Source organism: Antechinus flavipes, chromosome 4 (assembly GCF_016432865.1).
Source record: "Antechinus flavipes isolate AdamAnt ecotype Samford, QLD, Australia chromosome 4, AdamAnt_v2, whole genome shotgun sequence".
NCBI classification, from domain to species: Eukaryota; Metazoa; Chordata; class Mammalia; order Dasyuromorphia; family Dasyuridae; genus Antechinus; species Antechinus flavipes.
Window position 1 is genome coordinate 18,840,510 of NC_067401.1, and position 71,521 is coordinate 18,912,030.

Genomic DNA, 71,521 nt, shown 5'->3' on the forward strand with positions numbered 1-71,521 from the left:
GGTGAGGACATTGATACTCAGGAAGCGATTTCTCAAGGTCGTGTGGATAGAAAGTGGCCAAATCAGAATTTGCACTCAGGGCCTCTGTCTACCTTTAAACCAGGGAGTAAGTAAATCAGTGAGTATCCATCTCCACACTGTCTGTCTCCAACTCCAGGGCTGATGACTTGAAACTACCTACTCCCTGGAAGAAGCTTCCTCTTATAATGAATGCGTGGGTCATTTTATTTCCTGGAAGTGGAAAATTCCCAAGAGCTGATGAGTAGTGAGCCTCAGAACCATGAGCCTTCCAGTCTTCCAATGCCATTGGTAGGTTTGTGGCCCATGTCCTGGTGATTCCAGCATGGACCAAGAGAATGGGTGTAATCCTCTAAGGGATCCAATGAGCTTCATCTTATTTCCCAGCCACAAACCAGAGGACTATGGTAGAGAGAAAAGAACCTGAGCTTAGGAGCAAGAAGACCTCAAAAAAAGTCATTTTTCTGCGCCTCAGTTTTCCTTGTTTTTCTAAAGAAGGGATTAGACTAGACAGTCTATGGAATCCCTTTCACTTCTCAATCTGTGATCCTATGAATCTATGACTTGTTATTTTAAATCCTAAAATTTTGATTTATGTCCTTGATCCAAGCCAAACGTCTTTGCCAAATATATGCTCTTGACCTCAAGAGCATCTGGTGAAACAGGTGGCTAGAAACTGGAAAATGAATGGATGCCCATCCATTGGAGAATGGTTGAGTAAATTGTGGTATATGAATGTTATGGAATATTATTGTTCTGTAAGGAATGACCAGCAGGATGAATACAGAGAGGACTGGCGAGACTTGCATGAACTGATGCTAAGTGAAATGAGCAGAAACAGGAGATCATTATATACCGCAACAATGATACTGTATAAGGATGTATTCTGATGGAAGTGGATCTCTTCGATAAAGAGAGCTAATTCAGTTTCAATGGATCAAGGATGGACAGAAGCAGCTACACCCAAAGAAAGAACACTGGGAGATGAATATAAACTGCTTGCATTTTTGTTTTTCTTCCCGGGTTATTTCTACCTTCTGAATCCAACTCTCCCTGTGCAACAAGAGAACTGTTCGGTTCTGCACACATGTATTGTATCCAGGATATACTGTAACCTATTCAATATGTAAAGGACTGCTTGCCATCTGGGGGAGGGGGTGGAGGGAGGGAGGGGAAAAATCGGAACAGAAGTGAGTGCAAGGGATAATGCTGTAAAAAATTACCCTGGCATGGGTTCTGTCAATAAAAAGTTATTAAAAAAAAAAAGAAAAAGATGGTATTCATAATAACTGAGGCATAATAAAACAGAATAAAAGGAGAAAAAAAAAAGTATCTGGTGAAAGAGTGTGGATGGGTCCATAGAAATCTATTTGTGTTCTAGAAAAATTGTTTAAAGTTCCGGCCCTCCCAACAGTGCAGCGGAGTGAGGGGGAGGGAATTCTACAAGTTGGTTTGTGATCCTGAGTGAAACTAGTCTAAGACGTTTGGATACGTGAACTCTCAAATTTCCTCCTCTTTATGTCAAGCCCTTTGGAACGCTTGACAGAAGGCAGAGGAGACCCGGCCTCTGATCTCATTTTTCCCTCAATCAATCAACATGAATTTATTTTCCCGTACAGAAACAAAGGTTATGAGTGAGCAGTTCTCAAAAGAAGAATTATAGGCTTTTAACAGCCATATGAAAGAAGGCTCCAAATACTAATTATGAGAGAAATACACATCAAAACACCCCTCTCGTCTAGAACGTTGGCCAAGACAACAAAAGATGGGATAGTCAATGCTACTGTTATCGTTCAGTCGTTTTTCAGTCACGTCTGACTGTTCATGATCTCATTTGGGGTTTTCTTGGCAGAGATACGGGAGTGGTTTGCCATTTCCTTCTCCGGTGCCCTGAGGCAAACAGAGTGAAGTGACTTGCCCAGAGTGACCCAGCCAGGAAAGGTCTGTGGCTGGATTTGAACTCGGGTCCTTTTGAACCCCAGCCTGGTGCTCTATCTATTATACTATTTAGCTGCCCAGCGATTGGGTGGGGTAATTAGTAAGACAGGCATACTAATGCATTGTTGGTGGAGCTGTAAATTGATATAAACATTTTGGAAAACAATTTATGTAAAGGGATGTAAATGGAAAAAAAAACACCCACAAAACAGCTGCAACTGACTGTTGTGAAATTATAAAGGTCTGTCTTGGAATCGAGAAGACCTGAGTCCGAACCCTACGTTAGACACTTTTTTGGGCTCGGCGTCACTCCTGCCACTCTGGTGATTCAGGCTTGGGTTTGGAAGGCAATGAAAAAAAATCATGGCACATAAGATGCAATGAGCATGACTTATGATGCGGAGTTGAAAAGGTTAGAATGAGTAAAAAGAAAGGCTGTTCTCTCCCAGCTTTGCATTCACCAGGGCAGCAGTGCTGGGTCAAAAAGATATTCTGAAGTATAGAGGGGATCTGACCAGACCTCAGGAATACTAACTCCCCAACTGATCCCTAGTCCTCTTGACCAACGGAATAATGTCCTTAAATGGAGACCATGCCAGCCTACACAAAATAAAAGCTGTTTCTCCCAGAAGCACTTACTAGCTGTGTGACTTTGGTCAAGTCCCTGCACCCTCTTTTCCTCAGTTTCCCCATTTGTAAAATGAGTTAGAGTAGGAAATGGATCTCTCAGCTCCTGTTTCCATCATCATCATCATCATCATCATCATTATCACCAGTATCATCATCTTCATCATCACCATTCTCACCACCATCATCAGTAGCTAATATTTATATAGAACTGACTATGGGCCAAGTATTGTGCTAAGAACTTTGCAAATATTATCTCATTTGATCCTTACAACAACCCTGAGAGTTAGGGGCTATTATTAATCTCTCCATTTTACAGATGAGGAAACTGAGGCAGAATTTCAGTGACTTGCTCAGGTTCACACAAGTGTCTGAGACAGGATTTGAACTGGTCTTCCTCTCTCTAGGTCTAACACCAAGTACACCCCAGAGTGGGGGAGGAACAAATGAGATAATCTTGTAAAAGGTTTTACAAACTTTAATGTATATAGAAATGCTCCTTTGTTAGTATAATTAGCTGGCAGCCTTGCCTCAATTCTAAGGTCCTCTTGGTACAACATTTTTAAGTATAAAGGGCAATATCACCTACTTTCCCTTTGGGATGGAGATGATGGAGGCAGGGCACGTAGTAGGATAGGAGAGAGAAAGAGAGAGACAGAGAAAGACAGAGAGACACAGAGAAACAGAGAGACAGAGAGAGACACATACACAGAGGCAGAGAGAGAGTGAGGGGGAAGAGTATAGATAAGTGTCCTGCCTGATAGAGTAAAAGAGCACTAGATTTGGGGTCAAAAGGTCTGCTCTGGGTCCTTGAAGATAGATATTTTTTCACTTCTGAAATACTAGGTATTCCTTGTGCCATAGCAAGGACTTCATAAAAACTTTTTCATCCATTTGCTAACTGATGGGAAACTTTCTGGGGCTCAATTCCCTCCTCTGCAAAATGGGCTTGGTTTTATTAGCACTTTTTTTTTTTTTTTTTTTTGCCTAGGCAATTGAAGTTAGGTGACTTGCCAGACTTGAACCCAGGTCCTCTTGACTTCAGGGCTGGTGCTTTACCCACTGTGCCACCTAGCTGTTGCTTATTAGCACATTTTTAAGGCTCACAGAGATAACATGCAGAAGTGCTTCATAATGATAAGAGTTTTTTTTTGGGGGGGGGGATTAACCAACCAATTGAGAAACATTTATTAAGTGTGTCCTCTGGGCCAGACGTTTTGTCAAGTGTTGGGTCACAAAGGCAGAAATGAAACAGTCCTTCTTCTTATTAGCAGGAATGGTATCACTCATCCTAATATTTTTACTGCTCTGTCATTTCTCAGACATGTCTGACTCTTTCTAATTCCATTTTGGGTTTTCTTGGCAGAGATCCTGGAGTGGTTTTCCATTTCCTTCTCCAGCTCATTTGACAGAGGAGCAAACTGAGGCAAACAGGTTGAAGTGACATAGCTAGGAAGTGTATGAGGCTCTATTTAAACTTAGATCTTCCTGACTTCAGGTCTGGTGCTCTATCCACTGTGCTACCCAGCTATTCTAATTGTAATGTAGAAATAGCATTAATACTATTATTATTATTAGTTATTGTTATGGGCCAGAACTCTGAACTTGAAACAAGGATGCTTATGAGGTACTAAGTGGGATTGATATAATGTTTATCTAGTTTAGCACGATTCAGTATGATTGATTTAATCTTACAACAAATAATGACTTACACTTTAACATATTTAACATGTATTGGTCAACTTGCCATCTGGGGGAGGTGGTGGGGGGAAGGAGGGAAAAAGTTGGAACAGAAGGTTTTGCAATTGTCAACACTGAAAAATTACCTTATGCATATATCTTGTAAATAAAAAGCTATAAAACAAACAAACAAACAAACAAAAACAAAACAAAACAATACAAATAATGGTTTCCTAGTGATATAATGATTGGTTTATATTCAGGGTAGAAAATATACGTTAGGAGCCTCAGCCAGATAGATTGAGAGATTCGGAGGCAGAGAAGACAAGAGAACTGGAGGCAGGAGCTTAAGCTCTCAGAACCAAAGAGCTAGAGGAGAAAAGTGCACTAGAAGCTCTCGGAGCCAAGGAGACAGAAATTCATTTCACCTTCAATCAGGCTCCTGGTGGCTGGTCTGGCCTCCTCCACTTCCCCGACTGAGACCAACGCCGGTCTGAAAGGCTCTCCAGAAAGCTGCCCAGCTCCAGAAAGGAGATAATAAAGGATTTGGACTTCAACACTGGCTGTTCTTGTGATGATTACTGAACTGAAATGAAAGCGAGACCCCGAGAAAACTGAACCAAAGAACATTACAAGTTATAAAACCAACTTTCTGTCCCCATGCAATTTTAGACTCATTCTCCTCTCCTAAACATTTCCCCTTTCCATCCCCAGTCCAGCAAAGTGAGACCTGAGTTGTAGAGTGATTTTTTCAAGGGATTCAAAGTTTTCTCAGAGAGCTGAGAAATTCAGAGAGGGTCACTGAAGTAGAGATTTACCAACGTGAATTCGAACCACCGACCTCCTCATTGCTGAATCCAGTCCCCCTTCCCCAGTCTTCATCCACTTTGGTCTTTTTGCAGCACTGGACGCTGTTGACCATGCTCTCTCGCTTGGGTTCCAATATACATTTTCCCCTCCTGGCCCTCCCTCTTCCTACTTTCCTAACCATTTCTTGTCTGTCTCCTTTGTTGCCCTCTCCCCCAGCTACCTTCCAAGCTCTAAGTAAATCTGTGTCTTACAGCTTTGTCTTGAGTCTTTTTCTCTTCCTTCTCTTTTGGAAGTCTCATTTATCCCCGTGGCTTTAGGTCACTGTTGCCGAGCAGAGGATTCCCACCTCTCCATAGCTAGCTGTAATCTTTCTCTCATCTCTTCATTTGCATTTGCAGCTGGTTTTTTAGTATTGCCATCTGGATGTCCTACTAGCAGGTCAAGCTCAACATGCTCCAGACTGAGATCATCACCAGTCTCCTAAAACCTGCTCTTTTTTCAACTTTCCTAGTATCGTTGAAGACATCAGAATCCTTGTCTTGAGACAGAAGGATAGTACAGAGGATAGAATGATGGGCATAGAATCAAGAGGATCTGAGTTCAAATTTGACCTTAAATTCTTTTTTTTTTTTTGCTGAGGCAATTGGGAGTAAGTAAATGACTTGCCCAGGGTCACACAGCTAGGAAGTGTTACGTGTCTGAGGCCAGATTTGAACTCAGGTCCTCCTGACTTCAGGGCTGGTCTTCTATCCACTGTATTACTTAGCTTCCCTCTTGGCCTTAAATTCTTACTACCAGAGTAAACCTGGGTAAATCAGTCAATTAATCTCTGTCTGCCTCAGTTTCCTCAACTCCAATGGGTTCCTCAACTCCAAAATTCCTCAATTCCAATGAGAATAATAATAATAATAATAGCATTTCCTTGGGTGGTTGCATGGATCAAATGAGATATTATTTATAAAGTGCTTAGCACAGAATCTGATGCTTGGTAGGTGCTTAAGAAAAATTTGTTCCCTTCTTCCTCCTCCTTGTTTCTGAGAGTCGACTTTTACTCCTCTCTCTCTCTCTCTCTCTCTCTCTCTCTCTCTCTGTCTCTCTGTCTCTCTCTCTGTCTCTCTGTCTCTCTCTCTCTCTCTGTCTCTCTATCTCTCTGTCTCTCTCTCTGTCTCTCTGTCTCTCTCTCTCTGTCTCTCTGTCTCTCTCACTGTCTCTCTCCCCTTCTCTCTCTCAATCTCTCTCTCTCTCTGTCTCTCTATCTCTCTCTCTGTCTCTCTGTCTCTCTCTCTCTCTGTCTCTCTCTCTGTCTCTCTCTCTCTCTCTCTCTGTCTCTCTCTCTGTCTCTCTCTCTGTTTCTCTCTGTCTCTGTCTGTCTGTCTGTCTCTCTCTGTCTCTGTCTCTGTCTGTCTGTCTCTCTCTGTCTCTTTGTTTCTCTCTGTCTCTCTCTCTCTGTCTGTCTGTCTCTCTCTGTCTCTGTCTCTCTCTCTGTCTCTGTCTCTCTCTCTCTCTGTCTGTCTCACTCTTTCTCTCTCTCTCTGTCTCAGTTTCTTTTTGTCTCTCTGTCTCTGTCTGTGTGTCTGTCTCTTTCCCTCCTCTCTTCCCCACTCTCCTTCTGTTCCCTCCCATCCCTCACTTCCTCAGCTCTCTCTTCTGCCGTCTCCAGATCTTTCATCGTCCTTTGTGTTGCCAGAGTTCACTTACACTTTCTTCAGTCCTCAGGAACCTGGCAGGCCGAAGTATTCCGCGTGCGTCCCGGCCTCCCACCAGCATCTCCGACCGGCAGTGTGAGTGACCCCCCGGCCTTGTTTGTGCTGACCTGGGCCTTCTAGGGTTTCTGGTCCCTCCTGGAGGGAGATGAGGTTGCAAAACCTTTGAGCCAGCACATTCCATCCAGCTGGACGCTCGTGTGGGGGAACAGCGGGATTGCTAGGGAAAGAACCTGTCCCAGGCCATCCTCAAAGGCCTGGGCGAACTCCCGTGGGCTTTCTTTCTGGGAGGGGAAGCTGCTCTCCAGCCTCTGGCCTCCTTTCTAAATAGTAAGCTATTCATCTGCACGCTGGACATCCTGAAGGCTGTAATTTGGTAAATATTTGCTCCATGAATAATGAAAGCTTTGTTTCCTAGTTCCTGAGGTTCTCGGAGTGAATTATTAAAGGGGGAGACAGGGTTGGCTTTCCCAACAGAGAGGTGAGAATGGATTATCCCCAAACCAAAGAGCCCCATCTTCTGCCCCAACCTCCTGCCTCGATCCCCTATGATGAGTTTTGGGCTTCAGCCCTTTTAGTTCCCAACAGTCCTGACCACTTGAGTTCTAGGAGGGTGGGGAGTGTATACATGGGAAAGGGACAGGGGAGGATGTGTATGGGTATGTGCGTGTCCTCCCTCCGTGCTCCCAATTATTTCCCATGTTCCCATTAGTCCACATTATCCATTCTATCACGAATATTACACTGGTTGTAAGTAACTGAGCTGGGAACGGAACATTGACATCACAGGACTCAGATCCTTTCTCATTTATAGATAAGGAAAAAGAAGATCATTGAGGTTCTCTGGACCTTGACCATGATTCCATGGGTTGTACACATCAGAGTCAGAACCTGCATTCGGGTCCTCTGAGGCTAAAGATCCCAAAAGCAATAGTCTTGCTGTTCTGCTATTTGATGGGTAGATGCGATCTTGGCAGCTGGAGGGTGCAGTAGGTAGAGTATGACGGCTGGAGTTAGAAACACAGGGAATTTAAATCTGGCTTCAGAGATTTACTAGCCATGTGATCCCTTACCCTTAGTTTCTTCATCTGTAAATTGGGAATGATGATAATATCAACATCCATCTTCCAGGATTTTAATGAGGATCAAACGAGGTAAGTATTTAGCAGGATGCCTGGCACATAGTAGGCTCCATACTAATATTAATTATTATTATTATTATTATTGTTTTTTGCTAAGGCAATTGGGGTTAAGTGACTTGCCCAGGGTCACACAGTTAGGAAGTGTTATGTCTGAGACCAGATTTGAACTCAGGTCCTCCTGATTTCAGGGCTGGTGCTCTATCCACTGCACTACCTAGCTGCCCTTAATATTAATTATTTTTACTCTATCCACTGCTACAGCAGCTACCAATCAGCCCAACAAACATTTATGAAAATCTGCTTGATTGAGCCCAGTCCTCATGGAAATTGACATCCATTAGGGAGATATAGTATGAAAAGAAAAAATATGAGGTGTGAATCAAGTTTGATCTCCTGGTTTTCTGGACTTGATCCGGATGTGGATCCATCTCCTTGGAGAAGCTTCTTCTCTCTAAGCTGAAAGCAGCTCCCTCGCAGAACTCATATGATTTCTGAGGTCCCCTCCCGATTGAAGTCTCCTCGCTAGGGTTATCAGGAAGTCTACAGACTACCCAACATTCCCTGGAAAGGTGAATCTCCCAAAATCGCTACCAGATGGCGATCTTTCTATTCATCATTCCGTGTACTGATTTTAAAAAAATTGAAACCAGATCCAAGACTTCCTTGCTAGGAAGAATTCCGAATGGATGTTCCCTTACCAATGTGGATCCGCATCTGCTCAGCAGCTTTTTGATTCAGCGGCAAAGGTAAGCGATTTGTACAGCTGGGATATACCCAAGGCAGGATTCGAACTTTGAGTCTTCTTGGGTCAAATCTGAGTTCAATAAGAGAGACCCTGGAAGAGTAGTTGCTGACAGCAGCATCCTTTGGAGGTTGATCGAATATATAATTAATTCCCTGAAAACAGGAGGCTTTCGAACTGTACGAGGAGCCCAGCAGAAATCTGTACCGGATCTGAGGGGCTAGAAAATCTTCCTGAAGAAGATGGGACCTGCCAGGCGAGAGCAGGATTTCTAGCAAGCAGGAGCTCTGAGCTGCTCCTTCTCAATACCCTTTCCAAGCTTGACTCCAATATCCCGAGGATTCTGTGTATTTTTGTGGGAGAATGTTCTCCCAGTTTAGGGCGGGTGAAGTGTTTTGGACCAACTCAAATATGACTTTCTTTTTCTGTTCTATGACTTTCTTCTTTTTTTTTCTTTTCTTTTTTCTTTCTTTCTTTCTTTCTTTTTTTTTTTTTTTTTGCTTTGAGCTTTTTATTTTCAAAATACATGCATAGGGGCAACTAGGGGGCGCAGTGGATAGAGCACCAGTCCTGAAGTCAGGAGAACCTGAGTTCAAATGTGACCTCAGACTCTTAACACTTCCTAGCTGAGTGACCCTCAGCAAAAATAAAATAAAATAAAATAAAAAATACATGCATAAATAGTTTTCAAAGTTTTACCCTTGCAACAACTCAGCTTTTTCTAAAAAAAAAAAATCTGACTGAATTAATCAATTAAAAAAGGCATTTATTGAGGGTTAACGAAGTCGGGGAAGACAAATAAAAACAAGACAGTTCCTACCCTCAAAATACATTCTAGATGTATAGCGTACATAGAGGAGTGGGGACTAGGGAGAAGTATTTTTGTCAGGTAATTTACAGGGATAGTCAATGGGCTTATAGGTCAATTGACTGACGTGTCTTTTTCCATTAATGGTTGTTGTTCAGTCATTTCCGTCCTGACTCTTTCTGGCCTCTCCCAGAGGGACAACAGTTACACAACAACTTCCTCCTAGGGAGGGAGCGAAGGAATAAGAATCTATTAAACTCCTACTATGTGCCAGAAAGTCATTTAGGATTTTCTTGGCGATGGTACTGGAACAGTTTGCCATTTCCTTCTCTAGCTCATTTGACAGATGAGAAAACTGAGGCAAACAGAGGGAAATTACTTGCTAGTCTGAGGCTGGGTTAGCGCTTTCTGACTCCAGGCCTGGCCCTTGTTCCACTTCACCACCTAGTGTTGATTTAAGTTTGTTCCCAGTTGAGAAAGACCGTTAGCTTGTTAGCCATAGAGACCTGTCTCATCGTTTTATTCCTACAATCCATCATTCCTTTTTCCCCGTTTCATTTTCCTCACCAGAAGTGAAGAAAGGGACATTAGCCCCGGCCTATCCTACCTTAGTCCAATAATGTGGATGAATAATCGTGACATTAGAATCCTCATACGATCTAATTCTCCTCACACAAGCTGTGTCAGTCACTTCACCTTTCTGAATCTCAGTTTTCTCATCTATAAAATGGGAGCCCACATCACAGGGCCGCCGTCGGGGCCATTGGAAGTTGTGTATCTGTTACAAGGTGCTTGGTAAATTCAATATGCTCTACAGCCGGAAGGAAAGATTTCATGGAGGGTGGAGCGATCCATCTGTCCCACTTATTCAGCTGTGAAAGATCTAAGGGGCCGCAGCTAAGGGTTTACAGATCAAGGGCAAGGACTCACCCCAGAGACAGAGATGCAGATGTTGACCTTGATTTCTCCCATGGGAAAGTTCTCTGATCTCCATCTGGGCCGTGTCTTTGTAAGGCCGATGACGGAGCTGCTCACAGCTCTCCGGGGTCCTTGGTTCGGAATGAGGAGCGAATTCTATTTTGATCAAAGCAGGGAATTTTCCATGTTACTCCTCCCTAGGAATCAGGGGGTCCTGGATTTAGATCCAGAGGAACCTTAGGGCTCAATGGCTGCCCTTCCATTTTATTAAAGAAGCTAAAGCCTAGAAAGGTTAAATAGCTTTCTCAGGGTGGCACTAAGTGTCTGAGCCAGATTCGAATCCAGATTTTAATGCCCAGTCTAGTACCATTTACTGTGCCATCCTATACTTACTGGAGTCCTGGCCTTGTGAGCTTGAGCAGGTAACTGTTCTTTCTGAATCAATCCACAAACATTGTGCCTACTGTGTGTTAGCTACTGAAGAAGCTTCAGTTTCTCCATCTGTTACATGGGGACAATCTTTCTGCCCTGGTTATTTCCCATGGCTCTGTAAGAGAAAATCTGGGAGAGGGACAACAGTTACAACTTCTTCCTAGGGAGGGAGAGAAGGAATAAAAATCTATTAAACTCCTACTATGTGCCAGGCACTTTACAAATATCTCATTTGAGTCTCACAGCAATCGGGGGAGGCAGCTACTATCATATCTGCATTTTACGATTGAGGAAGCTGAGACAGACAGCAGTTAAGGGATCCTGGGCTAGGAAGCATCTGAGGCTGGATTTGAATTCAGAACTTACTGACCTCAGGTTCAAAACTCAATTTGCCTCCAATTTAGAGTCAGATTTGATCCCAATTCCAAGGGATACAAGCAAGGAGGGGGACCTTCTAAGAAATTAGTTTTGGGGTGTGTGGGAAGAGTTCCATTCCATTTGGTTTTTCTTCTTTTTTTGATGCCATAATCTAGAAATGGGTGTGCCTTCCTTGGCTTTGCCCCTTTTCCCCCTGGAGAGAGCCACATGGTAAAGTACAGACACAGAGTTCGGGATCTGGAACCAAGAAGTCTGAGTCCAGTGACTATAATAAGAGAAATACTGAAGGAAGCATTAGAAGGAATTAGGAGGCTGTTGAAATAGTGCATTTAAGAGGAGATAAGAGCCAGAACTAGGGTGTGTCTATATGGGTGGAGGATGGATGGACCAGAAATTATGGAAGCAGAATTGACAGTACTTTTCCTGTTATATTATTCCTGCTTGAGGAAGGCTGCTCTGTTCATCTCCCCTTACTCCAAGGCTTCGCAATCTGGAATGAGGAGAGGAGAATTGCCTATGGAGCAAAGGCAATTCCCTTTCCCCCCTCCTCTCCCTCCCCTTCCCTTCCCTTTCCTTTCCTCCCCTTCCCTTCTGTAATCCCTATCCCCCAATTCATAGATTGGAGCTGAAACTCACCCCAGAGGTCTTCTAGTCCAGCCTCATTTTACAGATGAGGAAACTGAGTCCCAAAGAAGTGAAACTGTTTTGGTCAAGGTTGCAGCTCAGAAGTAGGAAAACTGGCATTTGAACCCAGGTCTTGACTTGCTATTGTAAGTCACTGGTCAAGTCCTCATCCCTGGGTATAGGCTAAGACTGATTGGGGGCAGCTGCTCACCTTGCCAGGCTCAGAAAGCTCAGAAGCAGAGTGGGGAGGGGCGGTGCTCTGGCTGAACGCCAGACCAGACCTGCAGGCTGATGGACTAGGAAGGGGAAGGGAAGACCCTAGGGGTGAGTAGAATCCTTGGAAGGATGCTTAGTGTAGGATTGTTGGACTTAACCTTTGCCACTAGGTGGCGCAAAGCAGCTGGTAAAGAGATGCTTGTTGAAGGTGGTCAGCTCAGAAAGGAGACATCATGGACTCCTCTCAAAAAGGAGAGACTTCCCAAATCACTTTCTCCACAACCAATCAGACATCAGGCTCTAGGGGTACTATCACTCCCACTTTTCATGTGAGGAAATTGAAAGAGCGAAGGAGGCAGGAGATTTGGCTCTAGAAGGGGAGGGAGGCAGGAGATTTGGCTCTAGAAGGGGAGGGAGGAAGGAGATTTGGCTCTAGAAGGGGAGGGAGGCAAGAGATTTGGCTCTAGAAGGGGAGGGAGGAAGGAGATTTGGCTCTAGAAGGGGAGGAAGGAAGGAGATTTGGATCTAGAAGGGGAGGGAGGCAGGAGATTTGGCTCTAGAAGGGGAGGGAGGAAGAAGATTTGGTTCTACAAGGGGAGGGAGGAAGAAGATTTGGCTCTAGAAGGGGAAGGAGGAAGGAGATTTGGATCTAGAAGGGATCATGGAAGTCACTGAGTTCCACCTCTTTGTTTACAGATAAGAAACCTGAGTTTCACAAAGGTGAAGTGACCTGAGGTGCATGGACCCCCAAGGGATCAGTGGGTAGATTTCAGGAGGTCTGTGAATTTGGATGGAAAAATACATATCTTTATTTTCTCTATCTTTGAATTGAAATTTAGCATTCCCTTTGATTAGGAGCATGAGTCTCTAAGCTTCATCAAATGGCCAAAGACTCCATAGCTGAATGGATGAGGGTAAAGGCAAGGCTGGGGGGTAAACTATAGTCATAGATTTAGGGCTGGACTACCCAAACCTCTCTTTTGGAAAGATGAATGAATGAACATTCAAATCAATGAAAAAGCGCTTAAGTACTTGTTATAGTTGGTAAGAACTATGCTAAGAGTTGAGGATACACACAGAAAATTGAGACAGTTTCTTTTTCTAAGAAGCTGATGATTTAGAAGAAAATTTAACTTTGGGATAGACAAAAAGACCTCCAAATCATTCAAAGATACGTCCTATTCCCAGATGCTTTTCAGCATCTTCTCCTGTTAAATTTTAAGCTCATTGAAGGCAGGGACTTTGTTGTTGTTGTTGTTGTTGTTGTTGTATTTGTATACCTAGTGCATAGCACACTGTCTGGTACATACTAGGTACTTAATAAAAATAAATGTTTATTCACTTGATCGGTCATATGATCTTAAGTCTCTTAACTCTTGTACTTTTTGATCTTATATCTGCCTACCCGTCCTATGCCTTTTGTGGGAGTGTATAAAAAGCTTGAGTTTGGGCACTTAAATGCTATCCCCCAAATCCAATCTAGTAAATATGTGCCGGTTAATTCTGCCATTTTTATTGAAAGAGGGAAGTTGTATCCTTTCATTTTTTAGTCAATAGAAAATTGATATTTCTTTTTTTTGTTTCAAATGTACCTTTTTTTCAGAATCCCAGGGAATCTGGCTAAGGTTTTGAAAGCATTTTGCACATTTCAACTCACACTTGACCTTGGGCTGGGGGAGGGATTCAGTGAAATAGTTTGGAAATGGTTAATTCGTGGCTTTGAAGTCATTGATATCCCAAGAAGCTTTGTGGAAGGGATATATAGTTTGTGTCCTTGACTGATGGAGGCTCCGTCATGGTTTAAGTCAATGAAGAATCACTTCTTTGGGGTTCTGACGTTTTTATAGAGAGGTTTGGATTATGTTACTATCAAGAGAGAGGAGAACAGTTGATCATTTGTCTTTCTGGTCAACTTGCTGGGAAGCAGGTTTCTGCCTAACATGAGGAAAGCAGTTTAGTGATTGAAACTGTCCAAAAAGCCTAATGGACTGTCTCAGGGAATAAGGAGTTCCTCTTGATCGGAGCTCTTCCATTAAAGGCTGAATGACTACTTCTCAGAAGGTGTTAGTGTGGAATTTATGTCTTGGGTAAGGATTCTAGAGAATCTTTGAGATCCCTGCCCACTTGGAGTCAGTGAGCAACACCTTGGAATTGTCCTTAAACTTTTAAGTTGTACTTCAACTTGAACTTGACTTTTATTAGTGAGTAATCTACCTCCTTCCTTAAAGGTCTAAATTAGGAGAAGCAATATCAGATGAGGGACAGTAAATGATAAATTTAACTTTGTTCATACCTCGAGAATACTTTTAAAAAAGGCAATGACAAACTGATGCTTTTTTTTCAACATCAGTCAGTTGCCAATGATCCATTCCCATCCCTCTTTTCCCATGGAATCTACCAAGTAACAATAAGTAGCTAGACAAAACAAATGAACATATCCACCATATTTGGAAAATATGCTTCATTTTGCACTGAACAACCTTGGGATTGTTGGGATTTTTGAGATCTGGTCCCCGTATGAGGAAAAATAGATGAAGCATATTTGATATTGCAGATGATTGTGGAGAATATGAATAGTTGATGAGAGAACTTTGTATGTGAAAGACCTAGAATTTATGGTTTATCTTCAAAGATCAGTCCTTGTGTGGAATACTTAGCCAAACTAACGCAAGGTTTCAGGGTTGGCCCAAGGATTAATTAACTTAATTAACCCATTGGTTTCCCTTCATCTCAAGAATTGAATAATCATGAAGCCAATAAACATTTATTAAGCACTTTTTATATGGTAGACACTGTACAAAAAGGAGGGAAAAGATAGCTCCTGCTTCCAGGGAGCTTACAATCTAATGGAAAAGACATCATGCAGACAAATATATACAAAGCAAGCTATATATAGATAAATAGGAAATAATAGAAAGAAGCCACTAGAATTAAGAGTTGTTGGGAAAGGCTTCCTACACTGGAATAAAGAGCTACAAAAGTTTGTAACAATTTGAGAGTTGAAAGAGATCTCGGTCCATCTAGTCCAAGCCATTTGTGAAAGGAAAGCTCACTATATCAAAATATCCAACCCTTGCTGTAAGACCCCCAAGGTAGGCTATACCAACATGTCCCCAGGAAGTTCATCTTACTCGTGGACAGCTCCAATTAGGAAATTTTTCCTGACATGGACCTTATTCGCTTCTTTCTACTTTCTATCTTTTACTCCTGGTTCTTATCTCTGCGGTCAAATGGAACATGATAGGGGGATACCCGAACATAGCTATCCTATCCCTTACTGAGTCTTTTGCTTTTTAGGACAAATATTATGTCCACTTTTTTGAACCAATCTTCATATATGGCATGAACTCCTTTTGATCGTCTCCAGTTTGTCAATATTGTTCTTAAAAAGTGGTACCTAGAAATGAACGTAGGATTCTAGATGAAATTGGAGGAGGGTAGAGCAAGATGGTACCTGGGCATTCATATTGGTTTCTTTAGAAAAGTTCTGTTTTGCCTCATTGAACTTGTGTGTCTTCAGCATTTTATTCTTGAGCTTTTTTCATCTCTTCTAGCAGACAGCCTGAGGCATCTTACTACATGGAGTCCTACCTATTTCTCATTTCTCAGTAATACTCACGTCATTTTAGGGTAGATTCCGTCTCTGAACTTCTCCATCTCAGTACCAGTAGCCTTTCTCTCCTAACTTGACTTCCTAAAACCCCATTTTTCTGACTGATGATCTCCTAGGTCAGAATACTATTTCTTGAGGGGTCCTAACCATTCTGCTCTCTTTCTCTGATTTCTGGTTTTCTATTCTGTTTTGTTGCCCTCATTAAAATGTATGCTCTCAATTTAAAACTCTGCCCAAAGGGCTATCAAACTGTGCATACCCTTTGATCCACCAGCGTCTCTACTGGGCCTATAATCCAAAGGGAAAGGACCCACATGTGCAAAAATGTTTGTGGCAGCTCTTTCTGTAGTGGCAAGGAACTGGAAACTGAATGGCTGCCCATCAGTTGGGGAATAGCTGAATAAGTTATGGTATATGAATGTTATAGAATATTATTGTTCTGTAAGAAATGACCAGCAGGAGGATTTCAGAGACGCCTGGAGAGACTTACAGGAACTGATGCCGAGGGAAGTGAGCAGAACCAAGAGAACATTGTACACAGCAGCAACAAGATTTTGTGATGATCAATTCTGAAGGATATGGCTCTTTTCAACAATGAGGTGATTCAGGCCAGTTCCAATAGTCTTTGGATGGAGAGAGTATCTGCACCCAGAGAGAGGACTGTGGGAACCCAGTGTGGAAGAGAACACAGCACTTTCACTCTTTTTGTTGATGTTTGCTTACATTTTGTTTTCTTTCTCATTTTTACTCTTTTTGATCTGATTTTTCTTGTGCAGCATGAAATTTGTAGAAATATATATAAAAGAATTGCACATGTTTAACCTATATTGGATTACTTGCCATCTAGGGGAGGGGATGAAGGGAAGCAAGGGAGAAAAAATTTTGGAACACAAGGTTTTGTAAGAGTGAATGTTGAAAATTTTCTATGCATATATTTTGAAAATAAAAAGCTTTAATAAAAAATAAAAAATAATGTATACTCTCTGAGGCAGGGACTAGATTGCTTCCCTTTGTGTGCTCAGTGCTTAGTCTAGCAGAAAGAAGCTCTTAATAAAAGCACATGCTCTCTCTCTCACTCCTTCCCTCCCTCTTTCTGTCACTATCTCTGTCTTTCCCTTTATAATTTTCTGTTTTTCTTTTTCCTTCCTTCCTTCCTTCCTTCCTTCCTTCCTTCCTTCCTTCCTTCCTTCCTTCCTTCCTTCCTTCCTTCCTTCCTTCTTCCTTCCTTCCTTCTTTCCTTCCTCCTTCTTTGCTTGCTTGCTTTCTTTCCTTCCTTCCTCCCTTCTTTGCTTTCTTTCTTTCCTCCTTTGTTTCTTTGTTTCTTTCTTTCTTTCTTTCTTTTTTTCTTTCCTTTTGTGCATGTTTACCTATTCTCGATTTCATTTCCATTTCTATAACAAATTATTAAACTGAATTCTTTAATTTCCCCCAAGGTCCTCATAAGTTTTATCCCAGAAACCAGTTCTTCCCCATTAGTGAAAAATCATATTTTGAATACAAGTTCCTTTTGTCTGTTTATCTGCCTTTTGGAAGATTAAATTATCACTAAGGTAGGTTGAGAAGCTATTAACTGTGCACACCCACAAATCCACACAGAGACAAGGAGACTGAGAGCTCTAGCAGATATCTGGATAATTGAAGTCTCCCCATCACTGCCAGATCATACCTCTGTGACAGCATGTGATCCATTACTCAAACTCCTTATCTCTTTCCTCTTTTTATCCAAGTGGTCTGAAGATTTCTGTTTCTCCTTCCTTTGAACTTCACGTAAATTCTCTCAATCATTTTTCCTCTCTGTTTCCTAAATTTCCTCTCCCTCAAACATGCATTTTCAATGTACACTGTTATTTATCACCCTTTTAATCCCTTTTTTAAAAAAATGAGGCACACTCATCTGGAGCTTTGATCTAGTCATGAGTTTTATTCTGCCAAGTTGATATCTGCAGATCAAATTTATTTGGTTTTGTAAAACTTCTAGTTTTTCTTGTTTATTATCTAAATTTTGAACATCTGAGTATAGATAATTATGTATATATATTTATGTATACATATATGTTTATATGTATATTTACTTACATATTTATAAATATATATTCAAGATCATGAATTTTACTATTGAGTCTTGTGTTTTATCTTGCCATTTATTTTTGAAGGGAGAGAAGTCTTAGCTTCTATTCTTCTTCTTCTTCCTTCCTTTTGACCACTCTAATGTATCTAACTTAGGTAATTTTCTTCCTCCCACATCATTTTAGTTCAAAGCTCCTTTGATTAGATGCACAAGGCGCTTGGCAAATGCATTCTTATTACCTTTTGTTAGGTAGGCTCCATCTCTGGCCAGGAATATGTCCACCTTAATTGTAAGCTGTGATTCACAAATCCAAAGCCCATTCTCACATGCTATTTTCTCAGCCAGCTGTTCACTTCCCTAATTAATTTTTCTCACCAGAATCGCCTACCTTTGATAAGTAAATATGAAGAAAGTGCCTCCCTGATCTTCATTTTCTTGCCTCAGGCTTCATAATAGTTCTTATCCCCTCGTTTCAGTGAAATAAGATGAGAATAGTCCAAAGTTTGTATTGGCCTGGCCTTGTCGACAGCTCAGGAGCTGTCCATCAAACAGTGTGAATCTTGAGCTTTCCTCACTTGTAGTTATTGTGATACTTAAAAGGTTCTAGACACACAGTGTCTAGGTAATTAATAATTTTATTATTAGTGTTAATATTTTCTTAATAGATTTTGACAGTCTTGAATGCCAAAGACCTCTCATGGTAGGCTTAAATGCCTTTGGAAGAGTGGGTATTCCTGAGAATGGCAATCAACTCTGATTGGTTGACAATTGTGTGGTTCAGAAAGGGTGAGGGGTGACCATTTAATAAAAAAGCTGGAGAGATCTCTAGAAGCAAAGCAGTTTATTATACATTCTCTCGAGAAGGGGTCCCACCCATGGAGCAGACAATGGAAGGGAGGAAGCACCTTCTGGGGCAGGGTTAACACTTTTTAATCCTTAACCCAAATACTCCCTCCCACCACTGACCCTCATCCTTATTGGCTGAGAAACGTGGGAACTACCCAAGAAATTGAACTTGACCAATAAGTACATAGTTGCCCATATTTGACTGAAATAGGGAGAAAATGATGTCATGGGAGGATAGCAGGAAGGGGACGTAGGTAGGCCCTTGACTCAATCTTCAAAGTCCTTGAGGCCTGCTCCAACTCTGAAGTAGATGAAGCCTTACTCGATTTTCACACCTCTCGAAAGATCTCACCTCATCTTGTTCACAATTAATGAGAGAATGACTATTACAATGCGAAGTGAGCACACTCCAATAAGGGGCTGACTCACTCTTGGACAAAGATTGTCTCTGTACCCAGATCACCCCCAGTCTTGGGCAATCTTTCCAGCCCCACTGGCACGCTGCTCCTGACATTCTTTTTTTTCCTTAATAGTATTTTATTTTTCCAAATACACGTAAGGTAATGGATCGGTATGGATCGTGGCAGGAATATGGGTTGTTCTCCTAGTTCTCCAAAACACCAGGTTACGGCGGGCTCCAAGCTACACAAAAGGCTGTGATAAGAAAAGGCTTTTATTACTAGAAAGACACCAAGATAATGCTCCCTTGGTGGGCAATATCAAGTGATTTGTAAAGAGACATTTTCTAGAGACTTATTTTATACCGAAACAGAACAATCGAAGGGAATACTTCAGATAATCTTTCTTCCTGCTTCTAGAGGGTGTGGGACCATATAAGTTTGTGTATGAAAGGAGTCTTTCTCTAGAGTTTCTTCCAGAGAATGTAAATCTGCTTAAGTTTGTTTGCATCACTTTACCAGGACGCATCCAGTTTTGTCCTCATCAGTTTTCAACATTCATTTTTGTCAGAATTTGTATTTCTAACTTTTCTCCTTCCCTCCCTTCCCTCTCTGCTCCCCAAGGGTGCAAGCCTCCCCAAGGCTGACATAGGTGAATGTGTGCAATCCTTTTAAACGTATTTGTCATCTTGTGCAAGAAAATCAAACCAAAAGGGAAAAAACCACGAGAAAGAAACAAACCAATAAGGTGAAAATTCCTTGCTTCAATCGACATTCAGTCTCCATCCCTGAGCAATCTAAACAAGGGATCTACCTTCCCCCAAATGTGCTTGACTAAAATATAATGCACGGGAATTTCTCTTAGATTTAAGGGAGTCTAAGTGGGAGAGATTTTTGGCAGAGGTCAGCCATGTCCTTTTAAGTCTGGGCTTTGAACAAGGAAAGGAGATAGGGAAAAAGCCTGAATCTCCCTTCACAATTGGTTATCAATAATAATTTCTCCGGCTGCTAGGTGGCGCAGTGGATAGAGCATCAGCCTAGAAATCAGAAGGACCTGAATTCTAATCCCATCTCAGGCACTTTAACACTTCCTAGCTGTGTAACCCTGGGCAAGTCACTTAAGCCCAATTGCCTCAGCAAAAATAATAATAATAATAATAATTTCTCTCATTAGATAGATGTGTTCAGTAAGTAAAAGTACTATTCATCCTTTTATTTTGTAGGAGGTATTTCTAGCAAGGTGAAGTTAGAAGAGAAGAATTCTGTTATGGTATTATATATATTCATTTATATATATATTTAAAATTTTAATTTAAATATATTTTTAAAACATTTTTATTCAAAATATATTTTAATATATTATTTTAATCTATACTTATCTATAAATAATACATATATTTGATATATATTATATTTAAAAATATAGATTTGATAATATATATTCAATTGTATATTTAAATACACAGTTAATATATTTATATTTGTTTATATATACTTAAATAAATATATTATATATTTAAATATATATTTTTAAAAATGAGTACTAGTATGTGAAAATGAACTTGTTTTTCCTTGGCTGGAGAAGGATGTTAGGTGCCAGTCCTGTGCTTTTAATATTAAAAAATATATAATATACATATTTATTTAAATATATATTTATATATAAATTATTCATTTAAATATATTTATATATTTAAATATATTTTTTAAAAATGAGTACAAGTGTATGAAAATGAACCGGTTTTTCCTTGGCTGGAGAGGGATGTTAGGGGCCAGTCCTGTGTTTTTAATATTAAAAATATGTATATATTTAAACATATATTATTTATTTATTTTTATTATATTCATATTATATTATTTTATATATTATTTTTTAAAATATATATTGTTAAAAATGAGTACAAGTGAAAATGAATGGCTTTTCCTTGGTTGGAGAGGGATGTGAGGTGCCACTAATAAAATTGGCACTTTTATTTACACATCAAGTATTTGGCCAACCTTAAAGTGGTATATTGCCACATATAAACACACAACTCACATATACATGCTAGCTATTATTGTTATTTATTCCTTTGGCACCCCTATGAATCTGTTCCAGCCTCCGGGCAGACAGTCCTAACCCTGCTGATAGAACAGACTTTCAGAGGAATCTCTTGGAGAGAGAGTGAAATGGTTAGAGCTTTCCGACCCGGCAAGGATGGAGTTACAGGATCTCTTTTATTCTTCAAGCAGTAGTCTCGAGGGACTGGCGTCCTTCAGAGAGCTCCCATTCCAGAAGCTGGGCAGTTTAGTTGGAGGAGATTTTTGTAAAAATGTCCAGAGAGAGGGTGGTTCTGGGAGAGCTGGGGGAGAGCTTTGCTTCAAGCTAGATTGTCAGGGCTGTCATTTTCAATCAGGGGCAGGTGTTGATGCTAATCTTAACAGTCTGTTGGAGATGAAAGGCAGGGACAGATGGTCTCCTCTGAGATCTTTGAGCACCGTGGTCTGGAGTCATAACGTTTGGGAGGTGACAGAACCTTCTTGCTCCCATCAACAACTTGCATCCCTGCTTGACGACCTGCAGAGCTAAGCGCCTTCTATAGCGATCAGAAAACAGCTGAGAAGATTGTCCTGGTGCTGAGCGGAACATTGATCGGGTCAGCCAAGCCAGCCAAGGTGAGCTTGGGGAAAAACTCAGGCCTTGGACACGAGTTAGTGACAGTGCAGGATGAAGTTAAGCGGCTGTTTTATCAACATAAGGATGATTCCATTACGATAATGGGGAAGGAGCTGTTTTATAAACATGGGGATGATTCCATTACAATAATGGGGAAGGAGCTCTTTTATAAACATGGGGATGATTCCATCATGATAATGAGGGCTGTTTTATAAACATGGGGATGATTCCATTATGATCATGGGGGGTACTCCAGGATCCCTCCAGGGTGGGGCCACTTCTGGGATTCCTAGAGATGTTTAGAAATAACATCGCTGTTTCCAGAACAGAATGAGTCCCAACATGTAGCCCGAAGGAGGAAATGCGGGAGCTACCACTGGGATATGGGTGACCGAAATATGGAATGGTCTCAGGGGTTCATGGGCTAGTTTTCAGAAGTGGGCTCCAAGTCGCAGTCACCAATAGAATCGTGAACTGGATGTAAAAACAGCAAGGGCAGGTGACTCCAAGCTAAGAGAGCAGTGGTTTAGAAGGATTGGCAGAGAGAGAAATTCTAAGCATTAATGTAAGAATGAGTGAGAAGATAAATGGCTTCCATTCCAATATGGGGAGAGGAAAGGTGTTTCTCCCTTGAACTCCATCTTCATCAGGGGTCATAGATATAATTAGACAAGGCCTGGGAATTGTTCTATCTTATATATATAATTTTTATTTTTTTACATGTTAAATATGTTAAAGTATATGTTAAACACAATATATGTATACATATCCATACACTTATTTTGCTGCACAAGAAAAGTAGGACTTAGAAATAAGGTAAAAAGAACCTGAGAAGGAAATCAAAAATGCAGGCGGACAAAAACAGAGGGAGTGGAAATGCTATGTAGTGGTTCACACTCATTTCCCACAGTTCTTTCACTGAGTGTAGATGGTTCTCTTCATTATTGAACAAATTATATATATTTGTATTTTTAGCAAGGTAATTAGGCTTAAGTGACTTGCTCAGAGTCACACAGCTAGTATTTGTTAAGTGTCTGGGCTTGGATTTGAACTCAGATCCTCCTGACTTTAGGGCCAGTGCTCTAACCACTGTGCCATTTAGCTGCCCCCATTGTTATATCTTAATGATCTCCAGAGAAGAGTAGAGGAGAAGAAGAATAAATTAGAGGGAAGAGAAAGAAATCTTAGGGGAAATTATGTCACATAATCAGGATATGTCAATAAACTTCTACAGAGACAAAGAGAAGGGTCAGTGGTGAGCACTTAAACCTCACTCTACTGAACTGGTCAAAGGCAGAAAGAATATATACATAGATACATATATACAGTTGGATGCAGAAATGTAGAAATGCATTTCATTCAGCTGAAGTATAGAAGGGAAAGGGGAGACAGGAAAAAAGGAGAGTTAGGGCTAGGAGGCCATATTAAGGGTAAGATTCATCCTAAGAAAAACAAAGCCTTTATTGTTGTTTAGGTAGTCTTTTGTACCACAGTTCCCTTTGGATGTCCTGACCTAGTTTCCCTAATTGTCCTATTTAGTTACTCTGCCTTAGGTTATAACCTTTCCCTCTTAATGTTTGATGGGATAAAGATCTACTTCAGTTACTCTGCCCCCAGACCCCAGGCTATAATCATTCCCTCTTAAATGGTTGATATCAGAGGCTGGATTTGAACTTGGGAAGATGAGATTTCCTGACTCCTGGCCCAGTACTCTGTCCACTTCTGCAGCTATGGGCCCTTCTAAAGGGCCAAAGCAGAGTGGGCTGTCCCCAGCAGGTGGTCTGATCCTTGTCCCGGAAGGGATTGAAGTGGAAGCCAGATATTGGAGAGGGGATCCCCTTTCAGTCACGAGTCAGGTTTTACATCTTTAGGCTATAATCATTCCTTCTTAATGTTTGACAGGATAGAGGTCTACCCATTTTAGACATCATTAGAATATCAGTAACCTCTCCAGTACCTCCCTCCATTGTGTCATCCTAGGTGCCTCCCCCCATTAGGTTATTCCCATCCAGGTACCTCCCCCATTATGTTATTATTCTTGTTATTCTATAAAAATCTTGCTGTCCCGATGCTCAGTGCAGCTTCTTTGAGCCAATAGTCTCATTCAGCCCTGGGACCAACCATGGATCTATTTGGTCCCCGTATATCTCTCCATTTAATAAACTATTAAATTGGTCTCTAATCTCTGTCTTGCTCAATTTCTCTGGCATTATAGTTTCAGTCATGTCAAATATGCAAAGATACTGGAGTTGTTCACCATTTTCTTCTTTTTTGATGAGGCAATTGAGGTTAAGTGACTTGCCCAGGAAGTGTTAAGTGTTTCAGATCAGATTTGAGCTCAGGTCCTCCTGACTTCAGGGCTAGTGCTCTATCCACTGCCTCACAGATGAGAAAACTGAGACAAACATGGTTAAGTGACTTGCCCAGGTTCATATAACCAATAAGTGTCTGAGAATAGATTTGAATTCAGGTCTTCCTGACTCCAATCCTGGCACTCTATACATGGGGCCCTCTTACTCTGAATAAATTCTAAGACTGTACAAGGACTTTGGTAGTTCTCTTTAAGATAGCAAAGAATGAGACCGAGGGGCTGTCCATCATTTGGGGGATGACTGAACTAAGTCTGGTGTATAAATGAGATCAAATACGATTGTACTGTAAGCAGTGATGAAGGGGCTGATTGAGAGAAACCTGAGAAGACCTTTATGAACTGATGTGAAGTGGAGCCTAGAGCCAGAAGAACGATTTATACAGTGGCAACAATATGGTAAAAGCTGAACTCAGAGCAGTGTAATGAGAATCACAATTCCAGGACACTAATGATGAAATGTGCTCCCTGCCTCCTGATAGAGAAGGGAAGGACTCAGTGGAGAATGAGACCTTTTTGGGGGGGAGCATGAGCAATATGGACATTTGCTTTGCATAAATATACATGTTTATAATAGGGATTTGGTTTTTCTTTCATTATCAACTGGAGGAGTGCTTTGGGGAGAGAGAGAGAGAGAGAGAGAGAGAGAGAGAGAGAGAGAGAGAGAGAGAGAGAGAGAGAGAGAGAGAGTAGATTTTGCTCATTGGAAAAAATAATAATTCAAAGTTGAGAAAAGTGAGTGCGACAGGAACTTAGGGTCACAGCACGTCACTGGAACATGTTATAATCTATGGACTTGTTGGATCCAAAGAAACCAGCGTGTACTGAGTACCGAGCACTCAATGCTACCATGCTGTGGTTTTTTCCCCTAGTCGCAGGGTAAGGCACACTCTGTGAGGCTGGATGGTAATTTTAGTACTAAGAAACCAATAGCTCTTCATGTAGCTGCTGGTAAACAGGGGAACATGATGTTAACATTTGTGCATCGTCTCAGATTCAGAAAGAATTTGGGCTGTCAGAGAAGAGCAACTGGTGATGGACGGATGGTCTGCTCGGGGAGGGCGCTGTAAAAAAGCTTGGTATAAGGAAAGGCTTTCTAACAAGTATTTTTTGGTGCTTTGTGGTTGTTCAGTTCTCTGTGACCCCGTCTGAGGTTATCTTGGCAAAGAAATAGGAGTGGTTTGTCACTTCCTTCTCCAGTTCATTTTTACAGATGAGGAAACTGAGGCAAAAAGGGGTAAATGACTTGCCCACACAGCTTGTGTCAGAGGCTGGGTTTGAACTCGGGAAGATGAGAATTCCTGACTCCTGGCCCAGCACTCTGTCCACTTCTGCAGCTAAGGGCCAAAGCAGAGAGGGCTGTCCCTAGCGGGTGGTCTGAGCCTTGGCAGGGAAGGGATTGAAGTGGAAGCCAGATATCGGAGAGGGGATCCCCTTTCAGTCATGAGTCAGGGGAGCTGGCTTCTGAAATGCCTTCTTTGCACTCTGAGGCCGTCTGAACGTTGGTTTGACCCTGCCTGACACTCGTTAAATTATGCCCATGGTAGTGACCAAGCGGCCGACATCTTGGTTGGGCGCACAAGCCCCGAGGCTGGAGCCCAGCTTTGGCTTCCACTTCCCCCTCTGCGACCAGGGGCAGGGCCCTCAGCGTCTGGGCCTCCCTTTGGTCCTCTGTGAGAAGGCGGCCTGCGTCCCTTCCACCCCGGGCCCTCCTATAGAAGGCTTGCATGCCTCTGTGCCAAGGTTGTGAGTTCCGAGCTCCTTAGATGGTTGGCCAGGCCTGGGTCCCTTCCCCATTTGTCTGCATCCCCCTCAATGAATTTCATTCACCCTCCTGCTGAGGTCACTCTCCTTATAAAGGGAGCCTCAGGCTCCCCTCCTCTCCCCCCTCTCCCTCCCTCCCTTGGCGGGGCTCCCAGGTTCCATCTGTGATTTATTTTTGGCATCTGGGTCCTCAGTGATCAAAGAACAGCTAATTGTTTTCCTTCTGGGTACAAGGTGGGTCTGGGGACACTTCCCCAACGACCCCATTGCTCTTCCCCATCAGTCCCTGTTGCATCCTCTGAGCAATCTGGGCTGGATTGTCTGCAAAGCACTGTGGGCCTGGCAGACAGGAGGTAATGGTGGCTGGGCAGCTCAGTGATTGGTATCAGGATCTGAGTCCTTTAAAGGAAATGGTGGCAGTGGGCATGATAGATGGGCAGCAGTGGGCATGATAGATGGGCAGCAGTGGGCAGAGGGGCTGGGTAGCTGTGGGAGGGGGTGGGTGGGAGTAGGAGAAGCAGTGGGCAGGGGGCACAATAAGCAGGGGCGAAAGGCATTGGGCAGGGGGGATGGGCAGCAGTGGTCAGGGGGGATGGGCAGGAGAGGATGGGCAGCAGTGGGCAGGAGGGGATGGGCAGCAGTGGGCAGGGGGGATGGGCAGGAGAGGATGGGCAGCAGTGGGCAGGAGGGGATGGGCAGCAGTGGGCAGAGGGGCCGGGTAGCTGTGGGAGGGGGTGGGTGGGAGTAGGAGAAGCTGTGGGCAGCGGGGCACAATAAGCAGGGGCGAAAGGCAGTGGGCAGGGGGGATGGGCAGCAGTGGGCAGGGGGGATGGGCAGCAGTGGGCAGGGGGGATGGGCAGCAGTGGGCAGGAAGACCGGGCAGCGGGCAGGAGCTGAGTGAACGCCTGAACTGTTGCTGAGGCAGGACCGGGCCCGGGGAGCCTCTTCACTCCGGCGCCACCGCTTCGGCCGGGAGACCGGGCTCCTTCGCTGAAGACTCTGAACCGGCCGGGCTGTGAGGGCCGCGGGGCCTTCCCGGCGGCCTGGGGCCGTGGGCGCTGCCTCGGGCCCGTGGGAGGGAGGGGGCCGGCCCGGCCCACGGCAAGCCGCCGCAGGCGGGGGCTGCTCCGTCTCCCGCCCCGGGCTCCGTTAGCTGCGCGTCTGATTGACAGCGGGGGGAGGGACTGGGGGAGGGACTGGGGGAGGGGAGGGGCCGGGGATGGGGGAAGAAGGGGGAGACCGAGGGCAGAAGCGGCGGCCGGAGCGGAGGCAGACGGAGCGGAGGCAGACGGAGCCGCGGGGGCAGCGGAGGCCGCAGGAGCGCGTCACTGCTCTCGACTTGGGCAGGAAAGACTCGTGCGGGGGCGTTCCTCCTTTTTCGAGGTCAGAATGGGTTAAGCCGCCTGAGAATGAGGAAGCGGCGGCCCGGGCGGCCGGGACTCCCTCTGGCTCTGCCCCGAGCCACCCGGCCTGGGCTAGAGCGGGAGCCGGGCTGCTGGGGGCGGCGGGGGCCCTCCGACCCGGGGCGGGAACCACCCCCACAGCTCCGGGCTGGGGGCTACTGGGGTGTCAGTAAACTGAGGGTTTTTCCCTTTTCTTTTCCTTCCTTCCTCCCTCCCGCCATTCCTCCCTCTCTCTCCCTCTCTTCCCCCCTTCCCTTCCTTCCCTCTCTCCCTTCTTTACCCCTCCCTCCCTTCCATTCCTCTCTCTCTTCCTCCCTTCTTTCCTTTTTTTCTCCTTTCTCTCCTTTCTTTTCCCATTCTTTCTTTCTTTTTTTTGGGGGGGGGTAGGAGGTTGGTGGGAAGGGCTGACTAAGGACTTCGGCATAAGCGTCTCCCCGGAGAACCTGCGCGTGCTGTGTTTGCCGCGCTCCTCCCGCCCGTCTGTGGGGCTCCCGCCCCGAGGGCGCTCCCGGCCTTAGCCTGGGGACCGGCCTTCGTTACACGGGAAAGGAAACTCGGGCACGGAGAGGCTGGGGGGCTTGTGTCAGGTTTGCCAGTACCCAGCGCTGCTGCTGCGGGAGTCCTGGATGAGGCTGGGGGCGGAGGGGAAAATGGGCCGGGAAGTGAGTGTGTGAGAGGCTGTGTGTGTGTGTGTGTGTGTGTGTGTGTGTGTCTGTGTGTGTGAGTGTGTGTGAGTGTGTGTGTGTGTGGTGTGTGTGTGTGTGTGAGTGTGTGTCTCTGTGTGTGTGTGTGAGTGTGTGTGAGAGTGTGTGTGTGTGTATGTGTGAGTGTGTGTGTGTGTTGTGTGTGTGTGTGTGAGTGTGTGTGTTTGTATGTGTGTGTGTGTGTGTGTGAGAGTGTGTGTGTCTGTGTGTGTGTGTGTGTGTGTGTGTGTGAGTGTGTGTGTGTGTCTGTGTGTGTGTGTCTGTGTGTGTGAGTGTGTGTGTGTGTGAGTGAGTGTGTGTGAGTGTGTGTGTGTGAGTGTGAGTGTGTGTGTGTGTTTGTATGTGTGTGTGAGTGTGTGTGTCTGTGTGTGTGTTTGTATGTGTGAGTGTGTGTGAGTGTGTGTGTGAGAGTGTGTGTGTGTGAGTGTGAGTGTGTGTGTTTGTATGTGAGTGTGTGAGTGTTTGTATGTGTGAGTGTGTGAGTGTGTGTATGTGAGTGTGTGTGTGTGTGTATGTGTGTGTGTGTGTGAGTGTGTTTGTGCGCGCGCCCTTTTGCTCAGGAGCCTCTGTCCCCTCCCTGGGCCTCGGCCTGGCTGACCCCTGGAGTAGGAGCCTGGGCCGACCTCAGGATCCAGAGCCAGAGAACCCCAGGGTGGATGCAGACCATGAGCTTCCCCTGTGGAGGTCAAGGCCAGGCAGGAAGGGGGAAGCCGCTGTTCTGAGCCCGGTCTGGGCACTTTGTCATTCTGGCAGAAAGGCCATCTGCCTGGGACCCAAGCTGCCTCGGGTCAGGGGCCAGAGGTCACCGGCCATCAGCAAACATTTACTGAGAACCTGGGAGCTTTCCCCAAACTGAGAATGCCCTCCCCCCTCCATCCCTGACCATCCCCCTCTCTGCCTATTGACATCCCACTTCAGGGGCCATCTTGGAGATCCCCATGAGCCTTTCCAGATGTCCCCCCACCCCCTCCCTTCATGGGCTCCTGGATGTATCTGGGGGGTCCTTGGGAAGCCATCTAACCACAGGGGTGACGGGAGCCTTGCTTCTCTGTTCACCTCAAGGTTGTGAAACCCAACTCAGCCTCCTCCCCTCCCTTCCTCCTCTCTAGAGTGAACCTCCTTCCTCCGAGTTGCAGAGGACTTTGTGAGCCCCTCTCCTGCCCCTTAGCTCCTGCTGTCCCTTCTCTGTCCACACAGGGGTCCTAGAGTGGGGGGAAGGGGGGAAGCAGGTGCAAATGTCAGAGTTTAAACCCTGGGTGCTGAGTTTGCCGGCAACAAACTTGGGCAAATCTCTTGGCTCCAGTATCTCATTTTGAAAAATGATTCATTTTTATTAGGAAAAAATTATCATATGCATATAATGTATAAATAGGGTCCGAGCTTGGTAGCCCCCCTCCCCATTGGTATTGGTGTGTTGGCTTCCAGAGGGAGGATGCATTTTCTTAAGGGCTATAGTAGTAACCCTAGGGGACTTTGGGGGGATGTTCTCTCTGTCTCTTCCTCCCTTTCCCTCTCTCCCTGTCTCTTTGTCCCTTCTTCCCTCCCTCCATTCTCTCTCTTTCCCTCTTTCTCTCTCTGTCTCTCTCCCCTGCCTTTGTCTCTGTCTTTCTCCCTCTGTCGCTGTCTTTCTTGTATTTTCTCTCATTAGTCCCCTCTGATTCCTAATATTTAATCAATGATTGGGCCTCAATATCAGTTTTTACCAATTAACATCAATTAGCTGTTAAAAAGGGACATCTTCTGAGAAGAAACAGGAAGAACTACAGAGCAAAACCACCTCCCTGAAAAGGAGCATGCTTTCCTCTTGCCCTTGGTCTTTGGGGAAGTTTGTCGTTATTGTTCCTCATTTGGCCTCTTTTGGGGTTTTCTTGGCAGAGGGGTTTGCCATTTCCTTCTCCAGCTCATTTGACAGATAAGGAAACTGAGGCAAGCAGGGTGTAGTCCCTTGCTCAGGGTCACCCAGCTATTATTTGAACTCAGCTCTTCCCAATGACCGCCACCTTATCAGCTGTCTCTGGGGAGGGTGGGCACAAATGCAAAGTGGCAGCGATAAAGCTCCCTTGGTGAGAGCCAAAGGAGAGCTACCCCACAGCCTGAGGGATGCTGGGGAGTCCAGTGCAGGGACTTGTCAGACGGATGCTCCTGGGGCTGCTCGAGGTGGGGAGGAAGGGCCACGCTGGGCTGTGGGGTTAGACAGACTCAGACTCCCATCTCTGGCGGTCCCTTCAAAGCTCCCAAGGGCATTCTGTCTCTGACCCTCATTCACCTAACATTAGGGAAGAATGCATTCATCAAAGACTGGAGAAATAAAAATGGCAGGTCTTCAAGGCTTCATGATAATCAGGTGGTCAGGGGCTCTCTTACCTGAAACCTTTGGCATTTCTTCTTCCTCTGGAGCTGAGAAAGAGAAAGAGAGAGAGATAGGGACAGAGTGAAATGTTAGACTAGATTGCTGATCCCTTCCTTCCCCCCCCCCCCCCCCCCCCCCCCCGATAAACCATTTTGTCCAAGACATTCTGGCCCAGTCCACCCATTTTACTGATAAAGAGACTGAGAACCAGTAAGATTAAGTGATTTACTGAGGAAAGGGCATATTCTCTGTCCAGAGCCAGGGCTCTTTCTACTGCAATACCCTGTTTCCCCCTTGCCCCTATTTCTAGGACTGCCATATCTCCTTTCCCCCAGCCACAAGAAAGGTCTGATGGCCCTGACACAGAGAACCAGGGTTCTGATCACCCAGCTCGGATCTCCTGGTCATCCCCAGTGCCCCAGCCACCTCAGCTTCGGCAGCAGCTGTCCCACCCCATCTGCTATCACTGTCAGAGGCTGGAGTCACTTGAGAGTCACAAGACGCTGAGGGTTAGAGACAGGGCTGTCCTCTGCAGGCATAGGTGAAATAGGTAACTTCTTGGGTGCTAAGAAGATCCCTTTATCTGCCTCCCCCCTTCCCCCCCGCCCAATCTAGGCTGCCCTGCAAGTTTGAGGCTTAAAAGGTATATTTAAAATATTACATGTTACCAAGAGCCTAAATTTCATGCATTTCACTTCAAAGTTTTCTTATCTTTTATTATTCTTAGGGATATTCCATAACCTCAAATGCCAATAACTCTACCACTTTTGGCAGCGTATTCCAAGGGCCAAATTAGTGTTTTGTGGCAAACTGATGGGACTTAAGGATCTCAGAGATCCACCCTATTCCCTAAAGTCTCTGAATCTTGGCTGTCAGCTTTATTTCTTTTTATCAACTGGGCAGGTGGGTGCATTTACTCCATCTACATTCAGTACAGGTCATCCTAGTCTAATAGTTCTTAGTCATTTGTAGAGTCAGCCTCTTGCCACTGATGGAAGAACTGGATGGGGAAATGGGGATGGGTGGACAGGGCTAAACAGTTATTATGGACTGGCTTGGAAGGGGTGGAGTTAATCCCTCAGTCCCTCAGCCTGGGCTGCAGATTTTCTGGGCCGGCCTTGAGGATGGGGACTGATGTTTCTCTGCTTTCTCTCTGCTGTGGTTTGGAGCTCCCCAGATGGTCGATCTAGGTTGGCAGGATGGTGGAAGTCCAAGTTGTGCAAGGCAGTGCCCAGAACGGTGTCCATCCTGCCTCAGAGAGCCAAAGAGAGCTGATGGACTAGAGCAAAGGTCCTCAAACTTTTTAAATAGGGGGCCAGTTCCCTGTCCCTCAGACTGTTGGAGGGCTGGACTATAGTAAAAACAAAACCTTTGTTTTGTGGGCCTTTAAATAAAGAAACTTCATAGCCCTGGGTGAGGGGGGGGTAAACGTCCTCAGCTGCCGCATCTGGCCCACTGGCCGTAGTTTGAGGACCCCTGGACTAGAGTCTGCCAGTCCCTTCAGCCACAATAGATGAATCTTTTAAGGCAGAAGATGGGGGCAAATCCTTGAGCTGGGATGAAGGGAAAGAAGAGGAAGGCTGGACACAGGAGGTGGTCTGAGCAATAGCGACAGGGGATTCCATTGCCCCTCCTGGGGACTCTTCCCATTCTCTCCTCTCTTTCTCTTGCCTGGGGTGATGTGCTAGTGATTTGGACAGGATGTTTGGTTCTGGGGGATTCTGGCCTGGGAGGCAGTGCCCTGTTACATACCCTCAAAGTGGGGGCCTTACATTTTTGATTTAGGACTCGCCAGGTCTCTCCTTCCAAGCTCAGTATTCCCTATTGCTGCACCAGCCCGGGGATACAGGAGGAGAGCCCAAGGGGACACTGGATCTGGCTGGCCCAGGACTCCTCCAGGGAGAGTGGGTCATGGACACCTTCCCTGCTCTAGATCGGTGGGTTCAGCTGGCACTGCCCCCTGGGGCACACTGGATCTGTCAGAGGGAAGGAAAGGAAGGATGAGCATTCTGGTGAAGGGACTATAAGTGTGCAGTGCTTGCAGGAATATGGGGGACTGCAGAGGGGAACTGGGGGGCTGGAAAGGCAGGACAGATGCCCTCAGAACTTCTGACAGAGCCCCTGAACTGAATTAACTGCTGCTCTGACCTGGAGTAACTTTTCTTCAGTTAAGTTATATGGCTGACAGGGATAATCCACACCCACTGCATTGGCCCTTTGCCCTGGACATGTGCAGAACGACTCATTTCAATTCAACGAACATTTATTGAGTGAGAGAGACAACATTGCACGGTGGAAAAAACGCTGGGCCTGGAACTGGAGGCTCAAGTTAGGATCCCAGCGCAGAGGACTTAGTGTCCTGTGGGATCCTGGATAAGACACCCACGGTCCCAGAGTTGGATGACCTTTCTGAGGTCTGTGAGCCGGGCATCCTCTCGGGGAGCAGCTGGGGGATGTGAGGAGGTGGGGCGCAAACATGAACAGGGCAGGGTCCTCCCCCAGGGGCCCTGTAGGGGCGATGTAGGGAAGGGCCCAGCATTGTAAGGAAGGGTTCTGTAACATAAGGAAGGGCCCTGTAATCTAAGGAAGGGTTCTGTAATGCAGGAAAGGGCCCTGTAACGCAGAGAAGGATTCTGTAACATAAGGAAGGGCCCTGTAATGTAAGGAAGGGTTCTGTAATGCAGGAAAGGGCCCTGCAATGTAGGAAAGGGCCCTGTAATGTAAGGAAGGGTTCTGTAACATAAGGAAGGGCCCTGTAATGTAAGGAAGGGTTCTGTAATGCAGGAAAGGGCCCTGCAATGTAGGAAAGGGCCCTGTAACGCAGGGAAGGATTCTGTAACATAAGGAAGGGCCCTGTAATCTAAGGAAGGGTTCTGTAATGCAGGAAAGGGCCCTGTAACGCAGGGAAGGATTCTGTAACATAAGGAAGGGCCCTGTAATGTAAGGAAGGGTTCTGTAATGCAGGGAAGGGCCCTGCAATGTAGGAAAGGGCCCTGTAATGTAAGGAAGGGTTCTGTAACATAAGGAAGGGCCCTGTAATGTAAGGAAGGGTTCTGTAACATAAGGAAGGGTTCTGTAATCTAAGGAACGGTTCTGTAATGCAGGAAAGGGCCCTGCAATGTAGGAAAGGGCCCTGTAATGTAAGGAAGGGTTCTGTAACATAAGGAAGGGTTCTGTAACGCAAGGAAGGGCCCTGTAATGCAGGAAAGGGCCCTGCAATGTAGGAAAGGGCCCTGTAATGTAAGGAAGGGTTCTGTAACATAAGGAAGGGCCCTGTAATGTAAGGAAGGGTTCTGTAACATAAGGAAGGGTTCTGTAATCTAAGGAACGGTTCTGTAATGCAGGAAAGGGCCCTGCAATGTAGGAAAGGGCCCTGTAATGTAAGGAAGGGTTCTGTAACATAAGGAAGGGTTCTGTAACGCAAGGAAGGGCCCTGTAATGCAGGAAAGGGCCCTGCAATGTAGGAAAGGGCCCTGTAATGTAAGGAAGGGTTCTGTAACATAAGGAAGGGCCCTGTAATGCAGGAAAGGGCCCTGTAATGCAGGAAAGGGCCCTGCAATGTAGGAAAGGGCCCTGTAATGCAGGGAAGGATTCTGTAACATAAGGAAGGGCCCTATAATGTAGGAAGGGGCCCTGTAATGCAGGGAAGGGCCCTTTAATGTAAGGAAGGGTTCTGTAACATAAGGAAGGGCCCTGTAATCTAAGGAAGGGTTCTGTAATGCAGGAAAGGGCCCTGTAACGCAGGGAAGGATTCTGTAACATAAGGAAGGGCCCTGTAATGTAAGGAAGGGTTCTGTAATGCAGGAAAGGGCCCTGCAATGTAGGAAAGGGCCCTGTAACGCAGGGAAGGATTCTGTACCATAAGGAAGGGCCTTATAACGCAGGGAAGGATTCTGTAATATAGGAAAGGGTCCTGTAATGTAAGGAAGGATTCTGTAACATAAGGAAGGGCCCTGTAATGTAGGAAAGGGCCCTGTAATGCAGGGAAGGATTCTGTAATACAGGGAAGGGCCCTGCAACATAGGGAAGGGTTTTGTAACACAAGGAAGGGCCCTGCAACATAGGGAAGGGTTTTGTAACACAAGGAAGGGCCCTGCAACATAGGGAAGGGTTTTGTAACACAAGGAAGGGCCCTGCAATGTAAGAAAGGGTTTTGTAACATAAGGAAGGGCCCTGCTATGTAGGGAAGGGCCTTGCAATGTAGGGAAGGGCCCTGTGACGTAGGGAAGGGCCCTGTAAAGCAAGGAAGGCCCTTTAACACAAGGAAGCAGTGAAGGCTTGTCCCCAGGTTGCTATATCTATTTGTAAGGATGGGGTTGAAAGCGCTTTGACACTTCCACAAGGCAAGAACCCTTCTGACTGAATCCTCCAATTAGAATGAAGTGAACAGTGTCTGATCTGACTAGTTAGGGTGTGAGAGCTTCGGTCTAACACAGGGAGACATGTGGAGGATCTAGACTGGAGAGATCAGAACCAAGAAAGAAGGGAATTGTTGCCAAAAAGGAGGCGATGGAGGAGACCTAGCGGCTTTATAGACATCTTGGAGATGAGGACACAGGTACCCCCGATGTGCATCCAGCCCTGGGGAGAGGGATGGAGAAGTGTCCCAGGGGGATAGTCTGCCTGATATTGGGCATTCTATTGCATTTAGGTGCAAATGAGTTAGCGAGAAGCTCTGCTTAATGAGGTTGAATCCAGATGTGCTCCTAGTAGCACATCTGCCTGCCTACTGTTCTGGGAAGGATTATAGGGACACAGATTTAGATCTGGAAAGCCATCCTGTCTGACTCTCCCATTTTACAGATGAGGAAAGCTGAGGCTCAGAAAGGTTGTGTTATTTGTTGAAGGTCACAAGGGAATATTGCCTAACAGGTCCTCTGACATCAATCCAGTTTTAGAAGGGCCAAGGAGCAAATCCTGCTCTCCTCACTTCTGTGTGAGAGTGGATTTGAGGGTGTGTGTGTGTCTGTTTGGCGGGGCAGGGCCGGTTTTCCCAGCTCTGGGAGATGGGGCGGCTGCTGTTATTCTAATCCTCCCCTCAATGGGAGGCCCAGGACCCAGGTCACAAGAGGCTGCAGAGGACTTTGTGAGCCCCTCTCCTGGCCCCTTAACTCCTGCTGTCCCTTCTTGAGTTATATGTCCAGAGGTCTTAAATTTTGCTGTTCAGTTGTTTTCAGTCTTGTCTAATGCTTTGTGATCCCATTTGGGGTTTTCTTGGTAAAGATGCTGGTTTGGTTTGTGTTTTCCTTCTCCAGCTCATTTTACAGATCGGGAAATTGAGGCAAACAGGGCAAAGTGACTTGGCCAGGATCCACGGCTCCTCTGTAAGTCCCGATTCCAGGCTCAGCACTCCGAATACTGCAGCACCTGCTGCTCACAGAACAATTAGATGGTGTATGAGATGGGAGCATCTTGTAGTAGACAGTCGGATCTGGAGCTCTAAGTTCGGAGTTCCTACGCTCGAGTCCAGTGTCTATCCTACCTGTGTCCCTTACCTGTCATGGGCTCTGCACCTCACCTTTAAATGACCGGGTCAGACTAGATGACCTTTGGCTCTTTCCTTTGCTATACCAGTGATCCTATCTATAGCTTGTCCCACAGGTCTTAGCTCATTGTTAAGCTTATAAATCTACTGAAGCTTAAAACTGCACAAAGACTTTTGAGATACCCTGTGTACAAATATCAATGTCTATATCCATTCCTATATCTGTTACCTACATCTACATCCATATCTATATCTATAATGGATATCTATCTATAATTAAATCAATATCACCCTATGTCTCTATCTGTATTCATATAGCCTTAATTATATCAATATCACTCTCTCATATCTGTATCTAAATCTATATATTTGCATCTTTATTTATAGCAATATCTATATCCACATTCATAGCTATAACTGGTACTCATCTCTATAATCTATATCTGTATACTTATAACAATATCTCACCATTTCTATCCACATTCATATCTATAATCTTTATATGCTTATAAAGTATATATATCTACAACTATATCTGTATCTTTATTTCAATATCACTATCTACATTTATATCTATAACTGATATATACATCTATAATCTATATCTGTATATCAATATCACTATATCTATATTCCAAGTGGCTCTGTGGTGCAAGGGATAGCTCATTGGGCTTCTATATCTATATTCATATCCAGATCTATATCTGTTATCTGTTATCTATATCTATAATTTATGCCTATATCTTTATTTATATCAATATCATTATAAATCTATGTCCACATCTGTCTTCATATCCATATATCTAATTATAGATACCCATATCTCTATAATTTATATCTGAATCTTTATTTCAGTATCACAGTCTTTATCCATTTCTGTATCTGTAGCTGTTAGATATTTCTGTAATGTGCAACTGTATCTTTATATGAGTATCACTATCTATATCCATAACTATCTTTACTCTTTATATCTACAGCCACATCTATGTGACATACCATATCTATAGCTCTATCAACACCATAATCTATATTTAAGTTTTATCTCTCTTCCTGTCCCTCTATCTAGTTTATATCTATATCTTTATACATACATAAATATTTTCTGTATCTTCATTCATACACACACACACACATATTCCCCTTTTTGTTACCCCTAAAGGCTGGCCCAAGCAGGTGCCCAGTTGGTGTTTTTTGAATGGAAATGAGTAACAGGGCAGGCAAAAAGCCAATAAATAGTCACTAATGGCTAAGGTTCGAGGCTCATGGGAAGCTGGATGAGGTAGTGCCTCAAATCTGAAGGGCAATCACTGGACACTGGACACGTCCCCAGGACATGGAGATTGACCCTGGCTCTCCTACCTCCTACTCTGGGGACCATGGGTTGGTCTCAGATTATTCTGTGAAATCATCAGGCTGCTTTAGGTGGTCTCTTAAGTCCCCCCCCTCAAGCTTTAAAGCCTAAAAAGACAGCCCAGCTGTCCTAGGAGGAAAAAGAGGAGAGCCATGTTAGCTCCTTTTTCTTTTATTGATTTGCCCAGTGAAAACCCTTTTATAGATGGTATTTTATAGAGGTATCTTCTTTCCAAACAGGGCAGACGGGTTATTCTCCACCCATTTCTTTCACCAGACCCGCTTCTGTTCCTAGGAGCCTGTATCTAGAACTAGAAGTAGTTTCGGAGGCTGTCGAGTTCAAAGCCTCATTCTACAGAACAAGAAACTACCATTAATGATCAGTAGATTAGACCTACAGTAGATAAACAGAAGAAATGATCAGTAAAGTCCCACAGGCCGTAAGTTCCAGAAGTGAGATTTGGATAGTGGACCGTTGACTCCCCAGCCCATGTTCTTTCCCCTGTAATCACTGAGCTCCTGCTACCGCCTGCTTCCCTGGGAGCGCCATCTCATTCCCTCTCCCAGGATCCGTGAAACGCCAGGTGGTCCTGAAGCAGAGAACCAGGAGCTGGTCCCCCGAGATGGGCCTGCTGCTCTTTCCGATGGCCTCAGCTGCCCAGCCTCTGAGGAGCCTGTCCTGCCTCCTCTGCCTCCACTGTTTGAGGGGGTGTCCCCTGAGTTGGAAGCAGTAGGGCCAGGCCTCCAGGTGATCACAGATGGACCAGGCAGGTGACTGCCCGGGTATCAGAAAGGCCCATTCATCTTTCTGCTCTCCCCAAATCATTTTGTTTCATTAAGTATAAAGTTGACTTTATTGATAATGCAGAACATAGGAGTCCCTGCATCTTCCCCCTACTCCGAGAGAGCCAGGAGTCGGGGGCTGAACCTCCATGCAGGTGAGGTTAATGAAGGTGTAACTGAAGGCCTGAGGTGTATGTGATCTTGGTCTCCAGGTGCCTCAAATACCCAACTCTGTGGATTCTGTTGATTCCTTTGCTTTGTCTCAGGGATGTGGCTGCAACAGCAGGTGTTGGCCCCAGTCTTGGGAGAAGAGATCCCCCCCTTTCCCCCCAATAGTTTTTGATTTGAAATTATCCTCTCACCCAGCTGCCCTCCAAGACTGATCAGTTACTTTTGTTTAAGACATAATACATCAATATTTTTTTTTGGATGCATTATTTCCTTAAGGTTGGTCATTCTGCCATCAATTCTGCCGTTGGCTTTAATATTCATTACCCCTAGGCCGGGAGTCGGGCAGACATCTTTATGAGATCAAATCCAGGCTCAGAAACTTAATTGACTCTGGTGTAGTCATTAAAGCCTGTTTGCCTCAGTTTCCCCACTGTAAAATGAGCTGGAGAAGGGAATGGCAAATCGCCCCTGTGTCTTTGCCAAGAAAACCCCAAACGGAGTTTGACTGTGACCATGACTGAACAACAACAGTAAAACCCTCTGGTTGCTGTGGAGACCATCTCTGGACTGAGCTAGGCTGGTCCTGAGCAGCCTCGCTGGCTGTAGAATCCAGTGATGGAAAAGCTGGTAATATTTTAAAATCAGGGTGCCATGTTTTAGGGGGGATATTGATAAGCTGGAGAGTGTCCAGATGAGAGCAGCTAGGATGGTCAAGGGCTTTAGGTTTATGCATTATGAGAATTGGTTCAAATGTGAGGAACTAGAGAATATTTAGGCGGGGGAAGTGAAGAGGAAGGCGTGTGTTCTGTCTTAGAAGATTTAAAGGGGTCTCTCAAGGAAAAGGAAATAGTTTTGTACTGCTTGGCCCTAGATAATAGAGCCAAGATCAGTGAGCGGAAGTAGAAAAGAGGAATATTCTAGCTTGATATAAAGAAAGTACCTCCTACCAATGAAGCCTCTCTAGAAGGGGAAGGGGCTGTATTTTCCGGGAGGTTAAGGCGCTGTCCCAGCCATTGCCTTGAGCTGCTGAGACAAGGCTTGTTGAGCAGTTGGTCCACAGGGTGTTACCCTTCGGTGGCAGTGGGTGGTGGGGAAGTCTAGTGGGTTATTTGAGAAGTTTAGATTTCTCCATGTCTGTCCATGAGCTACTGGAGTTTTTCTTGGCGTTCTCCAGCTTGGGGCAATAATGCAAAGAGGGCAAGTGGTCGTTTGGGGATCAGGATGGATCTAGATGCCCGTGAGCCCCGTGACCCTTAGACCACAGGGCACATCTTGTGTTTGCACATATTTTGAACTGACACATAAATATGTTGTTTCCACAATGGAACAGAAGCTCCTTGAGGACAGGGATCCTTTTTGGTTTTGTCTCATTGTCCCCAGCACCGAGCAAGTAATGCTTTTTGATTGATGGATTATCCCAGTTAAAATGCAAATACAATTGGGAGGAATCAAGCATTAATTCATTAAGGAACCTTTAACATTTCAGTGCTAGAATTTATTATTATTATTATTATTCAGTGCTTTTTAAATAGCCTTTGATCCATGAAACAAAAAAAAAAACAAGCATTTTGATAACTTTCAATGTAATCCGCTTCCTTTGTAATGCAGCTAATTTTATGTGTTTTAAAATATGATTCTGAGAAGGGGTGCATGAGCTTTACCAGACTGCCCAAAGGGGCCCACACACGCCTCAAAGGTGAAGAACTCGTGGTTTGTCTTGTTGTCCTTCCCAGGGGACGGTCAACTGGGATGAAAGAAGGGATAAAATTTGAGATTTCTTTCTTGAGATGGCGAGGGTAAGGTGGGGGTGCTGAAAGGGGAGGTGAGGGAGCACCCAAGTCAGACTTGGCAACTTCACATTTGCCTTTACCGTCTCCCCCCCAAAAGTCTTCATTTCTTCTTCTCCAGTAAGCTCACTTGGCTCTACCTTTTGAAGACTAGACCATGACCCGGGATGAAGGGCTGCCGGACTCGCACTCTGCCCAGGGGTTCTATGAGAAGTATGAACCCAAGGAGGTCCTGGGGAGGTAAGGTCCCTTTCCTCCAGACCCTTCCCCTAAACCTTCTTGAGAGTTCAGGCCTTTTGTCCATGGATGATGTCTCTCTGTCTCTCTCTGTCTCTCTCTCTGCCTCTCTGTCTTTGTCTCTCTCTCTCTCTGTCTCTCTCTCTCTGCCTTTCTGTCTCTCTCTTTCTCTTTCTGGCTGTCTCTCTGTCTCTCTTTGTCTCTGTCTCTCTGTTTCTCTCTGTCTCTGTCCCTCTCACTCTTTCTCTCTGAATCCAGCCACCACGGGTCCTTTTCCCCCTTTTTGGAACCCTTATCTAAATGGGGCTCTAGACCGCATGTACCAAGGCAAACAAAAAGGATAAAGATCAGCCCAGATGTTCCCCTGCCTTCCCAAGTTCTCTGCCCATTTGAACTCAGTCTTAGGCAAGGGAAAGGGCTGGTTTCTGTTCCCAACGCATAGCTCAATGGAAAGGGCTGTGGATTGTAAATTAGGAGTCTTTGTGGTTTCTTGAGAAGAACTAACCTTGGAGTCAGAGGACCCAGATTCAGATGTCGTCTCCTTGGGTGACCCTGGGCAACCATTTCCACCACCAGGAGGACTCTGTGTCCGAGAGGCTGGCGCTGGGTAGCATGAGGCTCCTTTCAGCTCTGATTTTAGTCTCCACTCTGCCAAGGGCCTTAGATGAAATTTATGCCCATCCTGAAGTTCGTTTTTCTCACCTGGAAAATCAGCCCTTCTCTGGTGGGATCTGACCCCTCCCTCAAAGTGCTGGAGGCGCCCGCCCCCTCCCCACATAAGCCTTCCTTCCCAGGGGCGTGAGCAGCGTGGTGAGACGCTGCATCCACAAGGCCACCAGGAAGGAGTACGCCGTGAAGATTATTGATATCACCGCCGGCAACCTGAACCCCCAAGAGATTCAGGAGCTGCGGGAAGCCACCCTCAAGGAGATCGACATCCTGCACAAGGTCTCCGGGCACCCCAACGTCAGTGAGTCCCCCCTCCCTCAGCTGCCATCCTCTGACCAGGGAGGGGAGGGCTTGGGGGTGGGCTGGGGCAAGAACCAAGGGCTGGAGCTGGGAGGGGTGATGTGAGGGGGGAGACCTAGGCTATACCCCAAGATGGAGAGTTGGGACATTTTCTTTTGCCTGAACTAGCCAGGTAATCTGCTTTCATGCCCGTATCGAGGCAGCCAAGCTGTCCTCTTGAGATCTGAGACACTCCCCAGGGAAGAAGGCTAAGCTCAGTCTTCTCCCATCTCTCAGTCCCAGCCTTCCCCAAACCCTCTTCCCTTTCCTTCAAGTACACAGGCTGCAGGGGGAAGGAGGGATGGGGAGCGTGGGAGCAGGTAGATGGAGGAAGGTGGGCAAAGTCACTGGCCAGCTGCCTGGAAAGCACAAAAATGAGCACCTTTGCCTGTAACCCCCACCCTGCCCGCCACCCCCACCTCAGCCAGTAGCCGCTCCCCTTACCAGCGACCCTTCACATCCGACCTTTCCAGGGCCCTGCCCCAGCCCCCCTCCCTGCATCCTCCCCGCAAACAGCAGCTTCTCTGCAGCCTGAAGCTAGCTGGTCATTTCCATTACAGTCCAGCTGAAGGATACTTATGAGACCAACACTTTCTTCTTCCTGGTGTTTGATCTGTGAGTACCTGGCCCCCATAGCCAGCCATTCTCCCAGGCAAGGGGAGGGAAGTCTCAGGGTTAGTCACTCCTGATTTCTTCTGGAGAGAGTCCTCCCATTTCCCAAGACCCTTCCACTCCTGATCTCTGTGGGAGAGAGCCCTCCTGTGCTATTTTTATTTTTCCCCAAGACCCTTCCATTTCTATGCCATGATGCAGCATGATGCAGGGAAACGAGCCTTGGATATGGGTTCTGAAAATATTCTCTCAATCTGGCTTGTTCCCTTTAAATAAAGTCATTTTGCTTCTAGAATCTCAATTTCATCTTCTGTAAAATGGGAACAATAATTGTATTATTGACTTCACAGGGGTAAGAAAATGAACACCTTAATGCTATCAAAATAGGAACTCTAATTGTGACTCACCCAGGGACATCTCATTCAATTTTAACCTCATAAGATTTAGGGCTGGAAGGCATCTTAGAGAGTGGAGGATGATAGATGTCAGCTAGTCCAAGCTTCTTATTTTACAGTGGGGGAAACTGAGACTGAGAAAGGATCACTGATTTGCTGAAGCTTTTGAATGGCATGGTCCAAACCATGTCATGGAGTTTCTTCTCTGTTTTAGATGTCTGAAGACTCACTAAGGGTGTGATCCTGAAAAAGCCACCTTGACTCTTTAGTTCTCACTTTCCTTAGCTATAAAATAAAGGATTTTATGTTCTCTAAGGTCTCTTACCATTCTAAATCAAGGATTCTTGGAATCTGCAAATAGGAGTGGGGATGGTGACAATAATCCAGAGAACATGAGCTGGCCATGCCCACTTGTGCATTTTTATTTTTTAAACCAGGGAGAAACTCCTCGCTTTCTCTGGCTAGGATTAGCTGCAGCTGTCCTGGGTTCTTCCTGGTATCGCAGCTGCTGAGTAGGCAGCAAGGGAAGGAGTAAGGAAGGGGGGAGGGAAGACGCAGTTGGAATGACCTTTTCAGCAAGAGTTGTTTAAATGGCTATTTTTATAAACCCCACACGCATGAGACTGGAAGGGTGGAAGGGCAAGATAAGGGTAAGGAAACAAAAAGGTGAAATCTGGTATCGAACCCCAAAGCCTGATCTGTTGAGAAGGTGCTGATATTTACCACCATCCTGCCCAAGGAGCCCCCAGGGCCCAGAGTCTGGCTCATGTCCCAAGTTCTCAACTCTGAGTTCTTGTCTCCATCATCCAGGATACTTGACCCCTCCCACAGATTGGAGCAGACCACTGTTCTTATTCTTCCCCCCCCTTTTTTCCTTCCTACCATCTTGACCTTTCTCCATCAGATCAGTCAGTCACCAAGCATTTAGTAGGCACTTATTGTTTAAAATATTGGGGATTAAAATAACCCTCCCCCAACTCCCTGCTCTCAAGGAGTTCACATTCTAATGGAAAGGAAACCTGAAAACAATAATATCGATAATATGTAATCGGGATTAATTGCTGATAATCTCAGGGGGAAGGGGCTAGCATCAAGGGGGACAGGGAAAAGCTTTTCCTTTTCCCTTTTCCCAAAACCTGAGCCTCTGGACCCATGTTGGCTGACAACTCCCCCTTTTTCTGGGACTTTATGCTCATTGATTGCCGTGGAGATACAGGGAAACAAAGGAGTATGAGTAGGATGGGGTAGAATTGGGGGAGGAGTGTCTTGTGCATTAATTCAGTCCCCCTTTCTCTTCTCCCTCCAACACCTGTCTGCAGGATGAAAAGAGGTGAACTCTTTGATTACCTCACTGAAATGGTCACCTTGAGCGAGAAAGAAACCAGGTGAGAGGAATGGATCACGACACTTTTTACCTCTGTTCCCTATTCCTGTAGGCATTATTATTGTTGTTCTTTCTGCGAGGGACTTAATGACTTGTGACTCTTGAGATTGAAAAATCCCAAATCTCATGACTCTGTGCTGCTTCTCTGATAATTGCTTCTCCCCCTTTTGCTGCAGCAAGAGTCCATCTGTTTCTTGGGGGGATGTTGAAGTCGGAGGGTGAACTTTCTGGAGGCTGAAATTTGGAGGGTGTTGGGAGGATGTTGGCAGAAGAAGCGAATCAGGATTGGGTTTTTATTTATTTTTATATTTTTAGGATTGGGGTTTTAATGAGAGGAGCTACATGGCTTGGGTGGTACTAGTAGTGAGAATGGCCATGTGGTCTTCCACCCTCTAGGAACAAGGGTCTCTGGTTTGGGGGAATATGCTGGGTCAGGCGAGGGACTGTCTCTGCATGAGGAAATGCGGGCAGGACTGGGAGAGGGAATGTGATGGTTCTAAGGCTGCCAGATGCTTGGGTCTTGGTTCAGAAGTTCATGGACCTTCCTGAAGACGGTTGAAGTTGAAGGGTCGGGTATATTGAAGGGCTCCTTTCCTCCCCTCTCCTTTCTATCTTTTCCTTCCTTCCCTCTCCCCCAGGAAGATCATGCGGGCCCTACTGGAGGTGATCTGCTACCTGCACAAGCTGGACATTGTACACCGAGACCTGAAGCCAGAAAACATCCTCCTGGATGATGATATGAATATCAAACTCACTGACTTTGGATTCTCCTGCCAGCTGAACCCTGGAGAGAAGCTCCGAGGTGGGGCAGCCGGGGCCTTCTTCCTATTCCCTGCCTGCTTGCTGTGGTCACTTGCCTCCTCCCTGCTCTCTCTCCTGGAGAGTTGACTGGTGGTTGGGTCAAGACATACAAGTCTTTTGTTCCAGCTGTTTTGTTCTGTAGTTTTTTCTCTTTCTCTTCTTTCCTCCTCCTTCTTCTTCCTTTTCCTTCTCCCTCCTTCTCTTCCACCTTTTCCTTGTCCTTTTCTCTCCTTCCCAGGATGAGTCTCTTCCTTAATGTCGCTTCTCTCTCTGTTCCTGCCAGAGGTCTGTGGGACTCCCAGCTACCTGGCCCCCGAAATCCTCGAGTGTTCCATGAACGACAGCCACCCTGGCTACGGGAAGGAAGTGGACATGTGAGTGGTGGGTCGGGAGAGGGGGAGGGAGCAGTAGTGAGGGTAGTCACAAGTCAGAGTAGAAGGGTTCGGTGATAAACTTGTAAGGGGTGGGAGAGTGGAAGGGATAGGGATGTAGGAAAATCAACAATAACAAGACCTACAACAATGGAGGGGAAAATTAAAAGAGCAGGATTCAAGTCAGTGCGAGAGGCAGTGATCAATCTTGGCTTCAGAGAATTGATGATGAAGCGGGCCTTCCTCTCATTAGAGAGGTGGGGGGCTGCAGGTATAGAGTGCAGCATACACCACCAGCCCTGGCCAACATGTCTTCTTGGTTTGCTTAACTTTCCTTCTGTGTTCCAAGGAAAGGTTCTGTTAGTGGAAGGGGAGGTGATATTAATGCTAGTGTGTGTGTGTGTGTGTGTGTGTGTGTGTGTGTGTGAGAGAGAGAGAGAGAGAGAGAGAGAGAGAGAGAGACAGACAGACACAAAGAGAGACAGACAGACACACACACAGATTGGGAAGTGAGAGGAATGTAAATAAAGTACATTTTAAAGAAACATCGAGTTGTATGGCCCCGAGTGCCAGAGTCTGGAGTTTTCCTAGCACGATCTCCGCCCTTCCCCTCTGTCCCCAGGTGGAGCACAGGTGTGATCATGTACACCCTCCTGGCCGGCTCACCCCCTTTCTGGCACCGAAAGCAGATGCTGATGTTGAGGATGATCATGAGTGGGAACTACCAGTTTGGCTCTCCGGAGTGGGATGATCGATCGGACACTGTAAAGGACCTTGTAAGTGCTGAGTTCTCCCTAAGCTTTTTGGATGGAGCTGAGGAGGGAAGTGGAGGGGAGGGAATCAGTGTGGGGCCGTGGAAGTTAGGAGATATCTAGTCCTAATATTGTTATTTAGATGTATGACCTTGGGCTGGTTACTTCTGTGCCTCAGTTTCTTCCTCTGTCAAATGAGGGAGATGGACTAGTTAATCTCTAAGGTCCCATATGGTTCTGACATTGTAAATTTCTGTCATTTGAAATACTTCTATAATTATCTACCTACCTACTTCTCTCTCTCTCTCTCTCTCTCTCTCTCTCTCTCTTTCTCTCTTTCTTTCTCTCTCTCTCTCTCATTTTGTCTCTCTGTCTCTGTCCATGTCTCTCTGTCTGTCTCTATGTTTCTCTGTCTCTTCTTCTGTCTCTGTCTCTATCTCTCATTCTCTGTCTCTGTTTCTCTATCTGTTTCTCTATTTCTCTCTCTCAGAATCTCTGTTTCTCTTGCTTTCTGTCTCTCCTCTCTCTTTGGCTCCATCTTTCTCGCTGTCTCTCTCTCTCTCCTCTCTTACTCTGTGTATATGCACACCTACATGTACCTATGTCCCTGTCTTCTACCTTTTCCTTCAGCTCCTCTTTCTAGACCAATTTCGCATGACCCTTCAAGCCCCCTTTTCCAGCCTACTGGCTGCTCCCCATATGTGGCTAGCATCTTTCTTTCTTTCTTTCTTTCTTTCTTTCTTTCTTTCTTTCTTTTTTTAAATAACTTTTAATTGATAGAACCCGTGCCAGGGTAATTTTTTACAGCATTATCCCTTGCATTCACTTCTGTTCCGATTTTTCCCCTCCCTCCCTCCACCCCCTCCCCCAGATGGCAAGCAGTCCTTTACATGTTGAATGGGTTGCAGTATATCCTAGATACAATCTATGTGTGCAGAACCAAACAGTTCTCTTGTTGCACAGGGAGAATTGGATTCAGAAGGTAAAAATAACCCGGGAAGAAACATAAAAATGCAAGCAGTTTATATTCATTTCCCAGTGTTCTTTCTCTGGGTGTAGCTGCTTCTGTCCATCATTTATCAATTGAAACTGAGTTAGATCTCTTTATTGAAGAGATCCACTTCCATCAGAATACATCCTCATACAGTATCGTTGTTGAGGTATATAATGATCTCCTGGTTCTGCTCATTTTACTCAGCATCAGTTCATGTAAGTCTCGCCAGTCCTCTCTGTATTCATCCTGCTGGTCATTCCTTACAGAACAATAATATTCCATAACATTCATATACCACAATTTACTCAACCATTCTCCAATGGATGGGCATCCATTCATTTTCCAGCTTCTGTGGCTAGCATCTTTCCACCCCTGCTCTGCTTCTTCCAGATCTCCCGACTCCTGGTCCTGAGCCCAGAGAAACGATACACAGCCGAGGAAGCCCTGGATCACCCCTTTTTCCAGCAGTATGTGGTCCAGGAAGTCCGTCACTTCAGCCCCAGGGCAAGTTCAAGGTAGAGGCTTTCTGGCTCCATGTCCCCTCCATAGTCCTTGCTCCCACTCATCCATCCGTTCTGGGCCTCCTTCTCTCATCTCAGTCTAGCCCGAGTCCGTCCGGCCTCAGAGGAGGGCCCAGAAATCACTTGGGCTGCTCTCTGTGTCTGATTTCTACCCGAAGGCACGGTTCCCTGGGGATGCTTTCCCTCTTTCTAACCCTGTAAAAGGGGGCGTAAACTGACCTGCCCAGTCCAAAGGAGCGCAATCAGCCGCTTGTTCTACTGAAGAAGGGATAAGGGATCAGAGAAGAAGCTTCTCTCAGATTCAGGCTGCATTAGACAAATTCTGAACCCCATTCTGATTTTTGAGAACTTTGTTTCTGGCCTCCGTTTTGTAGCTTTTTCAAATGGAAAATGGGCATAAAACTACTTAACTTTCCCTGCTTCATTGGGTTGTTGGCAGGAAAATATTTTGCAAATTTTTTTCTTTTTTCTTTTTGCTGAGACAATTGAGGTTAAATGACTTGCCCAGGTCACACAGCCAGAAGCTTTTACTGTCTGAGGCTGGATTTGAACTCGGCTCCTCCCGACTTCAGGGCTGGGGCTCTATCCACTGCACTGTCTAGGGGCCCCAATATTTTGCAAATCTTAAAGCAATACAGAAATAGGGACGGGCAGTAGGGATTGGACCTGCCATTTCATCAGCATGAGGGTGTCCCTTCCTCGATGCAGACCGGATGGAACCGTTCTGGACAGAGACCGGACAAACTGTGAGATTAAGAGGCTTGTCCAGAGTCATAAGCCAGGATACGTCAGAGGCAGACCCTCGACCTTTCTGGCTCCAAGGTGGTTCTTTGGAGAGTCCAGCTGGTGCTGTACGGCCTCTCAGGGTGTCGTAGCTGTAGAGCGGGCAGGGGTCAGTTGGGCCGGTCCTCTAGCCCCACAGAATATCTGAGGCACCTGCCCATAGTCACGGTAGCAAAGGTAGGGCCAGATTCAAGTTCAGGGCCCTGGACCCCCCCCATCCATTGCTTCTCTGATGTGGGGAGATTTCCCAGGACAAGGCGAAGGGGCTACCCTCGGGCTCCCCTGCCATGCCCTTCTTCCCCTTCCAGGTGATCGCCTTGACCGTGCTCGCTTCAGTCCGAATCTACTACCAGTATCGGCGCATGAAGCCGGTGACCCGGGAGATCGTCCTCCGGGACCCGTACGCCCTGCGGCCCCTGCGGAAGCTCATCGACGCCTGCGCCTTCCGCATCTACGGCCACTGGGTGAAGAAGGGCCAGCAGCAGAACCGGGCCGCGCTCTTTGAGAACACGCCCAAGGCCGTGCTCCTCTCCCTGGCTGATGAGGAAGCCTTCTGAGCACCCCGACCCTGGCACTGCCCGCCACTGGCCGAGTGACTTCCTGGGAGCTCCCAGGGGGCCAGAGGATGGGGCAGGGCCTGAGGAGCCAGCCCAAGGGTCCCAACGTTAGCTGAGGGGAGCTGGCTCTGACCCCTTCCCTGGGGGGCCTCCCGGGGAGGAGCAGGGCATTCCCTGCCTACCAACTAGGGCTCCATCTGAGGACCAGGCTGGAGGGCAAGGGTAAGGGCAAGGGGGAGTCAAGTTGGAAGGGGGGGCTTTGCTTTCTGCTCAGGTTTCTCTGAATGATACTTCCTGAGCAGCCTAGGCCCCTCAACCTCTGCCCACCTCTTCCCCCCTACCCCGTTCTGTCAGATAGCTGGTAGTAAGAAATGCCCTGGATTAAAGGTCTGGAAAGCCAGTGTTTAGTCTAGATTTGGATACTGACAAATCATGTGCCTTGGGCCAATCAGAACCATAGCTTTGTTTAACAGTGAAAGGATGGGTGGTACAAGGTTGGAGCTTCCCAATCTGGGTTCCACAGAGCCCGGGGGTTTGATCCGATGACACTGGGGATTCCATGAGAAAATTTAAATGCAAGTGCTATTTCCCCTTCTCAAATATGATCTGCTGAGCTAAAATGTTAAATTTGTGCCTGAAATATAAAATTACATATCATAAATGTTAATTGCTCTTTTTTTTTCTTTCTTTTTTGGTACAAAGAGGTTTCATTTAATCTATTTTGCTCTAAAATTTTACTGACCCTCCCCCTTTATTCTCAGGGACTATTCCAGAATCTCAGGTCTTATTATGTCCACATACTGTATTATTTTTGGGGATCTGACAATGAATTTCAAGGCTCAGATGAATAGTTTGTAGCTAAATTAGTTTGAGAAATTACGCACCCTGTGGCCCCAAGATTCGTATTATTTCCAACAGTTCATGGTTCTTGGCGATGAGTTTGTGGCAATAGGCAGGTGGCTGGAGTCAGGACTGAGGCTTGGGTTCTTTGACTTGAGCCAAACAGCCCTTGCCTCGGTGGAACTGAGTGGGAGGTGCTGGTGAGGTGATAGTTGGGATGGAAAAGGGGAAAATGGCGGGAGGGGGTAGTCAGGGGAGTTGCCTTGGGGCCATCTGTCCTTTGGAGCTGAGGTTTTGTTACTTCCGAGTCCTGCTAGACCAGAAGGACAGAGGCTAGGGGCCATTGTTCACAGCTTCTCCCGGCTGTATGAGTGTAGAGCCCCAAGTTGTTTAAGACAGTATAGAGTACAGCCAGGAGTCAGGACCTGGGATAGCGCTTCCTCTCAAACCCTTGGCGTTCAAGCACTTCGAAGCTGAGAGAGGGAGGCAGGGAAGGAAACTTCCTGTCTTCATGGAGCTTTATCATCTTCTTGTCATAGTAGTTTTGACAGTGATCAACTAAGTCTTTTCCTTTCTGCGAACCTCAGTTTCCTTTTTTGTAAAATGGTGATGGACTAGATAATTTCTGCATTTCCTTCCAACTTGAACATTCTATGATGATTCTATGCATGAGATCCAGGGCTTGATCAGGAATGAAACAGACCAGACTAGAGAGGACTCTGGTATAGTTCCTCATCCCTTCATGCTTATACCATTGCAACAGAACTTGTTGGTCTCTTCCACTCAAGTCTCTCCCCCTTACGTCTCTTCCCCCTCCATTCTGTCCTCCATTTAGCCATCAAATTAATTTTCCTAAAGCCCTAGAAAGATGATGTCGCCCATTCTCCTAATCAGTAAAAAGCAATGGCTTACCATTCCCGCCAGGATCAAAAGCCCTTTCTAACCTGCCTCTTCCTTACATCTGATATTCCCCTCCTACCATATACACCATTTTGTGACCCAATGACACTGATCTCTGCTGTTTCTCTCTCATGAGACTCCATCTTCCGACTGTGAACATTTTCCTGACTGTCGTCCTCGCCTAAATTTTCTTCATCTTTATCTCCACTTTCCTAGTTTTCTTTAAGTCTTAGTTAAAATTCCATCTTCTGCACGAAGCCATTTCTGGTCCCTCTTATTGCTAATGCCTTCCTTCTGCTGGTTATCTGTAATTTGTCCTATGTGGAATATCCCACAAGTCCTTTGTCAATTTTAAGCTTTAATAGCTTCAAACCAAGTTAAGGCTTTTGGGACACTCTCTACATAAAACACTTTCTTTTTAATTGCTAGTTTGCATGTCGGTTTCCAAATTAAATTGTGAGTTCCTTGGGATTAAGGACTGACTTTTGACTTTCTTTGTATCCCCACCACTTAATGAATACTAGGTGACTGACTGGGGAAGATCTGGGTTTGAATATGACTCCCAGTACTTACCAGCAGTATGGTTATGGGTAAAAGTCCCTCACTGCTCTGTATCTTGGCCCCTTCTAAAATGGGAGTGATGATGGTACTTGTAGTTCCTGCCCTCCTAAGGTTGGTGGGAGGCTTACAGGAGGCCATCTGGTCTAGTGTCCTTCTAAGACCTCTGACCCCTGACATCTTTGAAGTCAAAACTATTTTCATAATAATATTAAGATGCTATTTGCCTATTTAAATGCTCCTTTCTTTCTAACTACATATCTGCGAGAGGCCAGACTTTCTTTGTATACTTCAATCAAAACCATAATTTTTTCCGCTATTACAGTGAGATTGAATGCAGAGGCATTTAAGAGAATCCAGCTGCCCTCTATTAAGGCAACATTCAGGAGATTTGTAAAAAAATTGGGGAAAGCAATATCATTTTTCTCACTAGATTTTTTTTTTCTGTTTTGGAAAATCCAATTATTTTTCATAAAACTATGTAATGTTAACATGTAATGGATTTATCGTTCTTTTTACATGAATTAATAAACATTTGAAACACTTATCAGTTTTAATTTCTAATCCAGGGGTATCAATAATTATAACCCCCAAACCCCAAAACTCTTTGAAGCCCTCAATTTTTTTAAGAGTGTAAAGGGATCCCGAGACCCCAGCTGCTGATCTAGTGGAATTCTCTCAGAGTAAAGATGAGAGAACGAGGATTGAGAGGATTTTAGTGACTTGCTCAAGATCTCCTGGGAAGAAACATCAAAGGCAGCATTTGAACTCAAGTTCATGTCCTTTCCACCCTCCCAGACTATTGATGAAAGCCAATGGCCTTTGCAGGTCTCCAAGCAGTATTATATAAATACTCCTTATTCTTAGACTGCCTGTGTTGAAGTGAGACCACAGAACTGAAGTGAATACTCCTCAGCTGCTGCATTTTAAAAGCCTCTGGCTATTTATGTATCATCACAGGACCTCATCGGGGGGACTCTCCAGGCAGGATGATAAAACTAAATGACTGAAAGCCTTCACCAGCCTGCCAAACAATATTTCATGGCCCCGGGAGGCAGCTCTGTGCCTTTATGAAGACAGTATTTACCCAAAGTAAATGTCTCATAAATAATCGAGTGGATTCTTGAATATTTCAGCATCATTGTTCCTCACGTAGGTTTTGAGAGCCTCATCATGTGAGTCACAGCTTCCAACCACACCTGGCCCACTGAGCTCCCAGACCCGCAGAGATCACAGATGTCGCCTAACACATCTTCCTCTATGTTTCGGGGACCATTGGTTTCTCTCATAGATATAAAGATACTAGGATTTAGAGCTGCAGATTATAGATCTAAAAGATATCCTAGGGGTCATCTAACCCACTCCCCTTATTTTACAAATGAGGAAATGGAGACCTATGTGATAGGAACCCAGATCCTCCTGGGTCAAATCCAAAATCCTTTCCTTTATATCAAGTGATAAAGGCAGGAGTTGCAAAGAGGAACATTTAGCATGATGGCAGGGAAAAAATCCCATCTCCCTAAAAATCAGAATTGTTCAAAAGTAGAATAAGCATCCTTAGAAGTGGTGATTTCCTCCTCTAGATGTCATCAAGTAGAGACTGACCAAGAACTTTTTAGTGGGCGATAGATGGGCGCTTTAGACCTAATTCAAAAATATTGTGATTCTTTGCTTTTATAAGTAGTTGAAATGGGGTTGGAACCTACATCCCTTTTCTCCAAGATTACCTTCTATTTACACTGTGTATATTTTATATGCCCATGACTGCTTCTATTTATCTCCTTGATTAGACTTTGAGCTCTTCAAAAATAGCAACTTATGATTTTTTTTTTTTTGGGCAAGCCAATTGGATTTAAATGACTTGCTCAGGGCCACATGCTAATAAGTGTCAAATGTTTGAGGTTAAATTTGAACTCAGGTACTCCTGACTCCAGGATTAGTGTTCTACTCACTGTGCTCCCTAGTTGCCCCAAGGACTATTTTTTGGGGGGGCCTTCCTTTCCCTAACACAGCGTACAGAGTAAATGTTCATTGATTGAGCGATAGTCTCTGCCTTGAAATATAGTGTCCTTGCCATTACATGATGTTGTTACTGGAAGAAGCCTGGCTGATAATGGGTGAACCATTTCAATCCTCTGGAAGTTGGAGACCCTCAAGTGAGTTGATGAAAACACAACATCTTGGTAGATTTGGTGTCTTGGGACAGCCAAGCTTTCATGTTTCCCATATTGGTTATAGTGTTGGGCCAATAGCCTCTGATCTTCCAGCATTCTAATGGGCTTGGATTTATTTGCCAATCACCAATGAGAGGTACCATGGGGTAGGAGAAAGAACACTCATTTAAGAACCAGAAAACCTAGATTCAGATTCTAGCTCTTCTATTTACTACCCTTTTGACAGTGGAAAGTCACTGTACTTCCTTGAGCCTCAGTTTCCTTTTCTGTAAAGTGGGAATAATAATTGTCAACTGAACTGGAAACTGCCTCTTACCTGTGAATGACAGGGGTTGCACAAAGAAGAATAATTATGAAATAGAAGTTTAATTGATTGCAGAGTGAGGAAAATGGCATCTGCAAATAGCCATACTGCCTCTTCCCTCCCTCCTTCCTCCCTTCATCAAGAAGGAGGCTTTAATACTGTTTAAGGCTGGGGTCACTTATATAAATAAAAAAAGCCGGCCCACAATCGTTCTTAGATCTTGAGACAGTTGTCATGGTTAGCATTTCTCAGGATAGTAAGATGTTCTTTGGTCCCTGAGAACAATCACTGTCTCAAGTTTCTGAAGGTCGTGTCACCCTGTGGGTTACAGAACCAAAGTCCTGTGAGGGGAACAGGAGTGCAGTACCCGTTAGTGACAAGGAACTGGGGATTGTGAATATGTGATGGATGGCCTTGGGAAATAAGGGGGGCTAAGTCCCTCGATGAATACCTGGTGCTGGTCCAGGCAAGACACTTTGCCAGCGGGACTGGGCTGCCATGTTCAGGACAAAGCTTGCTGGCTGGACCTTAGCTCCGGGAAAGTGGGCATCCAAACCATTTTGATATAATGAAAGGAGAGGATGGGCAGATCCTGAAAGTCGCTCGGTGTATTGTTGCTAAAGCTAGTGTGAAGATCTTCCTAGACTTGTTCACTCTTGAATTTTTTCTTGAATGTTTGACAAATGGTAGAGAAGTTCTCTCTCCTTCATATCGACGTGTCAACCCTTCAGTCTATAAGCATTTATTAAATGTCCATTTAAAATAGCTAGTTTACTAACTAGGTGCTGGAGATATGACGACAAAGGCAAAATCATTCCTGTTTTCACAGTTTGCATTCTACCCAAATAAACAATGTGTAAATAGATACTGTTGTGCCTAAATTGCTTGGAACAAAGTAAAATAATCCTATATACTGAACAGGTTGATAAAAGCTTTTATTAAACCTGTGCCAGGCACTGAGGACATGGATAAACAAATAAAACAAGCGAGACAATTCTAGACCTCAAGGAGCTTACGTTGTAATGGGAGAAGATAATCAATAAGGAGAACTGGACTGGGATACTGGGGTATCTGGTACAGGAAGTGAAGTGAAAGCTTGGATATGGGCAAGAAAAGAAAAAAAAAACTCATTAATATCACTGATAGGAAAAGTCTCATAGCTTTTTAGATGGTTAAGAAACTTTTAATATTTAACATGTTCTTTTGCTGCCCTTATTTGTTTTGCAAGATTTGGAAGGAAAGAAAAAAGCATTTATGAAAGCACCTACTATGCATTAGGTACTTCACAAATGTCATTTCATTTACTCCTCATGACAGCCTTGAGAAGCAGGTGCTATTAATTTTTTTTCAATTCACAGAAGAGGAAACTCAAATTAAATGGCTTTTTCAGTGTCACATAGCAAGAAAGTCTCAGAGGTTAGACTCAAATTGAGGTCTTCTTGACTCCAGATCCAACACTCTATCTAGCCCTGCTGCTTATTGAGGACACTTTTTTTTTTTTTGGACACATTATTATTATTTTTATCATGAAACCAAACTTTTTTTCCTATTTTTTAAAAAAATTATAGCTTTCTATATACAAAATATATGCATGGGTAATTTTTCAACATTGGTCCTTGCAAAAACTTCTGTTTCAACTTTTTCCCTCCATCCCCTCCCCTAGATAGCAGGTACTCCCATACATGTTAGATATATTAAAGTATATGAAACCATACTTTTTAAAAATCACTTTGGACATTGTGTATGTTTTTGATGAACAATTATTTCCCCCCAAAATCTATTACTGATTACAATCCATAGATTTTCAGTGGAACTTAAAGTCATTGAAGTATCTTAGTCTCCATCTCTTGGAAAAATTTCTTAACCTTTTGTTATGAGTTCTTGGTACAAGGTTATGCTACAATGCTCCATGTCCATTTAGGGATTTTCTGTACTTAATTCCAGGGCAATTCTGCTTTTCAGCATAATGACATATTTATGAAAGTTCATTGTTCTTCAATAGAAAAAATATCTCTAGACCCATTGGCAGAAAAAAATTTCCCAAGGTCCTTTTTGGGTCGGATGTTTTATAGTTTGATGAAGATCTTATAGGTTTACCCGGACTGCTTCTTTTTTTAAAAAATATTTTATTTTATTTTATAATAACTTTATATTGACAGAATCCATGCCAGGGTAATTTTTTTTTTTTTACAACATTATCCCTTGCACTCGCTTCTGTTCTGATTTTTCCCCTCCCTCCCTCCACCCCTTCCCCTAGATGGCAAGCAGCTGGACCGCTTCTGAGAATGGTTTTGACATAGTCTGAAATAAAAAAAAAAAAGAACTTTATTAACAAAAATGATATTTTCCCAACATTGAGTGCTCTAGTTTTTGTATTGTCTAGGATAAGACTTTTTCTTCATATGAAAAGTTAGAAAATGGGATTCTTCTTTTTAAAAATGGGGTTCGTTTATTTTTAATTGTTTGGATCCTCCTTTTTTTCTGAGGCAATTGGAGTAGTGACTTGCTCAGGATCACACAACTAGGAAGTGGTAAGTGTCTGAAGCTGCATTTGAACTCAGGTTCTCCTGACTCCAGTACTGGTGCTTTATGCACTAATTCATCTAGTTTATTCCCCCCTTTCCCTCCACAAAATAGTGTTTTTGATGTTCCTCCAGCTTCAAGAAGCCTCTGTAATAGAGTAAAGAATTAATCCCCATGCAGTCAGCTCCCAGAACCTTCTTTGTGAGATTTCTGAGGATTATTAGGTTGTTTTGCAGAAATAGTTTGTTCTTGGCTTTGTTTTTAATTTTAGATGGCTCTTTCCTTTGTGCTTTGAGGAGACTGATGGTTTCATCATGAGCTTGAATGATCTTTAACTTTTTTAAACGTGCTCTTTACAGACCACATAGGTATTCAATAAAAAAGTTGACTGGCAATAATTCATAATTCCATGACTCCCACATTCGGTTATTAGATCCCATATGGCAGGGGTCCTCAAACTTCGGCCCTCGGCCAGATGCAGCAGCTGAGGACATTTATCCCCCTCACCCAAAGCTATGAAGTTTCTTTATTTAAAGGCCCACAAAACAAAGTTTTTGTTTTTACTATAGTCCGGCCCTCCAACAGTCTGAGGGACAGTGAACTGGCCCCCTATTTAAAAAGTTTGAGGACCCCTGCGAATTGAGAATCACAGTTTAAGAAGCCGAGGCTAGATTAATGGGTTTGGACTTTGGTTATACTTTAACTTATTAGTAAAAGCTAATTAGTGACTGGCTAAATGATACTGGATGTGAATCACTGTGTCAATCTATGCTAGAAAGGAGAAAATAACTATAATTTGTCATCGATAGAGAGGAGAATGCATCAGATCCAACCAATAGCATTGGAAATGTGCTTTGCTGCCCCTTAGGCTCCTGGGAATCCCATGGGAGACATATAGACATGGTTGCTTTGGAATTCCTCTTGTCAATGAAAGTAGGAGTCAGAATAAGTATTTTAATGTCTCAAAACCTACACAGGCTGTTAGAAAGAATGTGGAACTCAAAAAAAATTAAGATGATAATAGATATAATAGATGATAACAGCAGTAGTTGAGAAGTTGAGTGAGAAGAAACTAGTGGGATTGTTTAGCTGATAGGAAGATTTCAGCGGGTTCACTTGGAAGCATAGGGATCAGAAAGGAAACATCTCTTTGTGGATGAGTTGAAGAAATGCCTGGAAGGAACTGGAGGAAATAATTGGAGGAAAACTGAACTCTGATGAAGGATTAACTACTGACTTTGGATATCTATTATCAACATTTTGAGAGAAGTGAACCCCTTTGAAATTTTGGATTGCTCTCTGCTGCCTCCTTTCCTTCGAGAAAGGAAAAGCAGCTTGATAAAGCAGGCTCTCCTGTGAACTCTACCTTACTGTAACAGGATTTTGGTGGCTGATTGGATGACACAAAATTCTGGCGCATGAAGAGCTGGCTGGGCTTGTTTGCAGTGTGCAGAAAGCTAACTTTGGGTAGTTCTTTGACTTGCAGGAATTTCTCACCACTATAATAGTGTAACACTCAGCATCCTGTTGGAAGTAATTGTGAGTTAAAAGTCATTGCTTCCTCAGTTTGAGAGGAAGAGAGGAAAAGATCTGCAGTCAGGTAGGGGAGGACTAGAAAGGAAGCAGTTTGCTGAAAAGTACCTTCCCATGAGGAAGATTGTTTTTTATAGAGTCCAAGGACAATAGTGCCTAGAGCTCAGGATTGTGAGTTGTCTCAAGTACATGGAGTTTTCCCCTTTAGTCTGTGCTGAGAGAGGGAGTGGTATTCAAACTATAGGAGGTCATCATTCAGAATTTGTGATTGGTTCTGGGTTCCACATTTTGGGGAAGATGTTAATAAATTGGAGAGAATTCAAAGGATGATGACTATTAAAGATTTTCCATATGCCAAAATGATGTTTTTTTTTTGGGGGGGGGAGAAGGGGGCTGAGTCAAAATAGGTTAAAAGCAAGACGCTACCACCCATGTTTCATTTGTTTTCTGGACAAGATCAAAATGTAACTGCATTTCCTTAGATAGTTTATTTTCTCCAAATCTGGAGAGTATATTCTCAGAACTTTGGAATGCACCTAAATATAATGATTTCCAAAATCCTTTTTAGAAGGAAGAATCCTTGATGGAGAGTCAAGGCGTGGGCTTAAATCTTACCTTTTTTTTTTTTTTTTTTTAAACCACCCATGTGATCTTAGACAAGTCATTTTGACTTCTTTTGGCCTCAGTTTCTTACCTGTAAAATGAAGAGGTGATTTCAGTGGTCTCAGTAGATATGGCCTTCTTCTTTTCCCAGGTTTTTCATCTTGCTCTTTTCTTTGACTGCAACAGCCTCCTAACAGGACTCCTTGCCTCAAGGCTCTCCATTTCAGTCCAGCTTCTTCACAGTGCCAGAGTGATTTTCTCTAAGTTCAGGTCCAATCATGCATGTTCCCTACTCACCCAACCCTGGGGCTCTCTGTTATGTCTAGATTAAAATATAAAGTGCTCTGTTTAGTTTTCAAAGCTCTTTATAACCTTGTGTCATCTACCTTTCAGCTCTCTTTGCATATTACTCACCTTCCACCACCCTTCAGTTTAGCCAAATCAGCTTTCTCTCTGCTCTTCACACATGACACTCAAGTCTCTGTGGCTTTGTACTGGTCAAGTCCTGGGCAGGGATCCTTGCTTCTGACTCACAGAGTTCCTCTTGAAGATTCAATACAAACACTATCTTCTTCCTTGAAATCCTTCCTCATCCCTTTCAGCTGCTCTGTTTTCTTTGTTGTTGTTCAGACATTTCAGTCATATTTGACTCTTTGTGACCCCATTTGGAGTTTTCTTGGTAAAGATACTGCTTTGCCGCTTCCCTTTTCAGCTCATTTTACAGATAAGGAAATTGAGGCAAACTGGGGGAAGTGACTTGTCCAGGATCACACATCTAGTAAAATGTCTCAGACCGGATTTGAACTCAGGTTTGTACCAATAGCTGTCCCTTCCTCCCTTCCCTCCCCCCACTGACCTTGTATTTAAGTACTTTGTTGAATTCCTTTTATATTTATTCTGTATCTACTTTAAAAAAATTCTCATTAGAATATAAGTTTCTCTAGGGCAGAAACTTTCTTTCTTCATTGCATTCTTTTCCCATTTCACAAATTTTGTTTTTCAGTGACTTGGTGTCTTTTTCATATCTTTTTTGTAGTACATTATATGCTTTTTCCATTTCTTGCCATGATCTCGTTTCATTTCCCCATTTTTCTTCTAACTCTCTTTTAAAATCTTTTTTGCAATCTTCCAAGAAAGCCTTGTGAAATGGGGACCAGATCTTGTCTCTCTTTGTGGTTTCTTCTGGAGTTGCTTTGCCTTTAGGAACCTCAGGATTTGAGATCTGTTCTTCTCTCCATAAAAGTTGTCTATGGTAAAAGTTCTTTTTTTTTTTTTTTAATTTTATTTTTTAAGGCTTGAGGTCTGTTCAATGCAAAGGAGCAACAGCTGCTATAATTTGCCCCAGGGCAGTTCTGCAGATAGATTTCCAGGGCTGGGTAATGGCAGCTAGGTCCTGTGTTCTTCTGTGCTCAGTGGTTTACAATTTGTTTTTTACAAAAGGCAAATCTGCCAAACCACCTGCTTGCAACCTAGAGTGGCCTAAGAGGCTCACAGAAGATTCCCAGGTGCATGGAAGCTACAATGCTCTGACTAGTTGCCCTAGCTTTCTTACTCCAGTGTCCTTCTGCTGTGGTCTGGGCTCAGCAGACTGTCCCCCTGCCCGATTGAAACAGACCTGTTCTGCAGTTCTTCCAAGGTATCTTCTAGAAATAGTTTGTACTCCAAATATTTGTGGATTCTTTAGAGTCTTAATCTGTTGTTGGTTTGAGAGAAGGTCAGAGGAGGTCACAGAGAGTTGTGTCTGCTCCTCTCCATCTTGGCTCTGCCCTCCTTTCCCCCCACCTTCTTCATTTCCCTTCCTCTCTCTCTTCCCTTCCCTTCTTCCTCCCTTTCTCCCTCCCCCCTCTCTTCCATCCCGCTCTCTTCCTCCCCACTTCCTTCCCTTCCTTCCCTTCTTTCTTTCTCCCTTCTTTCCCTTTTCCTTCTCTCCCTTCTTTCTTCTTGTAGTTGTATCCTCAGTGCTTAATCCAGTGCCTAGCACTTAATAAGGGCTTAATAAAAGTTTGTTGCCTTCTTGCCTTTTTCACATCAAGATTCCATTGTAGTTCATTGATTTGAACACTTGGTGGGAGCCATTCTCCACATTTAATCTGCTGAATTCTAGACTCTCAATCTCTTAACACAGTAGAATTCAGAAATAGGAGTGTTGGGAGGGTCCTTTCCCTTTGTTTATGGAAAAGGAAGCTGAAGTTCAGAAAGGGAGACTATAAGCCACTTCATGGGTCATGGATGCCGTCTCCGCCATTTCCCATATGGGTCAAAGGGATATCTCGGCTTATTAGTTGGAATCATTGGATGTGTGCCTTAAGAGTTAGATGTGAACTTGGAAACCATGTCACCTAATTCCCTGATCACTTGCTATCTTTATTCATTGACTCTGCAGAGCTTAGCAATGAACTTTCCAGAGTTCTTCTCCAGAGGGAAAAACAATCTAGGTTATGGGGGAGATCTTACACATGAGTTCTATTTACTCACCCCATTCCCAATTGATATCTGGGGTTGTAAACCTTGAATAACAGTGAAGGACTGAAATAATAAAGAGAATAGTATAAGAGAGATTCCTTATGACATACAGAAGATATGATGGAAAGAGACATGAATTTAGAGCTGAAGTGCCTGAGCTGACCCTGGTGTGTATGACTTTGTTGATTGAGAGCAAGTGCTCTCGCCCATCTGAACCTCAGTTTCCTTATCTGTAAATTGAGGGGATTGGACTAACTATATGGACCCTGAGGTCTTGTTCCAGCTCTAGATAAATGATACTATGACAATGGTGAATTATTTCACTTCCTTTGGCTCAGTTTTATCATCTGTAAAATGATTATTGGAGGCAGCCAGTGGAGGATGACTCAGTGGATAGAAGACTGAATCTGGGGTCAGGAAGACCTGCCTCAGACACTAGCTGTCTAACCCTAGATAAATCACTTTACCCTGTTTGCCTCAGTTTCCATATCTGTCAAACAAGCTGAGAAGGAAATGGCCAACTACTCCAGTATCCTTGCCAAGAAAACCCCAACTAGGGTCATAAAACAACTGAAAATGACTGAACAGCAACAACAATAGATTGTTTGGTCTCTGGATTCCTCTTCCTCTTGAGCAAAATCTCCCGCTGATGGCTACTGCCTGTGAGACTTTCTCCTTTCTGGGTCTCAGTTTCCTTAACTGTAAAATAAGACTGCTGGACTTGATGGCCCCCAGTGGTCGGCCCTGGCTTTAGAACTAATGCTCACTTGTCTTCATGTTATACTATAAATTCTCTTAAGCCAGAGATTGGGCCACTCTTTACCTTTGTAACCCTGTTCCCTTCTTACTGTCAAAGCCCATAAAAAAGCTTCAATTTGATGAGTCTAAGAAATAGAGGCCCTGAAGTCTTTATTGAAATCCAAGCAATGTTAAAGTTCCCAAGGAAGACGTCCAGTATGTTGGATTGAGCTTCTCTGAGGGAGAACTTGGGCAAGAGCAGTGTAATGGCCCTGGACTTGGGAAATCTCGTATTCTAATGTTGTTTCTGGCACTTATTAGCTATGGGACCCTGGGCAGGCCACTTCTCTGAATCTTAGTCAGTTCTCTAAGACTTATCTACAGAGTGGAAGATAGGTATGGTGACTTGTGGGGAAAAGCCCAGAGTCCTACTGGAGAATGAGCAGTGTAGACAAGGGGCCTGTGATGATGAGATTACAACTTTGCTTCTGCATGAACAAGGAGGCTCCACTTTATTCCCCCTCCCCACTACTTGGGTCCAACCTAATGAATAATTATCTGTTGTATTGACTTGAATTTTGACATCACCAGAGGTATTTGCTTAAGTGGCTTTGTTTTTAAGATAGGAGTTCTGAGAACAGGGTCCAGATAGAAGATAAACTCCTAGAGACTAGGATCTGTTTATTATTATTTTCTCCTATCCCCAGTGCCCAGTAGGAAACTGGCACATAGTAAATACAATAAACATATGATAATTGTTAGAATGGAAACTGGCACATAGTAAATATAATAAATATATGATAATTGTTAGAAATTAAACTGGCACATAGTAAATCCAATAAATATATGATAATTGTTAGAATGGAAACTGGCACACAATAAATATAATAAATATATGATAATTGTTAGAATGGAAACTGGCACATAGTAAATATAATAAATATATGATCATTGTTAGAATGGAAACTGGCACATAGTAAATCCAATAAATATATGATAATTGTTAGAATGGAAACTCCTTGAAGTTTGGACTGTATCTGGAGCACTAAGCACAATGCTCAATATACATAGTAGGTGATTAATAAATGCTTGTTGACTGATTGATTAGGCTTGGTCAGGAATCCTTTCTTGATGAAGTAGGAGTTGAGTTGGGTGAAAAGGCTGAGAGGTTTGGCTTTTAAAATCTAGGAGACAGCACTGAATTGGGAAAGTCGTTGGATGGTCTCTGTAGCTGTTTTGAGGTCTCTCATATAACCACCAGGTGTCTCTCTTGCTGCATAGAAGACTGCCATCTTTGTCTAGAGCAGAAGTGACTAAACTTGCTTGCTAGTGTACCCTCATTAGTAGTCATTTCCCCTTTCTTGGTGTTCTCCCTCTCCCCCCAAGCAAGATTTTCCTGTTCTCATGAGTGCCTGGATTAGGATTAGGTTATAATGCCCTTGGGGACCAATATGGGACCAAGAAGGGGGGAAGTTGGGAGTTTTTTCATTGGAGAGAGGGAGTGTTGGGCTGTAGTGGGCAAAGGATAGGTGTGGTTATATTGGGGATAAATCCCATGCGTGACTATTGAGGGCAAGGTAGGATGTAACCCATTTTCCCATCCTCTGACTGGTTGATCACACAGCCCTGGGTACAGCCCAACTAACCTCCCACTTTGGACACAGTAGAAAAAGCAGTTCTTCTGGAGCCAGAAAATATAGATTGGGATTCCATATCTGAAACTTGGTAGTTGTAAAACTTCACTGGAGGCTCGCTTTCCTCCCGGAGATTTTATGAGGAAAACACTTTCTATATCCTAAAACCCTTAGAAATAGGGAATATTATGGGTAGGACTTGGGTTGGGGGTTGTGAACCTTGGGGTATGCCAGAAAAAGGGCAGCGTATCGACAAAATGGCTAAGTTAGAATGTCTGAGATCTGCTTTGAGAATGCTGAGTCAGCTTGTAGGTTAAGTAGTAGGATGAGAAGATGGATTAATGGACTGGGCCCAGCTTTGAATACTAGCCTGTGGGCTTTGGCTTTTATTTCTAGACAATTGCACAGCTTTTGGAAGGGAGGTAGTATGGTATAGTTAGTGAAAAGAGTAGTAACTTTTAAAAAAAATTTTCCCATCTTTAAAATTTTTTTTTATTGAAGCCTTTTATTTTCAAACCATATGTATGGATAATTTTTCAGCATTGAAAGAACTTCCTTTCCTTCTCCCCCTCCTCTAGATGGCAAGTAATCCAATATATGTAAACATGTTAAAATATATGTTAAATCAGTATATGTATACATATTTATACAATTATCTTGCTGCACAAGAAAAAACAGATCAAAAAGGGAAAAAAATGAGAAAGAAAACAAAATACAAGCGAACAACCACAAAAAGAGTGAAAATGCTGTGTTGTGATCCATACTCAGTTCCCACAGTACTCTCTGGATGTAGATGACTCTTTTTGATGAGGTTTGGCTCAGGGCAGGGAGTTGTGGGAACCCCCTTCTGGTCGGTGCAGTCCTTCGTAAATGAATTTATGAACCTGAAAAGTTAAACTGGCAAAAGAAGTTTATTTTTAGAACTGAGAGGTCAGCTTTTGCAGACTGACTTCCTTAGTGGCAGGTTCTGACAGAGAAGTAAAGATCTATCAGAGAAATCCTCTAGCAGAGAAAGTGAATAGGTTCCTGTTAGGGAAATAGGTGAGAGAGATAAAGAAGGAATAACACTGAAAAGAGAATATCTTTTCAGCGGGCAGGGAGTCGCAGCTATGTTAAGGAGAGAGAGAGAGGTTCCTTGGCATGGTATGTTAGGTCCTCTGCAAGGGTTTGAACTGAAGGAAGCTTGTTTTATGGGCAGCTCTTGGTGGGGGCTGGGAGCAGTTTGAGCTGGAATCAGAATAGAGAATCTTGGAATTGAATGAGTGTCCCTTGACTAATCTCCAATTCAATAGAGTTGGATAGAAATCTCCATCTCCAGCTTGGGCTAAATAGGAGTGGTCCTGGACTTACCTAGTTCCACCTAGATAACAGAATGAAACTGCTTTATCTTCATTCCCTGGGACAGGTCTCTCAGGGGAGAGCTTCTCTGAGGGAGTTTTCCCCCTAAAGTCAGAGAGAAAGAGCGAGAGAGAGAGCGAGCGAGAGAGAGAGAGAGAGAGAGAGAGAGAGAGAGAGAGAAAGAAAGAGAGAGAGAGAGTGTGGGAGTGTGTGTGTTTGTGTGTGTTTTGGGGCTCCCCTTGTCATCTTCATCACAAGATCATTGGAACTGACCTCAATCATAAGAGTAGTAACTCTTGAGACACACAATCTAAGTTCAAATCCTTCCCCTGAAGTTTACTACCTATGTACTTGAACAAGTTAAGTTCTCTGAGTCTGTTTCCTCCTTGGAAAAGGGAGTTTTCTGAGGTAGGTCCCAGTTCTTGATCTCTGATTCTATGAAAGCGAGGTCCATTATGGCTTCTCTGTACTTCCCATTAGGGCCAGAAGGTATCTATCTTCATCTCCAGAAGATTTGCCTGAGGTCATGGTCTGCCTGATTCACCCTGGTTTTCTCTAGGTACATCTCAAAATTCTTTGTTTGCATTTCAGATTCTGCTTTAGAAATATGTCAGTGATAAGGCAGGCATGCTGGAGAGCATTCATATGTACTTTAGGACCTGTTATTGATTTGGTGGAATTGGAGACAGTGTGTGGTAGTCAGAAAACTCAAGAATTAAAAGATAGTTCATTAGAAGATAGGCCATAGTTCAGTAATATTGTTCTAGCCTCCTTGCTAATATTTTATATTGATGTTCATTAAAATATTGATTTATAGTTTTCTTTCTCTGCTATATCTCTCCTAGGTTTAGTTATTATGACCATATTTGTTTAACAAAGGAACTTAGTTGGATTTCTTTTCTCCCTATTTTTGCAAATGATTGATGTAATGTTGAAATAGATTTACTTGAATGTTTGATAGAATTCATTTATAAATCCAATTGGTTTTGATCCCTCCCAAGTGTGATATTTTAAAAATCTTTCTTAAAAGGATGAATGAGTTTCTCTAAGTATTAAACTAAGACCAGTTTTGTGTAGAATATTTAGCACTGTGCCTAGCATATAAGAACCTGGCTAATCATTTCTCCTCAGAGAAAGGGAGGGAATACTGGTTCAAACTTCCTGCTTCTCTTCCTTGTAGCAATGAAAATGTCCTTGGAAGAAGTATGGGAGAAGTTAGAATTGTATCTCTCTACTCCCTTAAATGTTGTTAGTCAAGGGGAGATGATTGAGTTCACTTCTGATCATTTTGTTATTTTGGAATTCCCACAAAATATCAGTTCCATAATAAAAAAGAAAGCCATTATCAGAATCACAGCAAATAGAAATCAGAGAAGGTATACATAGAGTATGAGAGAGCTCTCCTATTAGAATACAAATAACTCAGCTCTACTAAAAGATTCTTCGATTTTAAACAAGAGGAAACTCCCTGGTTTCTAGAGTAGGAAGCTAAAGATAAGATCATGATTAAGACTTCTCCTCCCATGTCTTCCCAGAGCCTTCTTCCTTCCGCACCATGAAGTGTGGGGCACTGGCTAAAGACCAACGTTCTCATCACTCACCAGCTCTTCACAAAGGGCAGGAAGGGGGGTGGTGTTCATCTCTGCTAACTGGAAGAGAGTCTTCTATCAATGGGGGCAGGAGTTACATTCAAAAGTCTCCCAGGGGAATAAGCATCCCATGCATCCTCATTCATATTCAAGTCCTGAAAAATGTCAGCCCAACAAAGAGCTGATCTGCTTAGAACTTAATGGATTTCTGATTTTCTCTGGGAACTCGGCTTGGAAAAATTGAGTTTCTTATACATATATAATAAAGGCATGAGTATGGTTTGGGTGGGATTAGGAGAAAGACATAGTGACCTTGATCCTGGGACTTAGTTTTTGTCTCTTTCTCAAAAGTTTTTTAATTGAGAAATTGGAGAAGTAGACCTGGAGATCTTGGAATTTGTTGGGAGGGCAGCTGCTAAGGTGCATGCTATTAAGTGTAATTAAGAGTAAAAGTGGGATGTTTATAAGGAAGGCTCACTGTACAGTAGAGTGAAGTCTCAACTTTAGAAGTATATATTTGTGAATATGACCCAGATTTCTGAGGAGAAGATTTTATTGCTATTTAAAAAAAAAGTATCATATTTTCTCAAATGCTTTTGCCTTAAACTGACTGGGTTTTCTGGTTGGCTATTAAAGATACGACATGGTTCTAAGCAGAGATAGGCTTCAAGAATGCAATACTCCTGAAGGTTGCCTTTTCTGGGCATCTATTCTATGGGTTGGCCCTTACATTTTACTCTCAATCAATAGAAATTTGTTTATAATCTTTGACCCACATAGTGTACTCAATACAGGCTATAGATTCAGATGAAGAAAATGCTCGTATTCAGTCTCGGGCCCCATTTTTTGGGAAGGACATTGACAAGCTAGAAAGCACCCAGCAGAAAGGGACTCTGGTAATGGTAGACCACCAGGAACCTTGCCCTGTTTGGGTCAGGTGAAGGCAATGGGAATATTTATCCTGGAGAGGAGAAGGCTGATGAGTGGGTCAGTGTGGGAGATTCAGAATTGTTGCCTTCACGTATTTGTATTTGAAGGGCTGCTACATAGAAGGGGAATCGGACCCTCTCTTCCAAATCCCAAAAGGTAGGACTAAAAGTAATGACAGGAAGCAAAAGCAGTAGATTTTTCCTCATTAAAAGGAAAATCTTTTTACCAATTACAACTCTCCCAAAGTAGAATGGGCTGTCCTGGGAGTTGAGAGATAATGCATTTATTAAGTGCTTATTATGTGCCAGGCACTATGATAAACAAATAGGTCAGTCCCTCCTGTTAAGAACTTATATTCTACTAGGAAAAGACAATACAGAAAGGCAAACTGGGAAGGTGAGGGAGAGGGTTAGCATGGCTGGGACTCCTGAAGCCTTTGGAGGCCGGAAACTGAGGAGTGATTTGCCCAGCCCCAGACACATCCAAGCATAGGCGAAAGGGCCACCAAGCTAGACTATAGAGGACAGAATTTCTTTAGGTAGGATTAGATGCCCTCTGAGGTCCCATTCAACTCTGGGATTCTATGATTATAGAGATAAAGTATGGCGGCTCTTCCTTCATTTTTCAGGAGATTTATATAAAGGAAGGAACTTTCCCATAGCCACATGGTGAGTTGATAGTTGGGTCTTAGAACTTCTAGGCCAGTGATTATTCCATTGTATTTCCCAGAGCTTTTGCTTTCTCCTGACTTTGCTTGTGCCTAACTAAGAACGGAGCTGGGGCTCGGTGGGGGTCTCTCATCTTCTTAGTGAAAGATTCTTTCTAGAACACGAGTCTGGCTCTCCCCAAGGCTGAGGGGTCTGGGATCCCGAGCCTGTCCCGTCTCTGGGAGACTCGGCAGAAGGCCGTGCTGCAGCCATGGAGAGGGCCAAAGTGCCACCATTCCCAAGGCCCTCATCTCTGAGACCACCTGGGCACCAACAATCAACGAAAACGCTGTTGAGCTTGGGAGCGGTTGTGACTGTTTATGCTAAGCCTTTTTGCCTTGGTGAAAGATTACAGATTGAACAATAAATGTGCTTTTAATGAGGCCCATAACTATTAAATGAAAGGTTGAATATGGCAACTGGATGGCAATATGGGTTTTGTTAGCATCAGTGCTCCCATCTCCTCACCCCTGCTTCCCCCTCCCCTCCGGATGAACATACGCCTTCTAAATCTTTAATATCACTAATGGCCCTTCCATCAGCTGTGCAATTCTGCTGAGACTGAGTGACAAGGGGGGAACTTGGCATGGGTTACTCATGGTCCAGGTGATACTCCTGGAGTGCCATCAGTGTTCCATCACCTGAATGTAATCTGCCATGTCTAGTCCCCTTAGCCCGTTCTGGATCCCTTTTCTGAAAGGGCCACAGTGCAAAGTGGAGGGGACATCCAAGGCTGAAGCCACCGACGGCCTCCAGGAGAGGGATGGTTCAGCAAATCCTAGAATCTCCGAGTCGGAAAGAAACCTAAACTTTAACTAAGTCAACCCCTTTCTTAACAGGGATCCTTTCCCAGCATTCAATGGCAATTCAGTATCAGTGACTAGCGATGACAATTTAATACAATTCCTCCAGCTTCCAGCTTATTATTGTCAATATTCTTCAATTTAATCAACTTTAACCCAATAATTCATTAAATGCTATTGGTTGCAAAGGCACTGGATTGGGCAATGAGTACACAAAAATAGCAATCCTTGTTGCAGGCATCTATTCTATAAAAGGGGCACAGATAATAGATGCAAAGTAATTTTAGATAGGTGTGTTGTGGCCAACTGGACCAGTTCAGGTAAGCCAATTATTCAACTTTGACCCTGAGCATTTCCCCCTCGGAAATTGGCAAAGGTTACAAATCAGGGCTTGGATTGCTTTGTTGATTGTCTAGTTTTAAGAAAGCGATTGAGAAAATGTTATTAAATTCAAAAAGGGTGTCATATGTATATTTCTGCCTCTTTCTTTTCAGAAAGAAACTGGTTGTTAAACATTTAGCAGCACATTTCTGCATAGCCACTGAATGATTCCAAAATAGTCTCTTGTAAGAAGTATTACTAAAACAGAGCTTTAAAGGGAAAAAGGAAAAAAAAGAGGAGTGGTAAAGAGGAAGGGCAAGGGGGATGGCCCATGCAATTATATAGAGGGAAGATGGAATGCTCTGCTTGAGGAAAAGAAGTCAAATGAATAGAAGGCTACGTTTGTGGAGGGAGATCAAGGTACTATGAGAAAAGATAGGTTATGGCCAGATTGTGAAGGGCTTTTCACCACCCAAAAAATGGAAGAAAGTGAAAGGAAATGGGGTTGAGAAAAAAAATTGAGAGGTTAGTCCATTACTACCTTCTAGCAAATCCCATATATCACAGGGCCACCGAATATCAAGAGGAAACTGAAACTTAAAGGGATCAAGCATCAAGGTCACACTTAGGATTGGGTCCTCTGACTTCACATCCAGTGCTCTTGCCATAAAGGTACTTTCCCCCATGAGCTCATGGTTCCCTTAAGGATGCTTAGACTGAGAGCTTATTTTAGAAGATGACTAGCTCACTTTGGAAGATGGCTAGCTTATTTAGTAAAGTCTTTTTGCCTTTACAATCATTTTCCTGGAGTCTCTCCAAGAACTAGCTTCCCTTAGAGACAATCTCCCCTCCTTTGACAGAACAGGTTTGGCCAAGTTATTAGAACATAGCATCATCTTGGTTTTCCTTTCCCTGAAGGATGGCCCCAAATGGCTTTATTTGCTGAGACAGCTTTTCTGAGGACATCTGCGTTATCTCAATCGATCAATGAATATGAATTTATTAAATGCTGATTATTTGGAGTGCTGGAGTGCAAGGGATGCAAAGGCAAAAATGAAATAATTCTTATCCTCAAGGAGTTTACATTCTAATAGGGGAGACAACATTTACATCCATTGGTCTATTACAAGATACTCATGGAAGGAAGACAATTTGAGAGGGAAAAGAACTATGGGAGAGGGTCAAGGACAACATATTTTATTTTTTTTATTATAGCTTTTTATTTACAAGTTATAAGCATAGGTAATTTTATAGCATTGACAATTGCCAAACCTGTTGTTCCAATTTTTCCCCACCTTCCCCCCACCCCCTTCCCCAGATGGCAGGTTGACCGATACATGTTAAATATGTTAAAGTATAAATTAAATACAAAATAAGTATACGTAAGGATGGCATATTTTAGAAGATGCTTTTTAACTGAGTCTTGAGGGAGTCTTGAGAGGAACTGGAGAAATGAAAATTCAGGGTTAGGGTTAGAGTTTTGGCTTAGAATCTAAGAGGTAGAAATGAGAAAGGTAGGCATTCTAGGCACGAGGATGTAGAGGGTAAAGACATTGAGATGAGAGCTGTGAGGCTGAGTGAATACAATTGTGTAGTGTTTAGAGTAGAATGTTGTGTAAAAAGTACTAGGAAAAAAGAAGAAATCTGAATGTGTTGAGCTATAAATACAAAAAAAGACAATAGAACCTTCATTCTGAGTCTTGTTCAGATCATTATCTTTCCCCTGGGTATAATGGCATCTGAAAGCACTCATTTCCGGGTCATGGCGATGTGTGAGCTCAGCCAATTTTCTGAGTCTCAGTCTTCTGATCTATAAAAATGGCCTAAGAATGATTCCTCTACTTACCTTAAAAGGTGATTGTGAAGGTCTAATGAGACAATATCTCTAATGGGTTTTCTAAACTCTAAAATGTGGCTTTTTAACATGTGTGTGTATGTGTGTGTTTGTGTGTTCTTGACCTATTTGGCAGCAGTCTGGTGAAAATTATAGATCCCTTCTTTGAACAAATTTTTCTTGTGTTTGTTTTTCTATTCTATTCTATTTTCTATTTTTTATTAAAGCTTTTTATTTACAAAACATATGCATAGGTAATTTTTCACCATTGACTCTTGCAAAGCCTTCTGTTTTAAATTATCCCCTCCTTCTCCTCCCTCCCTTTCCCCCTAGATGGCAGGTAGTCCAACACATTGAACAATGTTTTTAAATGCATAAAATAAAATATACAGGATCACAAAGCAAACCAATTATATTAAATACATTTTTCAAATTACATGTAGTCTGAGAAACTGTGGTCTGGTGGAAAGAAAACTGATAAGGAATTAGAAGACCTGAGCTTGAATATCCCCGGTCACTTATTATCTGTGTACCTTGGTCAAGTTACTTCATTTTTCTCTAGTTTTCTCATCTCTCAGTTTTATTCCAGCTCTAGATATATAAATCTCCCTATTTTAAGGCAGCATTGGACCCTTTTATTTCTTAGAGAAGTCTAGACATTTTTCAGTTGATTTATAGGAGGGTAAGAAAAGTTGAGACTAAAAGAAACAAACAAATCCCTTTAAGTGCTCTTGTTGCACAGAAAGACCAAATTCTGGTCCCTCTTTTTCTTTGTGTATATTTATCTATCTATCTATCTTAGAGAGGAAATTATTTGGGAGTGGATTTAATCTTCTAGCTGGTAACTTATATCAGAGGTATCAAACTCAAATAGAAATGGATCCCTTGGAGATTTCTATAGTGACTCAGAAAACCCCAAATTAACATCATCCATGTTATATTGTATTTTATTTTGAAAATGTTTCTGAATTACTTTTTAATTTTGTACTATCTGGGTACTTGGGTTTTATTGTGTGGTTTTATCAGCTCATGAAAGAACTCTTAAGAGTCATTCAACCCAAAACCTTAATTTTATACATTGGGAAACTGAGGACCAAAAGGAGGGAAAGGACTTGTTACACTGCTCCAAAGTGAGGCATCTAGGAGTCCAATCCAAGCCTTCTAAGTTGAGTACTCTTCCAAATCTAGTACTCTTAATGGTCACTTATGCTGTATCTGGGGCCTGGGATCTCACTCTTAGAGTGAAATTCATTCCTTTCTTTTAATTCTTTCAAATGAAAAAACGATTACACATGGGCAATATCATCTATCTCCCAGATAGCAATACCTTAGAGAGATGGTTGCCAAGTGCCCTGGAAAGATTGCTGACTTTGAAGTTAGAGGAGCTGAGTTCAGATTCTTACTTTAATGGTATTTATGTAATATTGATCAAGTTACTCAGCCTCTCATATCTCAGTTTCCTCATTTGTAAAATGAGGGTCTTGGACCAGATGTTCTCTGAGGTCCATGAGTCTCATCCAATTCAATTCAAT

The 71,521-nt window shown here is 43.8% G+C and overlaps 1 protein-coding gene across 1 annotated transcript; it reads left to right on the plus strand.

Moving 5' to 3' along the window:
• The first annotated feature begins 26,988 nt into the window (after positions 1-26,988).
• On the plus strand, positions 26,989-48,864 carry PHKG1 (phosphorylase kinase catalytic subunit gamma 1). The gene is made up of 10 exons (XM_051991997.1): positions 26,989-27,132; positions 39,904-40,022; positions 40,814-40,989; positions 41,588-41,642; positions 43,354-43,419; positions 44,057-44,220; positions 44,503-44,593; positions 45,213-45,366; positions 46,727-46,805; positions 47,911-48,864. Exons 2-10 carry the CDS (start codon positions 39,940-39,942, stop codon positions 48,195-48,197), a joined length of 1,155 nt encoding a protein of 384 aa, XP_051847957.1. The 5' UTR covers positions 26,989-27,132; positions 39,904-39,939; the 3' UTR covers positions 48,198-48,864.
• Positions 48,865-71,521: the final 22,657 nt, after the last annotated feature.

What these genes read in the sequence shown, in the direction of transcription:
- PHKG1 (XM_051991997.1), top strand. Translation starts at nt 39,940, where the DNA reads ATGACCCGGGATGAAGGGCTGCCGGACTCGCACTCTGCCCAGGGGTTC. An exon ending in CCCAAGGAGGTCCTGGGGAG is followed by an intron (nt 40,023 to 40,813) that starts GTAAGGTCCCTT and finishes CTTCCTTCCCAG; the next exon opens with GGGCGTGAGCAGCGTGGTGA. An exon ending in CGGACACTGTAAAGGACCTT is followed by an intron (nt 45,367 to 46,726) that starts GTAAGTGCTGAG and finishes TGCTTCTTCCAG; the next exon opens with ATCTCCCGACTCCTGGTCCT.